Genomic DNA, 72,089 nt, shown 5'->3' on the forward strand with positions numbered 1-72,089 from the left:
CCGACTACACCGGTGTAGTACACTGTCAAAAACGAAAATGCCATAAGTTTCCGCCCATCAGACGGACTTGTTACATGCAAACAGAAACCTTAACCGCTGCATCCGCACCAGGCTACCATTCTCTGCGGTGGTTGAAAATTATTTTCTGTATCCTTTTGGTCTACCCATTCCAGTTTGCATAAAACCCGACCACATGATTTTGATTGAAACCACTTCAAAGGATTATTTGCGTGCAAGTACAATCAAATTGGAGTGTTGTTATTTACCTGATGGGATTTGGCCGCAGATACATAACGCAAATGCAAATAATAACGAACAAATTGCAGACTAACAGACGGTGTACGTTCCGAGTAAGGGCTTTCGCTTCAGATTGCACCAAAACTCTCATACATTTTCACTTCCCGTGTCGTGGGCGGTTAGGTAATCCATATTCTGATGTTTGCTACTAAATCGTTTTTTATCGTATAATGAATTTTTTGGGCCGTATAGAATTACTGTTTCAGTATGTAAACATGATATAGGTAATTGAACAAGTAATCGACTGTCACAAGCTCACTAGGAACCTTTGGCAAATCACGATGCGTTCCGAATCATCATATATAATAAATAGTAGGCTGCCGGAAATACCAGGCAGTTTGAAACGTTCTGGACTTTTTCGGGAATTTTTTGTTTATATATATTTTTTCAACAATTGTCTTTTTAGAGCTATCGATATTCGATCAATTCAATTTTTTTGTATAGTACCTGGCGTCAAACCCTCCATCGTGACATTATCATTGTAATAAAACCGCTTGTCAGCAAGCCATCAATTCTAATTCTAAAACAAACAACAATTTCACCGGTCTTAATCGAAGAAAAAACGCATGTAAGGGTTTTGTAGCCTAATTCAGTCGGAGCATAATGCTTGTTTTCGAGCACCTGTCAACACACGCCGGACGCAACGCGCGCACGTTTCTCGTCTGTTCAAATGGTGAAGCAAAAGGATGAATACATGTTCTGATTAGATGTTTGTCACGTCGTCTATATCACGAAACATCACTTTCAAACTTGCGTAACTTTTTTCATGGACTGTGATTTGTCCGAGCTGAGGACCTTGATTGCAGCCTGACTATCGGAGCAGAAGTTTATAACTTTAAAATCAAGTTGGATTTTTATGTTTCTATCAAATACATGAAGTTGTAAAAAGAGATGCCGAGAGTCCATTTGAATAATTCGTACCGCATGCCAAACGTGCAACATCATGGCTATACCGTTCGGACGGTACAATAAACGGTCAAGGGAGGGGGGCGTGGTATGGGTAACTCGGTAAAAGGAACCTTTTTACATTTCTTATAAAAGAAATGTATACAATTTGCACAAACGCACGACGATTTGGGGCAATGTCTGTGTGTCTCTATATGTAGGTAACGGACAAACGCTCTTGCGTGCTTCTCAGCAATGGCTAAACCGATCTTATCCAAATCAATTTCAAATTATAAGCCCAACATTCAGACAGAACGCTATTAATTTGTTTTTGATCCTGATGTTTAGTTTCCAAGATATGGATGTTTAAATGTGTAAAGAAGGTGATATTTCAGTTTTTTTTTTAAATTAAATGTCGAAATTGGCAACATAGACAAAAAAGTTCATATAACCTCAGACAGCTCATACTAACACCTTCCCAACGAGCTGCCGGTTCTCATGGTAAAGAGGGACAAAGTGAAAACGACCTATAGTTTGTAGAAATCGAACTATTTTAAAAGAGACGGGGCTGATTGGCGGCTCGACGTGGATTGACTGTTGCTGTGAGACGTGTTTGCAAACACTATTCCACAGTTCAATGGCAATGTTGGTGGGCACGTCTCGCAGTGGAGATCATTGTGTGTCGATTTATCGATCGACTTTCTCATAGTGCACATGTTAATTAAAGAAATGGAAAAGTAGAAACCTATTATTGGTCGCTTTGTAATAATTGTTGTTTTAGTACTAGTGTACAATTGTTATATGGTAGTCGCATGTCTCTCTGTGTATTTGTTCATCTGAGTATTTGTGTATATGAAAGAGTAATGAGTAATCCGGTGTTAAATATGTCCATTCGACTCGATTCATTCGGGAAGATCGGATTGGATAAATTAAGGCAAAATTAATTTACCGACGCACGTGAATCATCCATTCCCGGTAAGCTTGGCATGATAAAATTCTAACAGAATGTAATTGTCGTTAATGGTAAATAAACATCATTTTCTGGCATTTAGACGAGTTCAAGCAGTTTGATTGCATGTTATTTTATTCTACTTCATTAGTCTGGTTTAGTTGTGCTACTATTAGTTTGATTTTCCCGTACTGATGTATAACAAAAATAATATCGGTTCATTTATACATTTCTGATTATTCTCTTTGCATCTTTTTTCTTTATTCGGTATGTTATGTTTCCCTTTATTACTATATCTTAAATTAGATTCATACTAACACAACTAATTGCATATTCTCTCATACACACAATCTCTCTGATTCCAAACGTTCAAACGCTCGTGGTCTTCGCGACAACACAAACGTGGTCACAAACGCGAACATGCAATTGCAATCATCCACACATACTTACCGCGATCCCTCCAACATTAAAACACTCCGGTAATTAAGTGAACGTATTAACACCTTTAAATTTAATTTCTTCAGTAAAAAGGATTCCAGTCGCTCGACGGACATTCTTTTTCCAATCGTATGCTGCTCGCCAGTGAAATTATAGTGCAAAAGTGCCTTATTTCACCTTGTGAAAACTTCGTTAGTCTACGGGAAAATTGTGACACTTCAACCTGTGTGTAATTCCCCACCAAAAACTTTACACGCTCACTTCGTCATCTGCACGCGAGTAGTGGAAAGTGTTCCCCACACTTCAACTTGGCGCATAGCGAGTCGAAATCTAAAAGTTTAATACAGGGCGGGTTGAAATCAACAATGAGTCATATTTGCAAGTCATGTGACTCGCCCTTTAATGGGATTGAGAAAATTGCATGCCGCGGCCATTACGGATCGGTTTACCACCGCACCTGTCTTCCCGGTATGCAGCGATCCGCACTAAACCTATTGTCGAGTTTCAACAACAACATGTACTGGCTGTGTGACGATTGTGCTCGTAGTTTCAACGAGTGGGTGCAGAAATCCGATTCCGTTGCTCCCATTGTGGATACACAAAAATTATGTGAGGCTGTAGATAATTTGAACGCTGTCGTCTCTAATCTCTCGAGCCGGATCAAAACTCACTTTCCGGCCAATTCTGGTTCTGTGGCTCAAAGGGTACTGTTTGTCAAGCGATTTCCGGGGGATCTGCCCACTCCGAAACGAAGTCGCGAGAATAATGCAAAAAATCGTGCCACTGCAGCCGCTGTGTGTGGTACTAGAGCCATTCAGCGAGAAATCAAAACTGTTGCGGATGAGCGGGAGCAGTTCTGGGTTTATTTGAGCCGTCTCGACCCGATCCATACAGTGGAGAAAATTGTTGCTATGACCCAGGAATGCCTTGGAATAAGCGACACACCCAAAGCAGTTTTGTTGGTCAAGAAAGATACCGATCTCACGAAACTCAACTTCATTTCCTTCCGAGTTGAGATTCCGAGGGGACACCGCACTCAAAGCGTCTACTTGGCCAACTGGAGTACTCGTTAGGGAATTCAATTTCGACCAGCCATAGCAGGATAGATTTCGCTAATGGAATATCGGGATGCACTGCCGCTTGTATTATGGAAGCCCTCGATCCCCCCACCACAGTCCAGCTACTGCAGCCAACGTTCACCAGTCGTCCCGGTCCTGTGTGTGGGAGTAGAGAAAGGCAGAGATGGCATGGCGCACATCATATATGCGCACTCTCGCACATCTTCCATAAATTGTGCGCGCAGCTCTGTTTCTCACTTCTACCACTGCGAAGCCCACTCATTTACAAACCGGATAATACTGCGCGAGGGCAATATTGTGTGAGCGGTAGAAAATCTTCTATGAGTGCTGCTGTACTGTGAGATGTTCTCTATAGCTTATCTTTCGTAAATATGCGAAAGCACAGCAGCATGCTCTGCGTGCTCATGGAAACTTCTCTGTGCACAGTTTTCTGCGCACAGTCAGCTGAACTCTTCTGTTTTCAATGCAAACTGATCTCATCGAGTAAACAGCAGCAATCAGGTAAATGCGTGCGTTTTGTCTGATGTGAAAATGGCGAAGAGCATGTTAGCAGAAAGCAGTGGCGGATCCAGAGGGACCTAGAGTTCGTCGCGGTTGCGGTAATTACCGCTACTATATAGAAGTACTGGTATTTCGACTTTATTTTTTTGGTGAGATTCCTTTAAGAATGAAAGGTGGTTTTCACTACGTAAATGTGACAATCATCCGTTTCATTTTCATATGTCAAAAACATTGAAAATATGAAAATTTAAAGAAAAAATATGCAACTTCATTTCTTATTACATTTTTATTCCACATTTTTCAATTAACTGAAGGGTTGCTAAAATAAAAGTTTTCCTATTACTGCAGTAGAACGTTTTTGAATGTATAATGTTTGCCTACGGAATTTTATTAATAGAAAATACAAAAGTTGATTTTTTTCATAAACATTACATTCTGAGGAGTCTCTTAAAGTTAAATTTTCGTGTGAATAAGAATAACATTTTATTATATATGGTATGTACAATTTTTCAACACTATTTTTAAAAATATAAAAATTTTACCGCATTTACCGCATTACCGCGCGGTGCGGTGCGGTAAATAAATTGCGGTTACGGTAAGCGGTGCGGTTTTATAATTTTTTTGCGGTTGCGGTGCGGACAATCCATTTACCGCCCACATCCGCACCGCGACGAACCCTAGAGGGACCCCCTCCGAAAATTTTCAACTTGGTGAGAAATTTTGAATATGAGTTTCGATTTTATATTAGTTTCAAACTTAAAATCATTGCAAACCAAATTTGACCACCAAAACTGGTTTTCATTAAATGAGGTTGTTACACATAACGTATTGTACAATGTTCATTCAAAAATCAAAATTTCGGACCCCCCCCCTCGAAATTTTTTTCTGGATCCGCTCCTGCCAGAAAGTGTGGTCGAGAACTTCTTTTTCGAGAAAGCAGATTGATAACGGAAGTGGAAAACTTGTTAAAGTTGCATGTTGTAATTTGTGTGATGTAAACGCAAAGCAGTTATCATTGTTAGGGGAAAGTGCTGATTAATTTTTCATTAAGATTTAGCAAAATAACCGGAATGATCTAAACCGCATAACTAGCCTATACTCAAATGGTTCTTCTGACGCTGCAGACTCGCTATCTGCGAATATTTCTCCATCACCCAAAAGAAAACGAACAAACAATATCCCGAGGGAATAGTGCTTCTTGCTTTTATAACATTTTGCTCTTTTACATATAATTTACATTTCATTTCAATGGCTTATATAGAAAATTTCTTTCACGATGATATAGACAGTTATAATGCGAGTGTTTCAATGAATAATAGTAAATCGCTGAATATTTTGCAATGGAATATAAGGGGTATGAATGAGCTTTGTAAATTTGATCAAATTTTGCAAACATTGGATCGTTGCAATAAATTAATTGATGTGCTTGTTATCGGGGAAACGTGGATCAAGTCGGGCAATGAAGATATCTTTAAAATTAGGGGCTATAATGGGATTTTTTTTCCTGTAGAGAACAATCGAACGGTGGAGTAGCTATCTACGTCAGGAAGAATATTTCTCATAGAGTAGTGCTGAACACTGTTGTTAACGGCTTTCATCATGCTCACATCGAACTCTGCATAATGCAACATTATTTCGATGTGCATTGTTTTTATCGCCCTCCATCTTACGATATTGGTCAATTCCTTACCAAGCTTGAAAGTGTTCTCGCTTCCGCTTCAAATTCGCGCCCCTGTTTCATTGTAGGAGATCTCAATATACCGGTTAACCTATCGAATAACAATGTCGTCTCACGTTATAAAACTCTCCTGGAATCGTATGGTTTCATATGTACGAACACATTTCCGACTCGCCCAGCTAGTTCAAATATTCTTGATCACGTTGTTTGTAGACTGGAGGATGCTGCTCGCTTACGAAACGACACGGTTTACACCATAGTTAGTGATCACGTTCAAATTATATCTTCATATAAACTTGCAGTAAAAAGAGAACCCGTTAATTTGACTAAATCAATAATCAATCATGAAAAACTCAATAACGACTTCCAAAATTTCATAGAAAACATCGAGTTGATTGATGATGTAGATGTATGTCTTACAAATATCATCACAACCTACAATTCTTTACTTGCGGAAAACACTAGAACGGTCTCCAAAACTTTTAAATGTAAAGGCGTTTTTTGCCCCTGGATCAATTTCGATTTGTGGACACTGATTAAAATCAAAAGTAATTATCTGAAACGAGTAAAAAATAACCCCAATGATGAAAACCTCAAAGCTCTTCTGCAACACATAACTAAAAAAGTTAATGTAATGAAAAAGCGGTGCAAAAAGGCCTACTTTGAAAACCTTCTATCCAACACAACTCATTCAAAACTTTGGAAAAATATTAATACCATTTTTGGTCGTTCAAAGTCGGATGTTTCCATCAGCCTAATTTCCAATGATATCGGAGTCACTGAGACTAAAGAAGTATGTAATGTTTTCAACGAATATTTCTCTAGTATTGGCAAAAATTTGTCTGACAATATTCCCACGAGTCCCAACTCAAATCCTATTACAAATATACAACACGTCCAAGAAACAATCTTCTTGCGTCCTGCAACCATAAACGAAGTGATCCTTTTGATTAAAGACCTCGAAAAAAATAACAGTTGTGGTCCTGATAAGATCCCCGCTAGTGTTCTTAAGAGTAACTGTACCACTTTTGCAAATATCCTAACCAAAGCTTTTAATTTAATAATTCAAACCGGCAGGTACCCAGACTGTTTAAAAATAGCCCGAGTAATTCCAATTTTCAAAGCTGGTGATCCAAACCAACCTTCCAACTATAGACCAATTTCAACATTGTGCGTTTTCAATAAAATTCTTGAGAAATTGCTCATCACTCGACTACTCGAGTTTTTGAACAAACACAACATAATTTACAACTACCAGTATGGGTTCAGACAGGGCTGCAGCACTTTAATTGCAATGACCGAACTAATTGATTCCATCATTAGTCAAATTGATAGCAAAAGAATTGTTGGTGCCCTTTTTCTGGACCTAAAAAAAGCATTCGATACTCTGGATCACTCAATCCTGCTTAAGAAGTTAGAATGCTATGGTATCAGAGGATTATCAAATCATATTATTCGTAGCTATCTGTCGCATAGGAATCAATTCGTATCTATTGGAGACTCGTGTAGCTCTCATAGACCAATAGAAATAGGAGTGCCCCAAGGCAGTAATATTGGGCCACTGTTATTTTTATTGTATATCAATGACCGAGGTAGACTCGGGTTAAAAGGGACTCCTCGTCTTTTCGCGGATGACACCGCGTTGTTCTACCCGAACAACAACTGCCTGGATATTGTACGCCACATTGAATCGGATTTAAAAACACTAACGACCTATTTCAACGAAAACCTTCTTTCCTTGAACCTATCAAAAACTAAATATATGCTGTTTCGTTCATCTAGAAGAGCTATAGGCGTGCATCCAGACCCAAGAATGGGACAGTCTGTAATTCAGGAAACTAACTGCTTCAAATATTTAGGACTTCGCTTAGACCCCACACTCTCCTGGATTGAGCATATAACATCTATAGAGAGAAAAGTTGCATCGTTATGTGGGGCTATGCGTAAAGTATGCTCTTTTGTTACCCAGCATGTACTTCTAAAATTTTATTATGCGCACATCCACTCATTGCTGAACTACCTTGTATCTGTGTGGGGCCGTGCCAGTATTTCGAATCTGAAAAAGCTACAAACGCTTCAAAACAGATGTCTTAAAATTATTTATAAAAAACCATTTATGTACCCTACTATTTTGTTATACAATAATAATGCCCATAACATTTTACCTTTGCTTGGGTTGACTAACTACCAAACAATAATGTACATCCACAATGCTTTGCATAATACTATTGCTCATAATAATCTAGAATTTACGACAGGAATTCGAGCTCACAGCACCAGACAAGCCAATCATTTATTATACTCCAGAGTATCCACGAACCTTGGTCAAAGACGCATTTCTTTCATCGGACCTAAGTTATTCAACCAGCTTCCTACTGATTTAAAGCAAATAACATGTCGCACTCGTTTCCAAGCAAAATTGAAACTAATTTTAAAAAATAAAATAGGAGAATTTTTAATATAAACTTCGTTCACCACCAATCGAGCTTATTCCTTTAGCTATAATTGGTTAACATTTTTTTAAATAAAAACAATTGATAAATGCATTTTTTCTAGCAATAAGTAATAAATAAATTTAAATTATTATGAGCTTCCTGCAAAGCTACGATGGGACCCTTAAAAGGATCCTTTTCCGCTGGGTACTCGCCGTAGCTTCTTGTCAAATTTTGTGTTTTGTCGGTCTCGTATTGTTTTTTTTTTGTTCTCAGCGTTTCCGCGATTCGTAACTTTGTTTTGTTGTGCTGACCTTTTTTTTGTACGCTGAGAACTGATGTGTCCACTACCAGGGGGCTCCGTTTGTGAGCTTTTTAGTGTGGGGATAAGAGGCGAGCTATTAAAAAAAAAATGTGTTGCTTTTTTGTTCTCAGAAGTTGAATTTCAAAAATATCAACATTGAACATGATAATCAAACAATGAATACGAAGTTGACTATTTTGTTAAAGAAGAAAATCTTTGATGTGGATGCCAATTACCAATATAGATCTCTACGTGTCATATAATATATCAAATAATGTTGCCTCTTTAAACGTGCTTTATTTCAATTCTGCTCACTCATAACACTGTGCATAGCTCTGTGCATACAACTGTAAACTACGCAGAGCTGTGCGAGCTGCGTACACATTTCTTCGTCTATTTCAGTTGTGTGAGAACTGATTTTATCATTTTATTTTGCCTGTGCACAGTTCTGAAGCGAGCTGTGTGAGATGCCCGAGATCGTGCGATGGCATTGTGTGTAAGAGACCTACCGGCGCGCACTCGCACTCTCAATGAAAATACGTTAGCGTGTGATAGCTCTTTTCTCTCAATGAACACTGATGAGCAAACCATCTCTGGAGAAAGGGTCTTCCAAACTTCCTACTGCGGCAAGTATCCATTTATTTTGAATAATTTAAGCGCTGAAATGTTCCCTGATTCCAGTTCTTCGTTAATTACCAGCACATTATCAGTATCAGCATCAGCACATTACCAGCATCAGAACCAGATGCCGTATTTCATGTCAGACACCCGCAGTTGTTTACAAGAGGAACATAGTCCAGCTGCATTTCACGAAATATCGTTTCTTCGGTCACCGGGACGCACACTTGCCACCAGTCGTGAGGAAGCCCTTAGTCCCCCCATCACAGTCGAGCCCTTCCTGCCAGCGGCCAGCAGCCGTCCCGGTCCTGTGGTAGAGTTGGGACAAGGGGTCTTCCGCAAACCTACTACAGGTAAGTACAATGCATCTGCGAGCTCTTCCTTGCCTCAAAGCTCTTTGATTTCCAGCCTTGGTCAACGACAGGACAAGCTGCTGTTATACTATCAAAATGTCAACCGTTGAACAATATCGTCTTACAGTCTCTGATAAGAGTTTTGACATCATTGTCCTCGTCGAAACGTGGTTGAACGATGACACACTTTCCAGTCAGGTGTTCGGTACCGGCTACGAGGTGTTTCGTTGTGACCGGAACCCGAACAATAACCGAAAATCTACCGGAGGGGGCGTATTAGTAGCAATTAATTCCTGTTTGAAGGCAAGAGCTGTCGAGAATATTTCTTGGGTTTGCCTTGAGCAGGTTTGGACGATTACCGAGCTTGGAGACCGTAAGTTGTACCTGTTCCACCCGACCGCGCTCGTGACATCGAATATGTCGAAGCACACTGCAGCTCGGTTTTTACGATCCTCGAATATGCTAATACAGTTGATGAGATCATGGTGGTAAGCGATTTTAACCTTCCTAACATTTCATGGAAATCTTCCCGCAATGGATTTCTTTATCCGGATTCCGACCATTCCGTTTTCCACCCAGGTGCAGTGAGACTACTTGACAGCTATAGCTCAGCCACATTACTACAAATTAATCCTATTACCAATGAGAATAGCCACCACCTCGACCTTTGTTTTGTCAGCGATCAGGTCTCCGCCACATCAATAGCTCCCTCTCCTCTAGTAAAACTAATAGCGCATCATCCTCCATTGATCGCCAAGCTTGATAGCACTGTGGTGCAATGTGACTTCGATATTTCACCGCTCTCCGTCTTCTACGATTTTCGTAAAGCTAACCATCAAAGTATCGCAGACCTTCTTTCCACAATCGATTGGGAAAATATTCTAGACCCCGAGGATACCGAAACCGCAGCTCAAACTTTTTCCAACGTTCTGGGATACGTTATTGACAGGCACGTTCCGAAGAAAGTTCACCATCGACAAGCCGGCCCTCCATGGCTAACGAGTACGCTACGACGGCTCAAATCCATCAAAAGAGCTGCCCTGCGGAGATTTACCAAATATCGCACAATACCACTCAGAAACTATTACGTTAGTCTCAACCACGCTTATAAACGAGCCAGTCAACACTCTTTCTTTCGATATCAGCAAAATATTCAGCGCGACCTTAAGTCGCATCCTAAACGTTTCTGGAAATACGTGAACAAGCAGTGCAAGGAATCTGGACTACCGTCGTCTATGACTTTCAATGGTAACACAGCTACCACATCTCGAGACATATGTGCACTTTTTTCGGAAAAATTCGCGAATGTATTCACAGATGAGGCACTAACTATTGAGCAAATCGAACTCGCTGCTAGTAAAGCTCCACTTGTAGGCCAAGCTTTGGGTGGTATCGATGTCGACGCAACGATGATTACCAGAGCTTCCTCTCGGCTTAAGTCATCTTTCAATTTGGGACCCGACGGGTTCCCCTATGTTATCCTGAAAGGCATATTGAAGCTTTGATTACTCCGCTTCTTCATATCTTTCGAGCATTTATTGCTAGAGGAGTTTTTCCATCTTGCTGGAAATACGCGAACATGTTCCCAGTTCACAAAAAGGGTAATAAGCGAGACGCCAATAATTGCCGTGGAATAACTTCATGGAGTGCTGTTTCGAAGTTGTTTGAGCTGGTGATTATGGAACCTCTTTAGGCACATTGTAAGCAGTACCTAAGTGACGATCAACACGGCTTCACGTCCGGACGGTCAACTGTGTCTAACCTGCTGTGTTTAACATCCTACATAACAGAGAGTATGGAACATCGTGGTCAAACCGACGTTGTTTACACCGACTTATCTGCAGCTTTCGATAAGATAAATCACGATATCGCAATCGCAAAAATGGAGAGATTTTGAATAAATGGTAGTGTTTTGCAGCTGTTTCGATCCTACCTCACAGACCGAGAGATAGCGGTCGTCATAGGAGACTGTCAGGATCCCACCTTCATTTCTACGTCAGGAATACCTCAAGGAAGCCACTTGGGACCATTGATGTTTCTGCTATACTTCAATGATGAACATCTAGTTCTGAGGACTCCACGATTGTCCTTCGCAGATGACCTCAAGATATTTCGACTAATTCGTTCAATTGAAGATTGCAGATTACTCCAACAGCAAGTTGATGTCATTGCTGATTGGTGTAACATGAATCGCATGTGCGTGAACCCGAAGAAGTGGTCGGTTATATCGTTTTCACGGAAAAGGGATTCGATTCATTTTAACTACCGTCTACTAGAAACAGACATTGAATGCGTCAGCCACGTTAAAGATCTGGGAGTGATTCTGGATTCTCAACTTACGTTTAAGCAACACGTCTCCGGTAAAGCATCTCGAGCCCTGGGATGCATCTTCAGAATAGCCAAAAATTTTACGGATATTTATTGTCTCAAATCGCTCTACTGTTCTTTATCGCGATCAATACTAGAATATTGCTCTGAAGTTTGGAGTCCAAACTACAATAACGGCGTTGAGAGAATACAGTCAGTTCAGCGTCGGTTTTTACGTTTCGCGCTTCGTAGATTGCCGTGGAGAGATCCTTCCCGACTACCACGCTATGAAAACCGGTGTCAGCTAATTCAACTAGAGCCCCTACATGTTCGAAGGAATACTACAAGAGCTTTGTTCATTCGCTGACACTCTACAAGGTCGTATAGATGCCCCAGCTATTTTGGAACAAATCAACATAAACGTCGCACCTCGAGCACTACGCAACAACATTATGTTCAGATTACCATTCCGACGCACTAACTATAGTATGTATGGAGCCATCACTGGTCTGCAGCGAATTCATTCGATTTCAACGTTTCTCGACAAACTCTGCGTATACGTTTTTCCAGACTGTTTAATCAATTAGCTAACAACACTTGACATTTTTATTCTTTGTTTTTAATTATTGTATGACTATAGTTAGGTGAATCTTTTAGCACTAATAAACTTATAAACGCGGTCTCAAGCGGGAACGCGATAAAGTATCGGTCACGTCCGGAAGTCTCTACTCTAGGTCCTAGCAACCTAATCTCATGCCTTCAGTTGGACCAATAAAAAATGACGCTGACATTTCATGGCGACATGACCTGTAACTCTATAAGTGATATGGAGAAACTGACTCTTCTAGTATCTGTACCGCAATTATGCGAATAGCCACATGGTTATAAAATCGAATTCATGCACGCGAAGCTACATACACGCTAACGCAAGCGACAAACACGTTAATATATAAACGCTCGAGTCCTTCGCGATTATCCATGCACATTTACGCCTACGATATCGCAAACATGAAAACACTCGTTGACTGTTGTGCTATCTTATGACAAGCACATTTCCGAGAAAAACAATTTTTAAAGTTTGAGATTGAGTATCTTGAAACTTATAACTAGTATAAACAATTCAAAGAAGACAATTGATGCTTCTATCTATTTTGTATTAATCTCTCAAATATTACGAAGATTGGTTAACTATATGGCGAGTTTTTACTATAAATGTAAACAAAAGTCGCACTCACACATGTCATAGGTGTGTAGTGATGACAAAATTTGTATGGCGTGTCATAATCGTGCATGGAAAATTTTCCATAGAAAAGATTCACCAATTATGAACTTTAATTCATATCTTTGGCTTCATTTGGCCTATAAACAATTTTTTAGATGCATTTCGAAGGAAATGAGTCAGGGAATCTAGAAAAATAGTTATTTTTGGTTACAGTGTTGCCAAATATGCTATATTTCCAGTTTAAAACTTAAACTGCATTTTTCTCACAATTCATGTATTTTTGTTTTGAAAATAATTGTGCCATTGTGTTCCTCAAACTTTTTTATACATAAAAACATCTTATACATCAAGATAACCTGAGCCAATCCCCAGACAGAGTCATTTTAAGCAAAAAATAAAAAAATCTCTGCGCGTTTTTTGCTATACCTCATCGTCCAAGCAGAATGTCAAAATTCTGAAAACGCTACTTTGTGGAGATATTTTAGACAAGTGATGTGGCATATCTAACTCAGCTTACCCCAAAATGGCGTTTGTCATAAGATAGCACAACAGCGACGATTTATGAATTTACAAACCCGGTGTCAAGAGTGTAGCTTACAAACGCCCGTATTCGCACTATCATGAATCGGATACGTCCTGAAGTCAATACTCGCCTCTAGCAGCCTAGGTCAATGCCTTTAGTTGGACCAATTAAAAATGATGCTAATATCCACTAGACAACACGTTCCATGGTGAGATGACCGGGAACCCTAGTGATATGGAAGAACTCATCTGAGCCATATACCGAAAATTAAGTATAAGATTAACGGTCCGCGCAATCATCCAAGAACACACGCGAATATGCGTATGGACACAAGGTTATGAAAGCGAATTTATGCATACGAGGTTACATGAACGCTAAAGCGTGCGACATGCAAACGCCCACGCGATCGAACACGTAAACTAACAAACATTCGAGCCCCTCCTGATGGAATACGCGAAACCGCTATGTCCGCACATATTTGAACCGTACAATAAATATCACATTCAGAATCACGGCCCGCTGCAATTGACCTTAAGCGGTGTTTTAGTGAGTAGCATTTCCCGTCTCGTCTGCAATTGTAGCGAGTGATTCTGACGGGGAGCTCTTCCGAGAGCCTAACTCTACAGCTCCAGTAGGACAACTGTCGAAAAAATTGATAAATAACGATTCAAGGAAGAGCAAAGAGTTGAAGGAGGAAAGTTTAGAAAAGCGTGGAATAAGGTTATATGAGCAAGCGTTTCCTGGCGGCTTTTGTCTTCTACCAAAGGAGTCAGGTTATTTTGGCATTTGAAATGCGAATCGTCTGAGTCTTCAGCATATCCGGACTAGCGTATAGTAACTTGGTACTCTACTTTGTCGAATCCGACAGGGTTCAGATCATTGAAACCGATACTTTCCTTAATACTTAGGTACTTTTGGATTTCATGTGTTATGTAAATTATGAAAGAAAGTCGTAATAAAGTAAATTATGAAAGCTTGCATGTCTTCACCATTTTTTTAAAATATGTTGTTCAACTACTTTAATAAAGAATGTCAAGCTCTATTTGGAACCGCTCAAAAGTTGACTTTATGTTCTTAATAAAATTAGAACAATCATAGCCATTAAGTAAATGGTATTTAGTAGTAATAAAAGTGATATTTCAAGCTAAATTCGCATTTTTGACCACTGTGCATTAGGGCATTGCAAAAAAACTTTTTTTTGATTCTCAAAGACAATTTTGACCCCAAAATCCCCTATTTTTCATTATTTTTCTGCTTTGTGAAGCAAATCATACATATTTTGGAGTTTTTCTAATGTGAGCAAATCTCAGAAATCGAATGGAACCTTTTTGACCCATGTCCGAATACGGGAAGTTGGGGTTACAGGACCTTTTGTCTTTAATATTAAATTTTATAATTTTCTCGTACATATATCTCTATTATTCTTCAATCAATTTTCATGAAATGTAGCTTGTTGAACGCGGAAAATTCTTATGAATACAACGAAAATGAATTCGTTAGCGGTAAAATTCAGAAACATCAAATTTTTGGACATTAACTCTACAAATCACATTTTTTTCGTTAAATGTCCTAATGCCTCAACTTCCCCTATTTTTCCAGGATGGAAACTTTTCTCATGTGATCCTCAAGCGTATTTTACACTAAAAGTAGTAAATTTAATAATAATTTTGTTGTTAAATGGAGTTAATATGTGCAATTTTATGATAAAAATGTGAAATCGAGACTATATATAAGATAATTTGATGTTTCTGAATTTTACCGATAACGAATCTATTTTTATTGTGTTCCTAAGGATTTTTCACGTTTAACAAGGTACATTTTATGAGAATTGATTGAAGAATAATACAGATATATGTACGAGAAAATGATAAAATTTAATATTAATGACAAAAGGCCCTATAACCCCAACTTCCCGTATTCGGACAAAGGTCAAAAAGGTTCCGTTCGATTTTTGAGATTTTTTTACATTAGAAAAACTCCAAAATATGTATGATTTGCATCACGGAGCAGAAAAATTATTAAAAATAGGGAATTTTGAGTCCAAAATGACCCAGTACTCCACTTTCCCCTATTCGTCTAGAAACAGGAATATCTTCCTTCAAATACTAAGGTTATTTACTTTAAAAAGAGGTATAAATTTTAATTTTCTGATTGCTACTTCAAAAGTTATAGCATTTAATATATTTTTCCTCCATATTTTCCCATATTATCAATTTCAAAAATTTCAATCGAAGTGGGCGGGGGTCTAAAATTGTCCAAATGATGTGAAATTTGGCATCTGAGCTTACTTTGACATTTGTCACAATATGAGAGGGGGGGCCTTTGAGGAGTCAAAAAAAAATTTTTTTGCGATGCCCTACTGTGCATTGTACCAGTCATTTGTAATCACATAAGTTTGAGCCAAATGACTAATTGTTTCTGCCATCTCTCAAAATCTGGGAATTAATTTTTACCACAAGCTCGCACATATATACACAAAGACAATTAATGATCTGGTCGAACTAAGTAGAATGGTATAGGAGAAACGGCCCTTCGGGTCTCAATTCATGAGTCGAAGTTTAAAGCGATTGCATAACCTCTCTCAACTCTGTATGGAAAAGGCATCAACTTAATAGCTGAATTCCTGACCCCTTTTTTAAAATTCATTGCGGAACAAGAATATTCCCAAATATGACAGGCGCAAACCGTTCTAAAAAATTTAAATGGCTTCAAAAACCAAAAAGCATAGATACTTTTAAAGCAATTGCATAGCTGATATTTTAAAGAGGCAACGTTCCGCACTAATCACCATGTGTCTCTATTGAATGAACACGGAAGGGTGCGCATGATGATTTGTTTATATTTATTTTTGAATGTATCCAGTTCAATAAGTGTGCACATTTTACTGCAAATAAATGGTTCATATTTCATTATATCTTTAATAGAGGTTCAACCTTTACGAATTTTTATTTCACAACGAAAAAAATGTTATATAAAAAAACAATCAAAAATTTTGCGCAGAGATAATCGCAGAATATAAACGATAAAAAACAAACATTCCTTTTTCGCTTATGATTGAAAAAAAAACGAAAAATAAACAGCATAGCCAGACAATTTTCGAATTCAAACATCGCTTCTGTCTAGCGTCTGCAATGAACGTTCGGTCGAACATACACAATGAAAACTCTCACGAAACTCCCATTATTGCAGACACGCCATGTGTGCCGTACGATAGTGAAGGGAGGTAACTTTCCTTTTTCTGCTATCATACAGATAGAATACACATCGGTTCCACGTGGAACCGCATGAATGCACGAGTTCAAATACCACTTGCAAAGTTTGCCTCTAGCTGACAGGGTTAACCAGACGTTTATCGAAAAACTCTAGACTCAAAACATCAGATACCAAATTACTGCAGCGGTTGTTCGGAAACAAAAAATACGTGCTTCCTATGTTAGCTAGTTAAAAATGGGCCTCCAGTGACCTGTGCAATGCAACGAAGGTGGAAGTATTTATGTAGATAATTATCAAAAATGGCATTTCATGTGAATATGTGCTAAAAACCGCCATAAGTAACCCTATTCGTGATCATGTCTTACCATCTCCAGCATAGAACATACAGTTTTCCCCCATTCACATCCATTCCATTGTGCACCATGTGGTCTGTATCGTTCCAGAAACGACGTGAGGCGGAAAAAGTTCTCGGTGTGTGACGGGTTGAGTATAGAAAACTGAAAACTCATCCATACCCTTCCCCAAGGCCGGATATGCTACCCATCTCAGAAAAAGTAAGTAAACACACAAGAAGACACCAGTGTGTACCATCGTAGAAGAATGAATGAACTCATGGTTCTTGCAAACAAACTGCCCCGGGCATCGAAAAAAGCAGTCACTCAGCAATTCGACGGGCAGTGGCTTGTTGTATTGCAAGTGAGAATAAAGTATTCCTCGGGTAAATATTATGAATAATAAATTACTTATTTGCTCTTACCTGTTTGAACCTAGACTACGATGTGGTTGAGACGAGTAGAGTTCCGCGAAGCGTTTTGCGCCGGCTGGGAGGGGAAACGTGATATACACCACACTCTACATCTAGACGAATGGAAACCAATGGGTGGTAGCGTACTCCGGGAAAATGCGCCGCAACTGATTGAGGGTACACAACAGAACTCGATAGACAAGACAGTACGTGGAGCAAACGCGGAACGCGGCAATTCAGGATGAATTATGAATGGTGTGTAAATTTACCGCTTTTGTCTGAACTAGTGCTGTCGCTTTCTATGAAAAGCTACGAAAATAGCGTGTCAGAGAGTCGGAGAGACAAAAAGGAGAGGTAATTGACATACTAGGGTTTTTCGTGCTTCGGGCACCGGTCGTCGCGTTTTTTGTCTCGCCTTTGTCATCATGTATGCTTCTAGTGCTTGCATTCGACTGTTGCTTCCATGCTTTTGAATGACTGCTCCGGTTTTTTTTCCACTGTGAGCCGTTTGCTTTCTTTTATCCTGGCACCAAAGTGAATTTCGAACTATCCAGTAGATGGCGATCCTTCTGACAAAGCTTTCTTTTTTCGTTGTAAAGCTTACTCGACCTTCGCAGACTGCACAACAAAATAATTTAAAGCTATTCACGTTTCCAATAACAATTCTTCCTTCTTTATACTGCAGTATTCGTGACGTCTTCAGCCTTATACATTAGGGTGGCACAAGGATGAGTAAAAAAAAAATTAAATATCGCGGAACCAAGTCAAGAAAAATTTCAAAAAACATTTCTAAGTTTGTATGGAGTTTACTATTCTATTCTATTCTAACCATAACACAGCCTGTATTGAAAAGCATCCTGGAAAACACCGCAGTTATTCTTTAGTGTTTTTCTTGTCAACATTAATATTTGAAGCATACTATGTGTAATATGTCGCAAATATATAAACGGCCAGACCTACTGTGCAGAGTTGGGTTAAAAGGTGTTTTAAAACTATACGGCAATTAATTTATTCATTTAATGAATAATTTAACTAACGAATCGTTTTGAATCTTAAATGAGGAAGAAACGAGGACAACCGTACCGACCGTTTCAGTTTATAGGGGATTGGGATATATCGTTGCGAGTGACTTGGCTAAGATGGTTAATGTCACTCCTTTGGTCCTTGGGGATGGGGTAGAGGTATTTACACCTTGCCCTGGCTAATACGCCTAGGTTAAAGCGCCTTTACTCGCTCTGCCGGTCCATTTTGTTTCTTTTCAATCAAACACAACTATTGAGGCTAGAGCGACTAAAAAATAAAGTAATGCTAATCGCATTATTCTATTCTCCAGTCGCTGCAACTTCATCATTTGCGTTTGACTGGAAAGAATCAAAATGTAACAGATACACTTCATCTAATTTCATGCTATAAGCACCACAATGGCTGTCTGTGAAGCAAAGAATCTGTTACATGACAATGATGTTCATTTTTAAAATGTTTAAGTTTGTATGGAGTTTACTATGAAAAAACAATGCATTTTCATTAAATTCATAAATATGTCGTCTGAAGACAATTCATAGCAATGACAGCTGGTTCATGAGTTATTGCAAAATTCTCGACAAACATATGATTACGGCTTAAAAGCCAACTGTCAAAATTCTCTTTGAAAGGAAATTTCGGACGCACAATATTACTGGCTAAACAAAGTTCATATAGCAGTTAATGAAAGAGAAAACTTTTCTCTTTCTAGTAACAATTGAAGTTTTATGGCATTCTTGAAACCCTTCTTTAAACTTAGAACACATTTGTAGTGTGCTATAAAACTAGAAACGCTACTTAGGTCCTGTTATTTTGAAAGCTCAACTGATGTTCACCACTGCTTAAGAGTGCCCCGTGAACTGAAGGTAGTAAACCTGGTTATATCTGTCACTAAACGCCAGCAAAAGAGTATCTCTGACCATGAAGCACGATTTGATTTTAACCAAAACTTTTGAACGTAGCATCCACGGATTAAGATCATAAAGATAATGTTGGAACATAACTTGGCCGAAAACACAAAAAAGATGTTCACAACGCAGCGTTTTGCCGCGAGGTAAATAACACGTCAGAAATAACGGTTATGATCTCCCACATTACCTTATTTGAAACTAACAATTCTTCATAATAACGTTCCCACTTTAGGGACCATCCATAAATGACGTAGCATTATATGGGGGAGGGGAGGGGGGTAGTTTTATGATGATGTGTGACGACAGGATGGTACGAGGTCATGTCATACTACGTAGCATTTTGCCTTTCTCAATAGAAAGGTATTGCAATTGCTCTGAAAACCGACTTTTTAACGGAGGCCCGGAGGGCCGAGTGACATATACCATTCGATTCAGTTCGTCGAGTTCGGCAAATGTCTGTGTGTATGTATGTGTGTGTATGTGCGTCTGTGTGTATACGCGAACACAATCTCACTCACTTTTCTCAGAGATGACTGAGCCGATTTTCACAAACTTAGTCCCAAATGAAAGGTGCAACGTTCATATAGGTTGCTATAGAATTTCTAATGGATCCGACTCCCGGTTCCGGAATTACAAGGTGATGGGTACGATCACGCAGAAAATGTCGATTTTAATAAATTCTGCAATGAATGTATAATGCTGAAATTTTTTCCAAAATGTAATCACAACTGCTTCGATTTGTAGTACTAGGTCACTAACAGCCATTCAAGGTCTCTTTGGTCACATTGGTCACCATCATCGGTTCCGGAAGCCCCGGCGGAAGTATCAAAATTCAGAATAACAGTCAAATCGGTTTCTCGGAGATGGCTAGACCGAATCAACCAAACTTAGTCTCAAATGAAAGATGTTGCGTTCCCGTAAATGGCTATTAAATTTCATCCCGAACCGACTTCCGGTTCCGGAGTTACGGATTGTGGCGTGCGATTACATAGCAAATTGTGATTCAAACCGATACTCCGATGAAAGCAAAAAAGGTAAAAAATTCGCTAAAATATCTCTCAAACAACTTAAATTCACAGTTCTAGGTCACCGGCGGCCAAACAAACTTTCGTTGACTACATTGACCACCATAGACGGTTCCGGAAGTGCCCGGGAAAGGCGGCCATCTTTCAAAACTAGCAAACTCATAGCAGTTTCTCGGAATTGGTTGGGCCACAAACTTAGTCCCAAATGATAGCTATATTATCCCCACAGATGCCTATAAAATTTGGCACGGATCGCGTATATGGTTCCGGAAATATACACTGAACCATCCGGTCACATATTAAATTCCCATATAAGCCGGAACTCAAATTTTTTTCCAAAGGGGGGACCCCATGAAATTTCAGAAATCGAATTCGTATTTTTGATGCCAAACATCTTTAAAATGCATGAAACGTCGAGATTTTATGTTATCACGAAAAAAAAATTTTTTTTCATAAAAATCAACTTTTTGGGACTTTTTAATTTAATATTAATGTGGCTGTTTTTTTTACAAAGTTTTAGAACTCGAATAATGATTTCTATTCTTGTATATAATTGTCATGTCGTGTATAATAAAAATGTAATATATACATTTGGAAGCTTATAATGAATATAAACAACGCAAAAATTCTCGTGTTCATGATTAAGAAAGGGACAATTGCACCGCTAGGTGGATTAAAACAGGTTTTTAAAGCGGAATAGGGGCTGACCTGAGATCACGACAACCTTACCCATTTAATTTAACATCGTTCTTTTATTTTTTTATTTTTTACGGAGTCAAGGGGAGTAGGATTACCGTCAAGCTACGTAATTACCAGGGGGTATTTAGAGGTTTGTGACGAAATGCTACGATGGGGGAGGGGGTGTTAAAAATTACTCAAAAAATGCTACGTCATTTATGGATGATCCCTTACATGCAGCAAAAAAAATAAAAGTTAAGAACCGAACTCATCCCGTATAAATAAATAACATTCCAGAAATCTTCGGAACCATTTCCAAACTATTCATATAATACCCACCATGTTGGGAGTACTACTGATATATTCCACCATTATAATTGAACTGTTATACTACCATACCCATTTTAGTTACCATTTGCAATACATTCCGTGTATCCTATATTGGAGATTTGTATACTACATTGTACTTTTGTGTCATAGGTTAATGTTACTCTGGTGGTCTTTGTTATCATATATCTGTTTATGCTGTTCCAAAAACCTGTAGTTTAACATGGTCAAAAATCCTCATCTTATAACGTTACGGCGATAGCTCAATTGGGTCATTAAATGAGAGAAAAAAATCTTTTTTTATTGCATACATCGATAAAGCTGATTTTCGTGATTGCAACAATGTTTTTTTCCAACTCAGGAAACGTGAAAATAATATTAAAATTAAAAATAAAGAAATATGTTGACAGTCTGGATTTGCCACTATCAGAAGCATTTGACATATCGAATTTCACGACAAAATTAATGCATGTTTTCTAGGTTTTCCCGCAGGGTTATTTTTATTTGACATAAACACCATACAAGGCCTTTAGTTTTTTTTTTCATTTTGGGTGTTGTCTTGATAGGCCAGATGTAAACAACCGCAGTTTTCCTATATATGGTTCCAAGTTTACATAAGATTTATTTTAAAAAACCTATTTTAATCCACCTAGCGGTGCAATTGTGCCTTTCTCAATCATGAATCACAAGAATGTGTGCGTTGTTTACATTCATTAAAAACTTTTAAATGCATATATTACATTTTATTATTATACATCACATGACAACTATATACAGGAAAATAAATCATTATTCGAGTTCTAAAATTTTGAAAAAGAAAAAACGGTAATATTGAACTGAAAAAAGGTGCGAAATCGGCAAAGTCCCAAAAAGTCGATTTTCATAAAAAAAAATTTTTCGAGATAACATAAAATCTCCACGTTTCATGCATTTTAAAGATGTTTGGCATCAAAAATACGAATTCGATTTCTGAAATTTCATGAGGTCCCCCCTTTGAAAAAAAATTTGAGTTCCGGCTTATATGGGAAATTCATATGTGATCGGACGATTTAGTCTATATTTCCGGACCCATATAAGCGATCCGTACGAATCCGTAGACATCTATGGGGATATTATAGCTATCATTTGGGACTAAATTTGTGAAAATCGGCCCAACCATTTCCGGAAAACTGATGTGAGTTCGTAAATTTTAACAACCCGTAACTCCGGAACCGGAAGTCGGTTGGGGATAAAATTTAATAGCCATTTACGGGGACGCAACATCTTTCATTTGAGACTAAGTTTGGTTGATTCGGTCTAGCCATCTTCGAGAAACCGATGTGACTGTTAGTCTGGATTTGGATACTTCCGCCGGGGCTTCCGGAACCGATGATGGTGGAACCGATGATGGTGGCCAAAGAGACTTTGAATGGCTGTTAATGACCTAGTACTAAAAATCGAAGCAGTTGTGGTCACATTTTGGAAAAATTTTCACCATTATACATTCATTGCAGAATTTCTTAAAATCGACATTTTCTGCGTGATCGTACCCATCACCCTGTAATTCCGGAACCGGAAGTCGGATCCATTAGAAATTCAATAGCAGCCTATGGGAACGTTGCACCTTTCATTTGGGACTAAGTTTGTAAAAATCGGTTCATCCATCTCTGAGAAAAGTGAGTGAGATTGTGTTCGCGTACACACACAGACGCACATACACACACACATACATACACACACACATACATACACACACACAGACATTTGCCGAACTCGACGAACTGAATCGAATGGTATATGTCACTCGGCCCTCCGGGCCTCCGTTAAAAAGTCGGATTTCAGAGCAATTGCAATACCTTTCTATTGAGAAAGGCAAAACAAAAAAATCGTTTTTAAGTATTACAACGAAATTTTTTTTGAAATAATGTTGTAGTATGTATATTGGACCTAAAATTTATCGAATGGTACGGAAAACTATATATAGCTTAATGACCCAATTGGATAAAACGTCAGGCCAACGAAGCTGTCTTTAAAAGAAGGCGTGTAACAAAGCAACTTCATCAACCGATAGAATTGAAATGTGAATGGGAAGATTTTTTTGTTTCTCTAGTCAATATTTTATACATCGCTAGACCTAAATTTGCATGTCACCATAATCTGTATGGTTCTTGCATAGTATGTTGTCAAAATATATATAGAAAACAGCACATTTTGGTATGGTGACCGTTCTTAACAACCCGTTGTTTGTTTGGTCGAGTATGGAAAAACGGCACTGGTTATGTTCGATATTATACCAGGCAATGGTTAATCTATAGTTGAACGAACTATATTGAAAATGGTTTTGAAACGTTTGATGCAATGGTGGGCATATGGTACACATTTATACGGGATGTCCTTCAGATTGGTTGTATATGACGCTCGAATCTGAACTATTAAACACCCTATGTTGACAGCTGCATAATTCGGTTTATGATTAGCCTATCACAGTGAACTAGATTGAAGTATCAGCCAGAGTAGCCAGATAAATTCTAGAGCTAACGTCATATCTACAATGAGAGACTCTCTTTGTTTACTTTCTCTTTCGATTTTCACAGGCAATCTTCCCAAATGGACATTGTACACAATGTTCGCTTGGGCTCTGTGCTCATATTAAACCTACACTTCGTGCACAAACTCAAACACGCTATTTCATATCAAAACCCGTGCACATGATCGCCTGCACAACAGAACCCCATGTACGTACACGGTGTACGTACACGTAGGTTCGTGGCTCCAGTTTTCTCTTTCTCACTCTCATCATCACTAGCGTTGACTCTTTTTGCCTTGTGCGAATCGTTCTCGTGTACGTACCCGGTGTACGTACACGGATGTTTGAACTAGAGTTTGCATATCGTTCGCTTGAGTTCGATGTTCGAGGCGAACCTGTACATCGACCCGATGCATGTTTGAGGTTGAACTCGTGCACGAAGCTTTGTACACAGGTACAAACTTATCGATGTTCATGGGAAGTCATTATAGTCATTATAGCACTTTTCACTTATTTTACAGTACAGATCGAAATACGGTGGTTTTGACTAACACATTATGCTAAAAAGTTGAGAGATAAATGTTAAAGCAACCGAATTATTAACAAAAGAGATAATAAACAATTAGAGTCTTTTTTTGAAAAAAGCCTCAAGAATTCAATTTTTACCAACGGTGTAGACAATTACACAGCGTAGAAATAATAACTCTCTTTGGGTAAGTTGTAAACTGTACTCGTATCTGCCGGAATTGGTATTGCATATATTTTTAGAATACATGGGAACATATTCAATAATGTTTATTGTTTATCCATGTTAAATCACACACAAACTTTGAACCATTTGTGGTAAAATATAGTGCAACCTATCAAATCAATATTTTGCATAGTAAAATGAGGTGGTATCGCGAGTAGTTCTAGATCGGTTCCACTGTTCCACTCTATTATACATGCAGGAATTCCACGACAAAAGTTTAAAATCTCTCAGAATTGGGTCATTAAATGAGAGAAAAAAATCTTTTTTTATTACATACACCGATAAAGCTAATTTTCGTGATTGCAACAATGTTTTTTCCAACTAAGGAAATAATATTAAAATTTAAAATAAAGAATTATGTTGACAGTCTGGATTTGACACTATCAGAAGCATTTGACATATCGAATTTCACGACAAATGATGCCCTGTCAGAAAAAATTAATAATGTTTTCCCGGTTTTCCCGCAGGTTTATATTTATTTGACATAAACAATTAAACACCATCCAATGCATATAGTTTTTTCATTTGGGTGCTGTCTTGATAGGCCAGATGTAAACAACCGCAGTTTTCCTATGTATGGTTGCCAAGTTTACATAAGATTTATTTTAAAAAACAAAAAAATCATTTTTACGTATTACAACGAAATTTTTTTTGAAATAATGTTATATTATGTATATTGGACCTAAAATTGATCGAATGGAACAGAAAACTATATATAGCTTAATGACCCAATTTTTTAATATTTGGTGGAACTAATCGAAAAAAATCGACACGCATTTTTTAATTTCGTCATTAGGGTGCCAATTTCCACGTTACACTGCACAGTGGTCCAGAATGTAAAGTTAGCAGAAATTTTAACTTTTTAAAAAACTAAACAACTTAGCCTTAAAATACATGTTGGAAAGTTGTTGCGCTTTGCAAGGTCCTTTTTTCGTTTAAACAGAAGCTAAGGTGGTTCTAATTTAAGCAAGATTTAAAATTGAACTTTTCAACGGTTCGAGCTTAACTTGACTGTCTTCGATGAAGTTGTCGAACAAAACATTTTAGAAAAAATTGATGAAGACACACAAGCTCTTTTTTATACTGTCCATTGCACGACAAATCCAAATGTAAGCTTTAAGGTATTGTTTAAAAAGGGTTTTATTTCTATAACTTTTGTAGTTCTTATTTACACTAAAGTGCCCTTTGGACAACTTCAAGATTATTTTAGGGCTCATAATTTGTTTCCATACCCAAACTACTAAACTTTTCTCATTTCAAAGGTATGAGAACCTTTAACATAAAATTTTTTACTTTTTCAAATAGCATTATCTTCGACTAGGGCACTACCGTTGCTGTTATATGAAATATCATACTTCATAGTATAGATCACCAAAAATTGACAAAAACGATATTTTTGTATATCTTGCAATATTTATTCAAAAAATAGTTCATTTTTGGTAAGAAGTATTTGTAACTTTATTACGGATAAAGCTAGAGGTTCAGTATCTTAGATCAAATTGTTCTCCTTTAAAATATCTGAAAATATTTCTAAATTTATCTTAATGAAAAATCAAAACTCCAAAAGTTATACAAATAAAATTATTTTTTTAAGAAACACCCTTGTTTTTTCGGTAAAAATCTTCTAAAATACAGTCGTGATTCGCTGGTTGGACACTTTTTAACTGGACCTCCGCTAGTTGGACCATTGTCCAACTAAAAAGCATCTGAACGTCAAAATCTCATGTCAAATTTACTTTGACAATCAATCTGATAATATTTAGAGATGTGAGTAGATGCATTTACACTGCCAACATCTCGTTTGGAGAGTTTTTGACATTTATCAGTCGGTTCAACTAGCGAATCAAATTCGTTAGTTGGACAAGGCTGTGGCCCAACCAGCGAATCACGACTGTACATAGAGGTACAGTGTATTCGACAAAGTTTTTTACAATTTGATTTTCTTCATTTTTTTTGGAAGACTGCGAAGCACTATCTCGAACCATTAAAAATTTAATTTTTTGAATTTATAATAAAATAGCTAATACCCATCGCGCGCTGCTGTGATTTTCAACGAAATAGGAGGAAAACACAACTTGTTCCGTAGCGCCATCTGGCGGGCAGATAATCCCCAACCAAAAGCACACAAACACGCTCCATAACAAATGCCTACTGTGTGTAAATTTTTACGTAAATCGGTTAAGCTGTTTGGGAGTCTATAAATCATATACATACAAACTTTCACTTTTATATATATATAGATAGATAGATAGATAGATATAGATAGATTTATATATATATATATATATATATATATATATATATATATATATATATATATATATATATATATATATATATATATATATATATATATATATATATATATATATATATATATATATATATATATATATATATATATATATATATATATATATATATATATATATATATATATATATATATATATATATATATATATATATATATATAGATAGATAGATAGATAGATAGATAGATTTAGAACCTCCTAGCCCACTATTTAAAATAATTGAAAAGTCTTTTAAATGGCAAAATATAATGAAAACGAAGAGTCAATTTATGAAAAACCAAATTTTTAATTCATATAGCTTTAGAGGTTTTTATTTTTTGCAAAAATATCCTTCACACGTTTTTCAGAGTTTTTAACCGTTGTGTGTCCGACGCGGTACCCGGGTACCTTTTTAAGTTTCAATTAATTAAATTCCTATGTTTTATCCATAGCTGGAAATTTTGTGACATCTTAGAACTTCACTAAGTCAAGCTTTTGGGTTTTAGTAAAAGGCAAAGCTTTTGGGTTAATAATATTGTTGATATAGTAAGGGTGGGAGTGAGGAGGGGCTCCTGAATTTTTTTACTACGTAACAGCACTGAGAACTGACATACAAGTAAAGTTTTCAACTTGTGTAAGAAATAAAACTGTCGCTTTGAAATGACAACAGCAAGTAGCAACTTGCCACTTGGCGGCGCTTCGATCGGCCAGCAATCGCTATACGGGACTTGTGTGCAAACTTGGATAGAATGGTGATTCATGCATGCGAACCTGTATGCGATGGTGATTTTCAACGTATTTTCATTTAAATGTTTACACAGGTTTTTCGGGAAAATTTGTTCCAGCTTATATGTCTGTTCTCTGTGGTAACAGGCCGATGTGGGTACCCGGGTACCCACAAAACTAAAATACCCATAACTAAGGTAATATCCAACCGATTTCGATACTTTTGGCCGTTTTGGATTCATGAACTCATCCACTTTTGGACTTGGTAAAAATGAGTCGGGTTACTTCATTCGGTTCCCGGGAATCCGGGTTTCCGGAAGCAGGTTCCAGTGCTGGGGTACTATTTGCGAACTTCAATGGAATACTAGCAATATGGGTATCAAAATTCTTGGAATTGCATCAGTAGGCTGTATCTCGTGGTTTTGGAACCATTTGGTGATTTGACCCCGGAACGGACATTCCGGAGCAGGTTCCCGTGGGGCCGTGAGTGGCCATTCCGTTCCAATTCCATTTTTCAAATAGCCATAGGGTCTCGTAACAATAAAAAACAGACTTCCGAGACAATTTAAAGAGTTTTGATACACATATTGCTAGTACATTATTAAAATTTGCAAATCATATCCTAGTACTGGAACATCACTCCGGAAAATCCAGATTACCAAAAACCAGATCCAGTATTCCGGTTCTATTGTACAGAATCAAAAAGTAGACGAGTTCCTGAATCCAAAACATCTAAAAGTGTCCAAATCGGTTAAAGGAAGTTATAGTTATGAGCATTTCAATTTGTGGGTACCCGGATACCCTCGTTGGCCTGTTAAAGGTGTTTTTTTTGTTGGACACATAACTGTTAAAGATGAACATTTTCTTCTAATACAAAACTTTAGCTTCTATTTGTCAAAAGATATAAGTATCTATAATATCGAAAATTGATGTTTTGATATCAATTTTGTGAAATTTTAAAAAATATCGTGCTCGCTATTTTTTGCTCAATTATACTTCGAATAATGACCTTATACGTAGTTGAAAAAGAATTATCTTTTGTTTGTCCCAACGAGTGATATTGGCATTCTAACTATAATAGTTAGATATGCGTTGCCATGAAACAAATTATTCGCCTTAAAACAATTTTAAAGTTGTCTCAAGACTACTTCAGTTTTTAATCAATACCGCAAAAGTTTTTTTGAAATGGCACGTGGGCGTCTGAGCGGGGTATGTGCATAAGGTTCCTTGAATGTAGCTGATACGTTGAGCAGATTTGCATTCGTAGGTTAAGTAAGATGGTATAGGTTAATGCAGCTGCATTCTAACCACACGAATTTGAGAATGCTGAGGAAGGTCAGCTGTGAATCCAGCAATACGGCGAGGTCCTTTAAAACTGACACTCTTTGGAGGGATTGTCCAGAAATCATATAACTCCGAGAGATTGGATTTTTTTTCTGCGGGTAAATGCGATCAGAGAGCATTCAGACACACTGAGAGTCAAAATGTTACTAATAAACCAATAATAGATATAACATCTATGTATCGCTGTAGTACAATGCAGTCTTCTATGGGACGTATGATAAGAAACAGTTTAAGATCGTCAGGGTAGACTAGTTTGCATTCCGGCGGTAAGAGAAGCAAACGTTATTAAGTACAAGGAAAAAAGTAGGGGTTCCAATAGTGCTTCCCTAGTAGACTTCCGACATATTGATGAAGCTGTATGACTCAAGGTATACTAATGTGACTGATTAGTATCGGTCAACGAGATATGAATCGAGCTCGCTAGCAGAAGAGAGTGATCGATGCGATCAAATGCCGCTTTAAGATACGCCTAGATAGCATCTACTTCAGCTCTAGATTTTATGTATTTAATACAGTGCAAAGTGAACTGAGCTAAATTCGTAGTTATGGATCTAGCTGGGAGAAGCCATGTTGTTCTGAATATGAGGGTCATGAGGCTTTTCAGTTGCAGGAGTGTAGAGCTAACGAAGCGACGCGGGAATTTTTTTTTCGTTTGCTTTGCTGTGAACGATCGGTGTGTTTAAGCTTCCGGTCTGTGCGAGATCAGGGGCTACCCGAATAGAAATGTACAGTAACAAAACCTTGATTTTCACTGTGACAGTACAGTATTTTTACAATAATTTACAGTAAGTTTTAGTGTTATGCTACAACACAAAAACAATAAACTTTAACGTTTTTAAAGTAAATTTCAATGTAAAATAGACTTTTACAGTGAAAAAGGGGGGTGGTTATGTATCTTAACATTAAAAAAATCAGTTTTTCTCCATACATTTTTTTCTCGAAAACAGTAAAATTTAATGTGAATGCACTGTATCAGTTTTTTGCTGAACAGTGAAATTTATGTTACATGAAATTTTATTGTAAATCTACTGTGAGAACTTGGCATCGAACAATGTTGAAACAGTAATAACTATAATATTTATTATTTTATGATTGTTTGTAGGGTAAATGCTATTGTAAAATTCTATCCGGGTATACTGGAAGAAAAAACATATCAAAAATAAGTATGAGATGTATAATTCCGCCTTTAGGAAAAAATATTTCACGGTGTGTTTGGTACTAGGGGCAGATCACTCTAAGAATGTATAATAAATTTGCTTCAGATTAGAAAAAATGCATTTAATTTCCATTTTTGCATCAACTTAGCATTCCCTCGCAGAAAAGCTCGTTTAACAAACGTCCCACGCTGATCCACTTTGTTCGACGTTTTGTTGCATGTAGGGCTAGTTTTTTGTAGGATTTTGACGTCTTACACGCAACGCAAAATACATTGCACGCAACGCAAAATATATTATGAATTTCTATTTTGATGGAAAGAAATTTATTTAATTTCGCTGAGTTCTAAAAATGCATCACAAGTGATCTGCCCCTAGGTTTGGTAGAACAAGTTTATTCGAAAAAAAATTAGCATATCTAAAATTTCAGTATATGATAGAATGGACTTTTCCCTTTCATTTACAATCAAAAGTAAAATATTCTGCCGGGGGTTCCAGAACAACTTTTCATTTTAAAGACTTTTTGTTTGAAAACGTTGGTTTTGCAAAGAAACTGTTTCACAATTTTGCTACTAGTTATTGCTATAGACATTCAAATATTACTAAAAGTGAGAATCGGATGGGTAATTTCATTGTCTACAACTATGCATAGAAGTATAAATCGATCCAAAATCGGTCGGGAAAGTTATTAAAATTTTGCCAAAGTTTTAAATTTACACGGGGCCTATTGGGTAATAAGCCAATTCCAAAAAAATATTTTCATTTGTGATAAATGGTTTGCTTTAATTAAACAGTGTATTCAGAGGAATCTGAGTGCTGACAAAGTCCTACCTGAAAGCAGAAAAAACATAGTTCCAGATTCCACTAGCTCTTACACACAAATGATATCCTATGACCAAGGAGGTATATAGAAGAGCAGACAAAGTTTGTATTAAATTCGGACTCTGACCGTTTCAAAATTAGTATAAAAATGATGGAAAAAATATAATTCTATGAGATTTAGGTTCAAGGTTGGTGACTTTTAGGAAATATTAGAGAAAACAAATTGCATTTGTTCCTAGAGGCAATTAGTACAGGCGAGTTGAGTCAAACGTTAAAGTCTCGACAAACATATGATTACGGCGTCAAAATTCACTTTGAATGAAAATTCCGAACAAACGGTCACTCACCAATCACAGATTTTGATAGTAAACAAAAGAGAAAGGTTTTCCCTTGCATTTAGTGCGGTGAACGATGTTCGGCCAGTAACGTTTTGTCAGGAATTTCCCTTTAAAGAGAATTTGTGACAGTTGGCATTTACGCCGTAATCACATGTTTGTCGAGAAGTGTTTAAATCGCCTGACCATGTCGGTCAGCCTTTTTTGAATGGGATGTCTGATTTTTTTCAAAATAATTATCTGAAAAGTGCCTTGGCATCCTTGATTCCAGTACAGTACGCAGCCACCACTGCGAAAGTGAATAAATCAGAGCTGCCACGCACACCTCGGAGTAAATTAGTTTGATTCCTTTTTATTTTCAGTTTTGAAAAATGCAAAATCTACCAACTTTACAGTTTATACGCGAAACATCCCCCCTAATCATGCAGCACCCCCTATTATTATGATTACTACTTTGAACTGATTAGAAATTAGTTTTTTAAAGATTTTTGTTAATAATAAATTGTTGAACGCACAAAAATTTTCAAAAATTTATTTTATTCACTGAACGATAAATTTGAATTTTTTATTATGACAATACGGATTCTCAATAAAATTATCTGGCAGCTCAGGTCAATATCTTGAAATGTCAAAAGTTATCAACAAAAGACATCTGTGTGTTGAAATTTGTGAAAATGCAACAAAAATGTTTTGAATAATTTTGCCATAAGTAAATAGGTTTATATTTGGGAGTTAGTTTTACCTAGATTGTGAGAATTTTGTTAAAAGTAAAAAATGTGGATTCCACCGCGAGAATGTGCAATGCCCTTCGCTTTTTGGTAAAGTGCATTACAATACCTATTTCAAACGTTACGCCCGTCGATTTTTCTCGTTCGATTAATTAATGTTGCCCTGTTACAGGACCAGCGAAAGTACATTAACCACATCCAACTATTTCCTGCTCCAGCACCGGAAAGGCCATGGAGGCCTGCGAGGTTTTTCGTCTATGCTGGTCGGTACGCTGGATAATGTTCTCGATACGAAACCGTCACCGTACCGGATTTTGCATGTTCAACCCTCGACGGGACTTTACTATGGTGAGTTGAATTTTTGATATGTGAAATAATATTGGTTGCCACCTGGTTAGTTTGCAAAACATTTGCAATCGGTTTCGTCATGTACGATTTAGCTTTTTTGGTGATGCTTATGTTTCGAAATGGAAGAGAAAGCCAGATAAGAATGAATGACTCATACCATTTGTCTGGTTCAACTAAATATTTATTTTTATGTGTAAATAATATACAAATAGATGCGTATATAAGTATTAAATTTCAGAAATTGCCTCGGACATCACATTGGAAGCTATCCTGAGAGACTGGGAATGGCTGTCTAAGAACTTGTTTCGTGTGATCAATGAAATGGAAACGGATGAAGAAGTCACAAACTTTACTATCTGTAAAATACAGTCGTTGCTGGCACACAATACTCGACCAACGGAGGAGATGGTCGATCCATCTAGCTTTCAAATCATGGTCAACAAATTTCGGGACAAGTTCAAGATGCCGGAAGATGAGAAGCTAGTTAGCTATTACTCATGCAGCTATATTAAAAAAGTTCCCAGACAAGGACAGTTGTATCTTTCATTGAATCACTTGTGCTTCTATTCGTACATTTTCGGTGCAGAGAGTAAGCTGCGATTTCGTTACACTGAACTAACAGATATCAAAAAGTCCGGCAATATGATCACAATCAAGACAACTGGAAGCAAGGAGTACACTTTTGCGTTCCTCTACTCACCTAGCGAGGCACACAATTTGATTGAACAAATGAGCAAAATAACAATGCAAAAGTTGATCCAGGATCCGGAGCGACCGATTTTGAACCACGACCCAATGGTTGGACGAAAGATGGAAAAGAATGTAAGTCAGAAAACGGTTCTGCTGCGAGATTTAACTACCAGACAGCTATCGGACGAATATCGAGCGCATTTCCGGCTTCCTTTGACAGAAATTCTGGATGGAAGGATCAGCGCTTCATTGTGGACACCGTACACTAAGAAACATGTGAGTGGGATGATCTATCTGTCACAGAGTTACCTCTGCTTCAAAGGCGATGTGTACGGATTGGTTGCACTTGTTATTCCGCTAAGCAAAATTATGGTATGATAGTAGTTTATGTGTTTGCACGTTTAGTTATTAACTTACTATTTTCAATTTTTCAGAGTGTTGAAAAGAAGGAAGATCATCACGATCGGTTTAGCAATCGCATTATTGTTACTACTTCTGATGCAAACATATTTCTTTTCTCACACATTTTGGATCGCGATTTTTTGATAGGCAGAATATCTGTTCTACTCTCCAAAACTGCGATGTAAGTCTTTCTTGATATTCCTATCTTACACAAATTCTGAGGATTAAAATTTCAGGCCGAGCAAGCAGATAGATGACATCGATTGGACAAAGCAGGAACCCCTGATGCACCTTTTTAAAGATCCCGACAATAAAGCCTTTGACGATCTGCAAGCTGAGAAGGTACGTGACTGGAACTGTCGGGCCAGATTGCATTTCTCATAATACAAGATTTTTTGTCAATATTCTAAATTGCTCATTCGCTTATTTCAGCTTAAAAAATGGGAAGAACACTTTTACATCTATGGCCGGGGTGTTTCCATGTTTCGCACAACCGAAACCATCAACTTGGTTATTGACGGTATACCGGACCAGCTGCGCCGCGAAATGTGGATGGTGTACTCGGGTGCGATTCACATGAAACTGATGAATCCAGGCCTGTATAAAGAATTGGTTCAGCGAGCTAAAGACCAACCGCAGACATCTACATTTGAAGAGATTGAACGGGACCTGCATCGATCGCTTCCGGAACATCCGGCATTTCAAACCAACATCGGCATTATGGCACTACGCCGAGTGCTGCAGGCGTACGCTCTGCGAAATCCGGAAATTGGATACTGCCAGGCGATGAACATTGTAACGTCTGTTTTTCTTATCTATTGCGACGAAGAGGACGCATTTTGGATTCTGAGCTGTCTGTGTGAATCGCTGCTGCCAGATTACTACAACGACAAGGTAGTCGGAGCGCAAATCGATCAGGGTTCACTAGATGAACTGATCACGAGTCACCTGCCGAGCTTGCATGTGAAGTTAGGTGATCTAGGCATGATTCGGATGATCTCGCTCTCCTGGTTCCTGACCATCTTTCTCAGCGTTATGCCATACGAGAGTGCACTGCACATAATAGACTGCTTTCTCTGCGATGGAGCAAAAGTGATATTCATTGTAAGGACTAATTAATTTAAAATTATCTCTTGGGAAAATTATCGATTTTTTTGTTTTCCAATTTGTAGATAGCTTTAAAAATCCTTGAGTGGAATCAGGACAAACTTTTAGATTGTAACGACGATGGGGAAGCGATGCAGCTACTCTCCAACTATCTGATGGGAATTTATAACGATGAGGTGCAACAAATCAAAAATATGGATAAAGAACGAAATCAGCTAAGGGTAAATCCGAGGATTTTTTTAAGATCAAATTATCAATCTTTTTAAAAACCAAATATTCTAGAGTCAATCGGTGCAAACACTAATCTACGAAGCATATACCAAGTTCGGGAAAGCAATAACATCACAGAAGATTGAGGAGCTGAGAAACAAACACCGGCGCTTGACAGTGCACCAATTGGAAAAGGACTTGGAAAATAGTTTTGTGAAGAACTATAAGGAGAATGGGTATTTCGACGCAGAGGAGTTACGGATGTTGCTCTGCTATACGAAGGATGAAAAGTTAAACCTAAAAAACTGCAGTCGCCAAACTTCGGTTAATGTGGAACCGGTTTACGATGCGGCATTGCTGAGTGATGCAAAGAAACGGTTCCGTGATAATCGGTACGACTGTTTCCGAGTGGATTTCGAGACGTTCCGCAAGTTGTTCGTGGATCTTACGCCCTGGGGGCATGTTCAAAGTATTGATATAGCGGAGAAACTGTTTCGGGTTGGTTGAGAATTTATAGTGGACATCTTATGCTATTTATTTCCAAATTATTTCCAATATTTTTCAGCTTATGGACAAACAAGTATGTGGCTATTTGGAGTTTAAACAACTCATATTTGCCTTGGGAATCATTTGCTCAAAACGTGCTACGGAAAAGTTGAAACTGCTGTACATACTGCACTTGCCGCCACTGTTGTCCGCACACGAGATCGAAAACAGTAGCCGAACAGAGTCGAGAGATTCCGACACGGAGGTTGCAACGGAAGCGGAATGCTTTTTCAGGCAAGTGTTTAATGAAATTTACAATTAATATCTAAAGAAGCATTACTCACATGTGCTTGGCTCTCATGCCAAAAGACAGTTCGTTTCCCTATGCTCGTCAGCGATCCAGATTTTCGGTGATTGGCTAACCGAGGCATCACTCGGTACCAGCTAGTTGATTTAGACGTTCACAAACGTTGTGTGAACTGTTCGTATTTAGCGTCTAGCTGGCGCTAATTTGGTGTTAGTTTAGGTCAAGTTGGTGTCAGTTACTGACAAGTGGAACACGAAACAGAATCCAACTTTGTAAAGAAACAAGATGAAAAGTCTGCAATGGTATCGTTCTTCCATGACCACCTTTTATAGTAGCATCAATAACCATTTTGGTTTTAGTTTGGATTTATCAAACTAGGTGGTGTGCTTTTAACGATATTAATTCAAACAATGCATAGAGCTTTATTTAATTACCGCTTAACGCGTAATCCCAAATAAATCATTTTAAAAGCTTTATTCCACTATCTTTAACTCATCATTCGCATATCTCCATCACGACTAGCTATCAGGGTTAAACGGTTGTATACCATTCCCCAGAAAGCCAATTCCCAGAATTCCATCTCCCAGAATGTACCGTTCCCCAGAAAGATATTGCCCAGAATGTACCATTCGCTAGAAAGCCATTATCCATAATGCTTCATTCTCCAGAAAATCATACCCCAGAATGCCTCATTCGTCAGAAAAGTTAATGTTCGTAATCATTTTTTGTGGTGGAGCCTAAGGTTAGCTCATTACCTAATTCAAGGAGCCGCTGAGGTCATGCCGCCGAATGTGGCTGCCTCTCGCAAGCAAATCTGATATCCACTCGTAAAACCGGTTTACTCGATCATAGGGATTGGTTCCTTCTTTCAAACATGAGCAGTTTTTTTGATTTTGTATGCCAAATAACTCTTGCACGTAAATTTGTCATATTTTCATTCTTCTTTTGAACTTTTCTTGAATCTACATTAAAATCGAAATGAATGCTCATTTTGACAAAAGGTTTGGTGTGTTTTTAGAGCATTTCTCGACAAACATGACAGCACAGCCCAAGTTTTCTCTTTTGTTTACTACCGACATCTGTGGTTGGAGAGTAACGGTTTGTCCAGAATTTCCGCTAAAAGTGAATTAGATTAGATTAGATTCTGCAATTTGTTCTACATGTTTCCTGGACAATAGTACTTTATGGGGAAAACACTTTATTTTTTTTTTGGTGTGGAATGTGCACGAAAGCGAAAGCGTTTGATGGAAGTGGGAACAAGTACAGTCGTGATTCGTTGGTTGGGCCACAGCCTATGTCCAACTAACGAATTTGATTCGTTAGTTGGACCGACTGACATACGTCCAAAACTATCCAAAGGACACGTTAGTAGTGTAAATGCTTCTGTTCACATCTCTGATTATTTTCGGTTTGATTGTCATGATTGATTTTGACATTAAGATGCTTTTTAGTTGGACAATGGTCCAACTAGCAGAGGTCCAACTAAAAAGCGGTCCAGTTCAAAAGTGACCAACCAGCGTATCACGACTGTAGTAAGTTAAAAAGATCAAATGAATGAAAAATAAAGCTTTTCTGGGGAATGACTTTCTGGGAAATGGTGCATTCTGGGGGATGGAATTCTGGGGAATGGTACATTCTGGGAAATGATTTTATGGGGTATAGTATTTTCTGGGGGATGGTGTTCTGGGGGGTGGAATTCTGAGGAATGGCTTTCTGAGGAATGATTTTCGGACGAATAGTATACAATCGGGTTAAACTATGCGGTAAAGAGATTTTCCAGCTCGTAACTGGTGAGCTTGCCAATTCACACGCTACAAAGAACCATGTATAGAGAATGTGATTGCACACATAATTAAACAAACAGTTCTCTCTCTCTCCACTCAAATTGTCTCATTTTTCCTAAGGCGAAGCAATAATTATATTTGCTGTATGTGACAGTGTCATCGTACCAAATTTTCGCTCCTTTCCAACATATCCCTTACAAACCACATGTCGCCCTTGAGTGCACTGTCTACAGACACTTTTGAAAATGGATTAGAGAATCGGAGACAAATAACAAGTTTACTGCTGCGACTTGTATTAATTTATTCTGCGTCATTCTACTAATGTGTATCTGATTTCGTCGCTATTGTGCTATCTTATGACAAGTGCCATTTCGCCGTCATCGAAATAATAAGTTCCACGTTTGAAATGTACTTTGCCCATTCATAAATCAAGTATTTTAAATGAGCGTGTGCGTGTCTGTGTATTTCATTTGTTCAGTTTAGTGCTCTGATGTACTCATCTGCACTTTGTTTGGTAGCTTATATGATTTATTTATTTATTTGAAAAGCTTTAATCTTCTAGGTCATTCGCCTTGGGCGCATAACAAAAAGTAAAAGAAGAAAATGAATATTTACAAATCTAATTTGCAAATTATTGTTCTGTTTCACGCGTATTGTTGTTCCTAAATAAGCGATGTGGTCGGTTCTGTCACAGATAGTCGAGTAGTTCCGCGTCCTTTAAAGGGCATTAGCACTTCCTCTCGGGCGCGTTCTTTGGCAAAGATCTCTCTGATGGAAAGCGGTAATTTATAGTGCAGTCTGAGGTCGTCGAAATCCAACCAGCTCACTAGCATATGTTCCACTGTGGTTCACAGTGGCGTTGCTGGCGACAGTGCTCGTTGCTCTCTTCTATCTATCCGATCTGTCCATCGGTCGAGCGAGCCTTTGACGCGCTGAGGCCACAGACTAACAGACATAACACTCGTTGACCCATTCTTCGTTCGCCTTAACGGTCATTTCAAATATATGTTTAGTTGGGACTGTGGCCGTATGCATTATGATGGCACCACTGAACGCATTGTACCGTTCAAAAATTTGAACTGTCATCAGGTTAGTTTTCGTATAGCAGTGCAATTCGAAAATGGGCAGAAAGTGTGAATTTGGTTGGTGCAGCAACAAATAAGGCTATACTCCAGGAAAAACATTTCACTTCTTTCCAAAAAAGCATGAACTGTAAGTAGTTCCTATTTGACACTCAAACCAAACAAATTTCTTCATTAATGTATCCAAAGGTGCGCATACGTGAATCTGCCGGGGAAAACGTAAGAAGACTCAGAGTAGAAAGTCTGTGGAATTATAGTTTATTTTTCTTCTTTCTCCTAACGCGTAGACTCCGTCCAAATGCCGTTCCGACGGTTGGCGATGAATTTTTCGATATCATGGTTCTCGAAAGTGAAATAGATACAAGTTATTCGCAGTCAAATGACGAGATCAACAATATAACTGCGCAGCTTGAACAATCGGGTACTGAAAACAAAGAAATTTCAGCAACTTTTCCTGAAATTTTGAACAACTTAGAATTCGTAGAGTGTGCCGATTTAGATTCATAAAATAAGCTATAAACATATGTACGAAGCAGAAAAGGTCGAGAAAAGGCGTTATGAAGCGGAAAATTTAACACTTAAATTAAAGTTGAAAGCAGCGAAACGCAAAAATAATTGGAGATTGTAGTCGAATATTTCTAAAAAGAAGAAGATCACTGCATTAAGAAAAGCCTTGCGACTCGAAAGACAATCTGGCATTGAATCTAAACGACTAGCTGACCTGCTGAAATCTCATAAAGTGTTACACAATTCTCTAATCAATGAAGTGCAAAAGCCACAAGGTCGTAGATTCAACAAGGAAACTAAAAAATTTGCTATGGGTACATATCTTGCGGGGCCATCAGCATACAGATCGATTCAGCAGTCAGATGTACTGACCCTACCTCATAAAATGACGTTAGGTAGATGGAACGCAGATATCCAGCTAAAAACAGGAATCAACTACAAAATTCTAGATAAATTGAAGCAAAAAACAAGAAATTTTTCAAAGCATGAAAAGGCAGTTGTCATTGCCATTGATGGGATGTCAATTAAAGCCGAACTAACATATAACGCTCGCACCGATACTTTTATGGGTTTCCCATGTGATGGTAAACTGAAGAGACTGGAAAAAAAACAATCCAAAAATTTTAGCGACCGAGGCAGTTGCTGTAATTATATCTGGCGTTAGTACACTGGATCCTAAACGGTGGGACAGGAACAAGAAAATTGGAAAACGTTCAAATGAACATCGTCGTTTCAAGCAGGTTACATTTCATTAATTCGATATCGTCCTAACTCGTTATTTTCCTAATTCTAGCTACTATGAACAGTTTCTCTATTCAAAAGCTCTAACTAGCTATTATTTACCGTAATGTATTGCAGTTAGTTTGCCAATATGCTGGTACTAGCACGATTTAAGAATAATATAAATGCATGCAGCTTGCACGCGTTTACATTATGCGCTTGTAGCACGTTGGCAACCGGCTTTAATATCAGTGCTACATAAACATGGTACCTTCATCTACAATACCCGATCAGAAAGAAATAACAAAATTATTACATACTGTGTTACTTTGTTATGATAACAAGTTGTGTAATAACTCTGGTCTCGTTAGTTGGTAAAATAACAGAAAACATAACAGAAATTCTTCTAGTATATATCAAAAATGTGACAACCGGTGATAGGCTTCTATCAGAATTATAACAAATTTTGTTAGGTTCTCCCACGGCCAATATAGCTTGTATTACCTATTGTATAGTATCAACAAATTTAGCGTGCAGGTCTAAAGATAGACTAGAATAGAAAAATATAGCATACATTAAGGCGTTTTCGTTTGGCAGCAAAAAGCTTCATGTAGCAAATGCTGTTTATAGTTTGGTCAAATGATTGCATACATGCTGGCTGATGGTTATTACGAATATATATGACACGCTGATGCTTATTTGTGAATTATAGCGATTTGAACCTGGGTATTCTGTGTTTTATGTGGATGTTTCCTGCATGAACCAACGACGTTGCTTTCGACTGATGTTTAATGTTAGCATAATATTCCTCGCATCCGTCAAGGGCACAACGATTATAGATGCATCTTGTTTCCAGAACGCACACATTGAACTTTGCCAAAGCCTAAGGACTGTTTGTTTTCCTTGTGTCATACGCTTGTTTTCATGCAGTTTTACTCACTACTACAGCTGCCTATATTACGATAGACTGAATAGCTTTATAGTATCTCTGCAGATTAGGAAAGTGGGCTATTTTTAGATTCTGAATAGTGCACATCGGTGCTTCTCTTGTACGCTAACATGTTTTACACGACTTCTAGTAATAATGTCGATGCGATATGGTAACATTGAGCAGATAATTTACGTACATTATTTAACGGAGAATACGACGAATGTTATTTATGAATAGATTCAAAGAAACAAATACCATAGTTTTGAGGTTTGATTTTTGAAATTTCAAGAGGCTTTGTTATTACAATTTTAATATGGGGAAGATTAAGCAAACCAGTACAATTATCTCAACCTAATAAATTCCTAGAAATACAAATATTTTACGGTAGCGCAATCTATTAACTGTGAATATTATAACAGATAATCAGAAAATTCGAGATATTGTTGAGGATTCTTCGGTGTGGCGAACTGTAGAATATTTTATGTTTTTCTAAAATGCATTTTCCATTCCAAATTTTATTATTTTTAAGGGGAATTATTCAATATTTTTACATGAAAGTTTTTAGCTACTTCAAGCATTATTTAAAACACATTTAAATTGTAACAGCGAACAATAATACCAGCTGGGATATGTATATAATCAGAGATGTCCAAGCCATTTTGAAATAATTATAGCTTTATGCAGCATACTCACAAATATTAATCTTTCAACAATTTGAACAGGTCGCCTTATTTTGTTTTAACTTTCTACAAAATAAATCAAGTATCTTGATTATTACGAAAATTTGTTAGCTCGATGATTTTTTAAGAGGAACGAAAACCATCGAATACAGCGTAAACATTAGAACATTGGTAGTTCGAAGAACGCACAGACTGGCCAATTTTAATTGTTTATGAAAACCCGCATAAATTGGAGAAATCGGACTGAACATTTTCGAAGATCCTCAAAATACATAACGATATTGTAGAAATCAGTATACATCAGAAAGATCTGAAAATTCGTTTTTGCACTATGCACAATCGGTTAAAAGAAAATTAATTATATAACCATTTGACTAAAACATAACAAATAGTTTAAAAATGATTTTTTATTTCAATTCGCGTTTTATTATTTCATCTGGAGTGCTTGATACTTCCTGCATCTTTTTCAAAATAACTTTTATATGAAAATTATAATCTTTAGAATATCTTGTTGATAACTTTATGGTTCCAAATTTTTTTCAATAAAGGCGTTGAAATCATTGGCCCCATATTCGAAATTGTGAGTCAGACGAGTGTCTCAGAAAATAAATAATCTCTTAATCAAAATGCAACCAAGTAATTCAAATACCCTACTGACAAGTTTTCCGACCACTTACATATGAAACCTCGAAAATTTGCTTTAAAAAGTTGAATAACGGTGCATGAAAAGAGACTTCAGCGTATTAGTAAATTGACGGTCTTTTGTGTAATGTAACAATCATTCACAGTTGATTGTTTGATTTGTTTATTGGGGCTTTAACCATATGGTCATTTGCCCGCTTTACAGTTTACCGTTAGCGTTCAAAGATAATTATGAAAGAACATATGTATAACTTATTATAACATCATCGTTATATGCGTACATTAATATCATATTAGCAGTTCAATGATATCACCAGAAGATATAATCTTGATATATGTTTGCTCGCCTTGCTGATTGGGATATCACAAAGATAACACAGTGAGTAATAAATATCAACATGAGATATACATTTGGTAGCTTTCTGTTATGTCGTTCTGATCGGGAAACGGTTAAATCCTTGAAGCAACGAGGCTTGGAACCAGTAGCGTTAATAATGGACCAATGCTCAACGAACGTAAAAATGGCCAGAGAAGCTGGTGCTACGGAAAAAATCCCGTTGATACCAGTCGATAACACTATTCTCGCCTTACTCTATGATAGTCCCCATCTCATGAAAAATGCTAGAAATAATTTATATAAACATAACGCGGTATTTGATGGGAAGATTGCTAGCTTCGAAAGTATAAGAAAGCTGTACCATATTGATAATTCTTCAGTACCAAGATTGGCTCCGAAACTACCCAAGTAACAATTGAAGTTTTATAGCACGCTACAAGTCCAATTTAAGTTTTATGAGTGGCTATAGAACTACCATAAAACCTCAATTGTTACTAGGGTAATAGAACGCTATGTTTACCAAAAACCATTTACATCAATGAATGTGGCCCAAGCAGCGCGTACATTGAGTGCCTCAGTATCTAAAAGTTTACTATATTACGTCAAATCAGGAGAAATGCCTAAAAGCGCAGAAGGAACCGCAAGTTACGCCGAATTCTTTGATACCTTATTTGATGTATTTAATTCTAGGAGCTCCCAAGAAACGATTTCAAAGGTATACAGTTACAGTAGTTTGTAGTTCATGCACTTGTTTTTTTTTTATCATGTTTTCTTATAGCCCTATCGAACAGCAATCAGGAGTGTGTCATTTCATTGGGACTTCCTAAAGGATGCAGAAGAAACCTTGCACAAATTATACTTTATACCTCAAAGTTTTGATTTAGTTAAGGTATTAATGAAACAATAAAATAAGCATAAATGATCTACAATTATAATTTCTCGCTTCAAGGCCAAATATGAAGCCAGAACACTTTTAATGCGACAACGCAAGCCAGCCTTCGTGAGTGGTCTTATTAACAATATATATGCTCTGCGTTGGCTTTGGAGTTATCTACAAAATAACTTCGATTGTGAGCATTTATGCACAAATCATCTTAACCAAGATCCCCAAGAAAACAATTTTTCTGAAATTCGTAGGAGATGTGGACATAATGATATCCCAACTGCATACCAGTTCGGTACAGCGTATAAGTACGCTGCAATAACTGCGAATGCAAAATTGACTGAGGGTACCAATTGTGAGAACGATAATGCATTACCTATTCTTGATGATAATGTCTTCTCCAATGATGGAGTTAACGATAATTCTGAGCGGTTCACGTATAGATTTAAACCACTTGCACCGGTTGATCAGAGTAAAAAAATAAATGCACTAATGTATATTTTAGGTGCATCAGTATCAAAACTTCATCACAATCGTTGTAGAAAACAACTGCTTTTCAGTCGTACAGAGGCAGTACAGAATTCCAACACGGCTTATACATTCTGCTTATTGAAGAATGCTAAATATTATCCAGGAACCATATTGTTTGATATTGGACTGCTTGCTTTCACTGCGGTTCTCTAAATATTTGTACCAGAATCGCAAATACGTCAGAGCAAGATTGTCTGAACACGTTGAGTATGACAGGTTCGAAGCATTTGTTTGTCCCTCTTGTTTCAAAACTACCGTGGATAAAATTTTTAACTCTTATATCCGGTTACTTGAGAGAGCTTAGAGCACAAAGACACACTGCTTCGAAGAAAAAAGTTGGACATGGTAAACGTAACCGTAAGGCAAAAAGAATGAACCTTCCTGAAAAGTTAGATATTTAGCAGTTGATCCAAAAACGTACATTGCTTCATTCATTATAAAATGAAAAAAAAAAATTCGCATCAATTTAAAAAAAAAAACAATTACAACAGTTTGTGTCCGTTTATTCCATCCTTCACACATATTGCACATGCACTGCAAATTCGGATGCCTCATTCCGCAAATGTTTGTTTATGCTCTGCCTGGCTAATTTTTGTATTACGCCGGGGGACGAAATTGTCTTCACTTCACGGTGGCGTTTATTTTCAACCATATTCTGCATATTAAGGGATAGTCGAATCCTATCATTTGTTTGGAAAATTGTTGTAATACAGAATGAGACTGTTCTACTCTTCATTCTGCATGCATCCGCTGGTAAGCTCCTTGCATTCCTCAATAAATCCGTGAAGTGTATCTGTTTTGGATGGAAGGAAGACGATGGCAGTGGTGAATGGTTTTCTGGAAAAAAAATAATTTATATTTACCATTGTACAGAACGCAATCAGGCTCAATCGACGCTGGAACCAGAATCTGCATCGAAGAAGTTTGTTTACACTTTTCTCATGAGTTGCTTTTGTTCAGATTTTGACAAAAAGCTGATATGCAGTTGAGCGGGGGAGAACCCACTAGTAAAAATTTTGCTTTATACGAGGGATGCACCGCTTGCATCTGAGTGGTTGGGACTGTGTGTTATAGGTGGAGTTAGTGTACTGGCAAAATTGGAAGAACGATATTTTTTACAGGAATTTCTTCATAGTGTCTATTAGTCTGTGCTGAGGCTGTCCGGTACTGCCACGCCAACGACACACGAAAGCTCCGATTACCTTTGACTTCAGTTGTCTCAGAACATCAGCGGCCGGGACAAGTCGGATGAAACGTCGGCGGGCGTGTCTCATCTTGCCCGTTACGCGATCTTTCATTGCCGTCGATGCTACAGTGACCCAGCAAATTGTTGTTAGTATTCGGCCTCGATAGCCTGGATGAAAGGGTGGCTGAATTTCGCCGACAGACTGAAAGAGAGTCCGACAGCACGAGAACGAAAGTTTTTTCCGGTTTCTGAGCCTTAGCATGCGCGATAGCCGACAGAGAACACCGACCATGGCGGAGGGAGAGACCTTGCCTTATTTCGCTTACTCCTATTCCAACCTCATCTTCGATCTTGGAGCCGTCGGTGAATAACAGCACGTGATTCCTATACCCGGTGGCTATCAGTTAGTTGTATTTGGATCTGGATCGTGCCAGGCCCGGTCGAGAACTCGGTGTAAACGGGCGATCCACGTCAGTGTATTCCTGGTAGATCTCGTTAACTGTCTGTAGCAAGAAGCAGTCCTCTCCGGCAGGGGCGGCGAAACACTTTACGCCCGAGTGGGTAGAAAGCATAGGGTGAGGGGTCCATTAGTAAGGATTGTTTCCCTTTTCGCAATGCACACGCTTACATTACATTCACATTAAATCACGTTCGTTTATGCAAATGGAATTGTGGTACATCGATGTTATCAAATGTGTGTAGTGCGAGATACATGCGTTGTGCATCTAAATTTTTTGAAATGGTTCAAAATTTCGAGTGGGTAATTACCCACTCGGTTATTTTTGAGTGGGTAGTACTACCCATACTACCCACGCTTTCCGCCGGCCCTGCTCTCCGGCTGTACGATCCAAGAATCCCAGTGCTCTTATGGTATGGTGGGTGCAGCCGCCCAACGAAGGGGGTGAATCCTGACCTCCACAATTCAGCAGGCGTTGGCTTGGCCTGAATCGGATTCAAAACGCACGGGGTTGTTCCCAGTTCTTTGCTTGATTCGCATGGTCGCAAATGGGAGGGCGGCGTTTGCAGACAGGGAAGCGAAGTGCCTGCCTAGCTCGGTGGCGATGGTCGTGAGGTCGATAGTCGTGCACCCGTTAACGGCAATGGCATAATCACTGTGTCCGCCAGAGCTCTGCTGTCGAGGAGTCTGGAGAGATGCCTTCCATAAACCTGGTCCAGCTAATTTTTGCCTCTTCAATCGCTTTGCTGGTCCCGTTTCTGGTTTTTCTGAAGTCATCGGATCACTGACTTCGATGCGGATCGTCTATAGAAGTGTCCTTCACTGCCCGTAGCGCAGCTCGGTCGGTGCCCTTATGGCTCTTTCGACCATCACCAGTTCACCGACTGTCGAAAAGGGTGTTCCCACTTGTCCTGGGTATGCGGGTAACGGCGGCCCGGTCGGGGGGGGGGGGGGGGGGGGTGACCGTCCCGATTTATTAGATCATCGACGGTCTCCTCCTAGCGGGTCCAGTCTGCCCGAAGGGCCACCGAATTCGGCCTGTCACTGTTGCATGGGTCGGATTTCATCGGTCTGTGGAAGAATGTCTAACTGCCAGATTCACGACGTCGTTGTTTTCGACTACTTCAGCAATGCTTTTTCAGGTTTCCTCTTCTATTGCATGTACGCGAGCCCCATATCTTGCGGTGCCCGTTCACATCTCCCTTGATGATAAATAGGGTTTCAACTTAGCCAAAGAGCCGCTGAAGTTTGCAGCCCACATTCGGAGTACTATCCCGACCAGGAAATCAATACCTTGTTGAATACCTCCATACAGTGAATTTTGTTATTGGAAGGTTGAAAAGGTTTTGTTATTATTCAGGTATTATAATACCTCGTTTCATTATCAACTAGTTATTCGTAGTACATGTCTCAGTTATTATAAGAGGTATTTTACCGCTTATTCTACGCTCCTCAATACCTTATTGTGGTGTTCAAGTATTGGGTACAGTATACCTGAATTTGGTATTCTGAAGTTATTTTCTTCTGCTCTGGATCGGGGATATAGAAGGATACGACGGTGTGCTGCACTGGATACTAGCCTCCTAGCGACGGCTATTAGTTCGGTATCCGGCACATCGAACCGGATGGCCAGACCCACCGTTTGGTAGATGTTATACCCATTGGTGGCACGAATACCGGCTTCCCAAACATGATACCGGATTCGTCTGATCTCGGCCGTGCGTCTCCTGCAGGACCAAACAGAGTCTGCGCAAAGATGTTTTGCAGTTTACCCAGGCATCCTCGCAAGCCATGTGTTCTACTGAAGGGCCAGTGTTGCTGAGTTAGTGATTGGAGCGGTGGAATGAAGGTTAGACGAGGGCAGGTTTATGTGTGCTTCGCCACCTCTTCCACTGATCGCTATTCCGATCAAAGCTTGTTGGGGGCCGAGGAGGGATTTTCGTTCCCCCCAAAGAACGTTGTTGAGAGTACCTGCAAGAAATATACGAACAGCAGATAGTTCCCGGCTGAGTGTACCATACGACGAGTTTACCCAGGTAGAGGTTGGGTCTCCCGCACTAGTAACCGCCAGGGGCGCATCGCAGCGGGGCGGAACTTCCCCGAATGGGGCCAGCACTGGGCGCTCGTGTTGTCACCAATGGCTTTTTTATTCGAGCTGGTAGTCTTCGGTGAGGGTACGGTTACTCCCATTACGGTTGAGGTTAGTTAGCAACTGCAACTGGATGATGGTCTTCTTGCTGAGTGCTTCTGAGCTGTAAACTTTTCTGGTGGCTGAACCCTTGGGCGAAAATTTGCCGGCAGATGAATGAGTGCCCGAATGTCCCGCGCAGTCGCCGCAGGGGGAGCTAGGCTACAAAGCGGTATGTCCCCAATCGGGGTCGGCACGGGAAAGTGGGCGTCTCGATTGGTGACTACTGGATTCCTGGATGGTAAAAAAAGTACCGGGTGCCAAGAGCAACCTGGAACCGAACTAAGATCTCGTCGCACTCGTTACTGTTGGCGAGTATATGTTTTCTCGGCTGAGAGTTCTTCCCGGTGGCTCGCCAAGGGTAAGGGTGTCGGAAAATCTGAACCGGTTCTCATTGTAGTGGAGTTGTCTGCTTCCTCTCTCTATTTCCGATGTTGCTTTTGAGGTTAGGCGGGGCGATCGCCTACTCTGGGGTCCAGGAAGTTGCTGTGTTAGTTGAGTTTTTGGATTCTGATTGTCTTGCGGTAGATGCTTGCGAACGGGTGAAAAGAATGCTAATAGAGATGTTAAGGGTACTTCCCTGTTGTAGCTATAATGGTCCTGTGCCAAAAGCCGCCGGGGGTTATCGGACGGGTAGTAGGGCCAGTTGCTAGTGCGTACTAGTCCGAGATAAGTGTATTCGGGAAGGGTAGAGCCGTGAAAATATACAACCACCAGGGCATAATTGATTCTGAATTGAATTGATCCTACGGACCGGCACGACTCTTTGGCCTTTAAGCTCATCACGTTTATCGGTGTTGTAGGCCACTGTTGTTGAGTGTGGAGTGAGAGACGGCTTTAACCTTTTGTCCGTCAATCAACTTGTTCAAGGTCAACAAAGCATTGTACATCTTTTTAGAGGTCGTCCTTGAGACGTGTCGGGTTCCCCTGCTCTCTTTCGAGGCCCAAACCACCTTTGTCGGATCGCATCCTAACAAACTCTTTACCGAGAAGGGGGGCATTGTCGCTCATCTCTTTCGGAGTCTGCACTTCTAGTATCGGTGAAGGGAAGACGTATTTGAATTTTAGGTTCAAAATTCGAGTAGCCTTTGCACTAACTGTACATAGGACTTAACACTCGCGTAATAGATCGGGCGGAAGCTAGCGGCTACCTGTTCGGAGGCTGAACTTCGAGAGAAATATGAGGCTGAACTTCGAGAGAAATATGGGTGGCGCGGGCCTAGCGAAGGTTTGGATTTTTAAACACGGAGCTTATGTTGAAAAAAATCGAAGTCCTTCTATGAACTTAACCGGTTCCATAGGAGTGGGCGTTTGTATATCGTGTTTGGCCGCATGTGTATAACAAATTCTGCAAGCGCGTCTGCATATTCACGATGGAGACTATATATTTGTAAGTGCTAACACCTTACTCTAACCGGGGCGCTCTTATACTGCGAGATAGTGGGCACAAGTATGTGTTGATAAGTTTATTTGTATAATTGCGTTCGCTGTTATGACTTAGTTTGTATTATCGTGGTGATCTCGAGCGTCGGTATGTTCGTGTGAGACACATTTATTTTTTAAATGCGAAAAATATTTCGCCATATCGTAAAATTCGCTCTAATTTTGTTCGATCACTTTTATTTCAGCGAGGCATTTTACTACAGAAATGATACAAATATGTTAAACACTCCCCTAGGTTGACGGGTTTGCACCTGACAGACAATTGCTTTAAGATAGTTATTGCATTACGCCTCGATAGTGGTGCTTATGGGCCTTTTTATGTTTTGTTTTTTCATACTCCGCACCATCCCAAACTCAGTCAGCCAACAGCCTATGCACATAGACGCAGCAGGCTGGTGGATCGCCGTGGATTGGCCTTTTCTGTGGGCTGTGTTTGCAAACTTTGTTCAACAGCTTGGTGAACACAGCTCACAGTGGGGGTCACTGCGTGTCGATTGATTGACCAGCTTCGTCATCGTGCACAGGTCAATAAAATATATAAAGAAAGGTAGAAGTAGAAACCTATAGGTTTGTTTTTAGTTCTAGTGTACAATGGATATATGCTAGTCGTTTGTCTATCTGAGAATTTGTGAAAGCTGGATCAGGGAATGGATGTAAAACTGGATGATTCTATTCATTCGGGAAGATTGGATTGATAAATTAAGGAACATTTAGTTTACCAACGCACGCGAATCATCCATTCCCAATCAGCATAGCATGATGAAATCCTGTTTTTGTTGTAGTTCTATTAGTTACTGATGTATACCAAAAATAATATCAATCAATTTATACACTACTAGTTAATCTCTTTGCATCTTATTTCTTTATTCGACATGTTATGAACCCTTTTATTACTATATCCTAAGTTAGATTCATACTAACAGTCACCAATACAATTCATTGCATATTCTCTCATATACACTCACAATCTCTCCCATTCCAAACGTACAAACGCTCGTTCCTTCGCGATAACACAAACCTGGCCACAAACGCGAACATGCAATTGCAATCATCTACACATACACTGCTGGTCAATAAAATAGGTGTGAGATAAAAATACATGAAATTTTGAGTTTTCTCTAAAAATATTTCTATATTCAAATATTTTATAGTTAGGCACAGTCGTAAATATCAAAAAGAACACTTTTATTTGTAAATTAAATGTTATGCTTTATCGTAACTCTTTCTGCTCTATGAAATCCAAAAAAGTACCTGGTCAATGAAATGGGTGTATTGTAATCCATTGCATTAAAATTTTTCAAATCCAATGATTTTAAGACTTCAACATTTTTAACAACTAGTAACCTGTGTAAGCTCCCTTACTCAACCAAATTTTATCCACTTGTCTTGACATTGAGTCATTCAAACGCTGATAAGTTTCCGTTGGTATAGGGTAGCATTCCTATTAAGCTGCTTCCCACAAACGATCCTTTTTTGTGAAATTTCGATCGAATAACTTCTTTTTAAGTACATTCCGTAAATTTTCTACGGGATTGATGACAGGAGATTGGCATGGTCTGAAATGATAGTCACTTTACTATCCCGAAATCATTCCTTTACATACTTCGATGTGTGTTTTTAGTCAATATCCTTTAGGATGTCCATGCTTTAGCCTTGCATTCGAATCTTGCCATTATAGTGGCGTTGCGAAGAATAGGACCTGCGCAATTCCACGAGAAGCAAGCTCCAAACCTCATTGTTCTCGCCTCCGTGCTTTACCATATTTTGCGTGTGTCGCAGATCAAACTGTTTGCACTTTGGACGTTTAACGTTTCGTTGTGCATCGGAGGAAAACAGGAAACCTTTGATTCGTCCCTCCGAAGGATATGTCGCCATTTTTTGATTCCTTCTGAACCAGGCCTATTAAGGCTGTTGAAAAGCAAATTGCATTTTTCTTCAAAGGCTTTGGCTTTGAAATAGTGGAACCTTCTTAGCAATTCTTTCTGGAAGATTGGAATTTTACGACCTACAGCGAACTGTTCGCGGACCTGCCACTTTTACAATTTGTGCTGAATTGGTTTTGGATGACGCGAATGGATCAGATTTCGCGATCGTTCGCGATTTATTTATACGTCTTATCTTCTTGAACAAAATTTCTTAGCAAAACTCGTTCCACTTGAGTACAGTGAGATGCTCGACCCATTCTATAACAAATCTTTGACTTATTCAACATTTGAATACATTTATTAACACGCAGAATTCAAACTTCACAAAAAAAAAACGTATAATGAAATTATGTAAAATAATAACACGTTAATATATTTCACACACCTATTATATTGACCACATGAAAAAGCTTGCGGTAGTCTTGTTTTGCATCTTGACAAAGATTGCAAACCCAGCCAACATTTTGATTCACTTTAATAAGTTGCAATTTGATTAACTGTACTCTTCAACGATATGAATTGATTGTATAAAATGCAGAGATTTCTTCTATGTGAACAAAAGTGGAGGCCATATACGTACAACAAATCGGTATAGTAGAACTATGTGATTTACGACGAATTTTGATCTCATCAGAAGCATTATACAATCATCTAGCTTATAATTTTGAGTTTATATATGATCAACTTTACAATCACACATGAAGATTTATGCAGCTTAAGATCCCCAATGTTGTAACAAGTTTTTTTTAAAATAATATGAAAATAAAAAATCAGGATGAAATTTACCTTATTATGTTATAAGACACAGTTACGCCCACACTGGTAGATATGTTTTTCATGGGTGAGGTTGGAGTTACTGGAACATCAATTATTAAAATTACCTGCTACGATTTTCTTCCAGTTTCGAACCTGAGATCTTCGTATTCCCAGCATAGCCGCTATGTACTCATCTATTTATACACTGTCAAGCAACGATTATATTTGATCATTTTTATCGCATTGTGATTACGATCTAAAAATACCATAATCCAACCTAAATATGGCACTCCTATGATACCTTCTATACCTGTCAAATCATAACCTACATTCTGTACTCAAGCCATTTTTTATTGCTCAAATATTGAACTAGTCTGGCAGAGAATTTGCGAAGTGCTATAAGGAGGTGACTATTTTTTTGAACGATTTTGCAGTTTAATCCAATTGCAAATTAATTTCTATACAATGTTTCAAAATTTTCTTATTATTCAGCATGCACAATTTTGTTTTAAGTTGTAGTGGACTAATAAATAACTTCAAGTCAACATTGTATTTCGATCATAGATTTGCATTCTATGTAAACTTTTTACAACAAAACATAATTTTTACTTGCACTATTTGTAATTTTGATTTAGTCTGTCATTATTTGTAATTTTTTGTAAACTTTTATATACGATTGCTGGTTTGCTGGGAATATAATCTGCGCCAACAACCCACTAGTAACTTGACAGATCCCAAGGCTTCTGTGTGCGGTAGGTGTGATTGAGACTGCTGCAACTTGGTATGCGTAATTGAGAGAAAAACAAAATAATCTATCACACACCTATTTTATTGGCCAGCAGTGTATTCCAGCAAACCCACCGCTCGCGGGATCATGAATCGGTCACGTCTGGAAGTCTACCCTGGGTTATAGAAGCCTAGACTCATACCTTCAGTTGGACCAATCAAACAATGACGCTCATACTCACTAGACAAAACGTTCCATGGCGACATGACCGGGAACTCTAGTGATATGGGGAAACTGACTTTTCTAGCATCTAACACTAAAAATTAAGCATCAGACTCACGTTCCACAATCATTCAAGAATACACGATTATAACATCGAATTTCTGCACGCCAAGTTACACACGCTAGCGCAAGCGACAAACACGTTAACATACAAACGCTCGAGCCCTTCGCGATCACATTATTCACGCCAACAGACAAATATGCATCCCTGGATTCGAACACTAAAACTCACACCTTCCACGCACACACCACCACAGGACTCATAATTAGACTTTACATACAGTGTCACACGCAATAATTACAGGTTTTCGTCTGGCAACCGAGGGAAGTACATCTCACACGCAAAACTTATCATTTCAATGATGGCCTTGGATGTGCGTTGCCTGTGTTCAAGACACCATAGCTTCGTCCATCAGGTCAAGGATGTATGAAACCCGCTAGCCACCACCCTCGGCCCTAGTTGCCCATAAAGGGATAAAAAAAAATGTTTCAAAAATGTTTAAATGAAAAATGCCCGGAAGTTACAAACCAATCGTCGGAATGGAGCCGTTCATCGTCAACTGCGATTAAAGGTCATTCAGAAGATCAAGGCTGATCTCAACATTTCATTCTCCCGAGACACCTATAAATGTTAACGAACCAGTAAACAATTACAAATAGTGGCCAGAGCTCGGGTCCGTAAGGTGTAGGACTAAATGCTGACGAAACTTGATGTGTCTTGATTGACGACGAAATCTATGTGAAAGCTGATTTCAGACAAATCAACAGACAGACACAAATTCTGCAAACCTCTTGCTCGCTACAAGTTTATTTTCGCGGGTCAGTTTGCGAAAAATTTATGATTTGGCAAGGGACCTGTACTTGTGGCAAGAAACCAGTGTTCTTTTGACGGATAAGACTATTAGTTCGGAAGTATATAAACCAGGTCACGGTTAGAATAGTAATTGTCGAGGTTATTGCTTAGGCTTTTTTAGACCTTAATCATCTTTATAATTGGAGAGCTATACATCTTTTGGGTACCATTATATTTTTAAGCAGCATGTCATCAATATATGACGTACGCTATTAAGTCCTACAATATTTTTGCAGAATTAGTAAAACAGAAAGCGTTCCTGAACAATAAATCTAACCAAATGAATGTTATTCCTTCCCACAGCGACAACCCAATCGAAACCATCAAAGCCCTGCCCTCGCCAATCGACATTAGCCTCGAGACATCGGACGTGGAGAACCTCTCGTTGTCCCATTTTAACGCCACACCAAATCTGTCGATCGACGAATCATCCACAAACGCCGAAACGTCGTCTATATTCTACGTTGATTTACCCGCAACTTCAACTGCTGCTGGTACTGCTCTTGACCGGATGTCGACGAACAATGCTAATCTCGGGGAGGCCGAATCGTACGGATCCCGATCGGACATCAGTGATTTGGGTTTCAACAAAATCAACTTCGAAGATGGCAGCAGTAGTACGACCACCAATGGGCGGCGAACTACTGGGAACGAATCGCGGAGCATCAGTAGCTTGAGAATCTTTCTCGACGAGCCGGATTCGAATTTTACCAACAAAACCATTCCTAACATGAGGCAGAAAAACTTTATCGTGCTGTGGACGACGCTGCTAGAGATCTTAAACAAGGGTCGAAAGATAGCTGATGGTGAAGTTCAGCAAGCTTGTTAGTATAATGTTTATTTAAGTTTGATTAAGGCTTTAACGAAGTGATTCCAATTTTGTTACAGACATCACGTTGATTTCGCTCGGCGAAGACGCATTCTTTAACAGGAGTGGAGATAGTTTAGAAAGTTATACCCAGTTTACGCTCCCGCCTCCAAATGAGGTGCGTACGATTCACTTTTATCAGTTATCATTTTGAAATTTTATATCCTTCCAATCTCATTTCTAGACGGACCCCAACGGAAACCCATCCGGACTAAATGTGGAGCACTTTCCGGGTCCGCTGATGACGCAATATTCCTCCGAAGAACAGGAAAGATCCGGTGAAGTGTGGGAAATAACGTTGAACCAGTTCATCGCTACGACAATCTCGGTCTGTTCCATAGATGAGCATTTCTCGCAGGCATCTTCCATCAAATCACGAGTGGAAATGTTGCAGAAAAATCGCCGGAAGTGTAAAAGTTAATAACTAACGTAAAAAGGGAAACTTGTTCAATTTTATTTTTTAACATTTATTAGTCATACTAAAAATAGTTTGTTAAAACATAATTTTAAGTTTTGCAATTTTCTCGAATGCGTGCGATGTGAACATCTACTCCGCGAAGGGAGGCAAATTGTACAAATATAATATGATATAGCTAACAGCTTGAACAAGTGAAAGTACTCCATGTCATATGGCATAAAAAATTTAAAAAAATATTTAGTCCATAAAATGTACCTATATAAACTGAACAAACAAGGCGTAATAACCTCTTACCTTGCGACACAATGTTGTTATAAATTATCTCTGAGATGATTATTACAAGATTTAGTGAATATCATTTATTTTATTTAAAAACTCATGTTGACAAATATTTATTTCATCCGAAATTCAATAGCTAAGACTATTTCCGACATTAACTGTAACAGTTCGAATGGTGCATTGAAATCCAAAAGCATAAATCATCTCTAACAAACTGAGTAGTAGTCGTGTGGTAATTGTTGATCGCAATGTCCAGTCAGTACCCTGCCCTGAAAAAATGCACAAATTCTTTGACATTTTGGGATACACATATCCGGCAGAAAAGTTTTGGTTTGAAGGCAAGTTTGCATACTACGCCAACGGTTGGCATTTTCGGATGCAGTTCAAGAGCGAATCATGTGCTTTATCCAACTCATCGACAGTGGTAGAATTGGTTCTGGACCTATGAAGTCACCAGCATCGTCTCGGCCCTCCAACAAAGAACCGTCAGTATAACAAACTACGTATTCTTAAAGTTCATCCAGCCAGACATGATCGCAAGGCGCTCGAAGAAGATCTAGGGGAGTACGTAAAGACCGATTGTACATCGCTTCGGCCGGCGTTTCTTCATTGATTGTGTTCTCTCCCTCTTTAATCTTTTTGACCGCTCGTTTGAATGTATCAAAAAACCTTTCGGCCTGGCCGTTTGACTGCGGATGAAAACAATGCTGAACGCCGTTCTCGTTAGAAAACTGGCTGAACTCTGTACTTTCGAACTGTGTTCCGTTGTCTGTGACAAGGAGCTCAGGCATTCCCCTGTTGGCGAAGACAGAACGAAATAGGTTGATGGTTGCTGCCGTCGTGATTCGCCGAGATGCGAAGACTTCCGGCCATTTGCTATACGCGTCGACAAACACGAGGTAGTATTCACCGTCTATCGGACCCGCATAATCTGCATGAACACATTGCAATGGACCAGTAGTTGACGGCTAAGATTCGCTTGTTGCTTTAGGCGGGGACCGTGATGCACAGTGATGACATGCGCTTATTAAACTGACTATCGTCTCATCCAATCCTGGCCAGTACACATAGCTGCGTGCGAATGCTTTCATTCGTTGCATTCCCGGATGGCCCTTTTGGAGTTGATTCAAGCACCTCTTCCGAAAGTGCAGCCTTGGACGATCGAGAACCCTTCTTGACGATCGTAAAATCGTCGCAGCTCCCAATCGTGCGCATCTAACTTGGAAGTTAGCCAGCCGTCATGGATGAAACGGCATACCTTCCGAAGAACTGAATCGGACTTAATGGCCTCCTTGATCATGCTGAAACTAAGAGATAAATGTTTGATGTTACTGACCTCAAATCTTTTAGGGTGATACAGGCTACGACGAAGTATTCGTCTGGCTTGACATGCTGGTTGATGAGTCGGGAAAGTATATCGACATTCCCGAACTTGGTTGTCGAGACGTATTCCATGGAGAAATCGCATGAGAGCAACGTTAGGGCCCAACGCTGAAGCCGGTTGGCAGTGTAGACTGGTATTCCTTTTTTGGGCCCAAAGATTCGTAGTAGCGGCCCAAAGATTCGTAGTGATCCGCTTGAAGACGGAACCGGCTCCCGAACAGGAATTTGTGAAATTTTGTCACAGCATAGAGTATCGCCAATCTTTCGCAATCTGGCTGAGAATATCGTTGCTCAGTGGCTGTGAGCGCCCGAGATGCATACTGAATTACCTTGATGTTGCCGTCGGGGAACTTATGACTTATTGTCGCTCCAATTTCAATGGATGATGCATCTGCAGACACTATTATCTCCAGATTTGGGTCATAATGGATTAGTAAAAGATCAGAGGACAGAAGCGATTTGAACTTGTCGAACGCCTGCTGGCATTCTGGAGTCCACTGGAATGACAAACTGATTTTGAGTAATTCGTCCAGTGGATGTCGAAGAGTCCACATGGTTGGAAAAGCTCTGTCTGATACAGAACTCCTATCCCTTACCTCCCCGCGGTGCCAACCAGGGTACAAGCCACCTTTTGCCGTTGTTTGTTTTAACTCGGTACTGGGTCGGGTTCTATCCCCACCCGCTGTCAATTCGTTCACTTCGACAGGTTGACGGATTGGAGCCTGTCTCAGTTTCGTTTCGCGCGGGAGTGGCATTAGTGAAGATCGTCTAGGATCTGTGGTCGTATGCCGACAGGGATGGGGGACAAACGACGCGCGCGTGAAACCGCTGGTGTATTCGTCTTGCAGAGTGAAGCTTTCGGTACAGTTAATGGTTAATTTGGGCAGCTCAAAATTCTTTCCTGGTTTTCTTTTGTAGGTTCGATTTGTATACAACCTTCGACTAATAATTTTTCTCAATAAATAGTTGTTCGTAAATCAGCCCCCATAGGACTTTAATCTGACTAGTATCGATGATCACGGGTCAAAACGAACTAAAAATTCGCCGCGCCTGTTTTTTATGAATCTAATTTAAAGTTCCGTAATTGCTAACAAGCCCGCGCATCAGGTATATAATCCTTTGCATTTCCCTTCAATGTTCGATATTATCGTTAATATACGTGTATTTCACAAGCAATCCGATATGGAAAATAGGAAATACTTTCCTTGTTTATAACATCCCGCGCTATCATGGCTCTTTATCTGTACAACGTGTTTTCACTCGGTAGTTTTCAACCCAATAAATCCTAAAAAAGGAATAGCGAAGTTTTTTGAAAACTGTCGCAATAAATAGTGATCCGGCCCATTACGCAGATAAGATTAGCTTTCCTAGGCAATACTCACCCGGTCGGCTGTGTGGAGTTCAAATTGCTTTTGTTTAGAAAACAGGATACTCTCGGTAGCCGGCTACCCAGAGTTTAAAAAGAACTACAAACTAAATAAGATCTTTTCTTTTTCAAGTGATCGTGTACTCGAAAACCAACTAAACTACTACCTAATGAACCATGCTTTACAGGTCACATCGCTTACTTGGAGCGAATCCTAGGCCTTATACCCTTCCAAACGACCAACTCCGCGACACCTATGGAAGAGCCTGATGAGTACCTTCCGTTAAGTAGGTGGAGCATCAACACTTCCCGTCTACCTTTTTATCCTTTATCCTTCCCCGTGAACGATGAAGATGGGGGCGGCCGGCAATGATGGCTATCATGCTGTTGAGGTTTTGATATGGGTCGGATTGGTATGAATTCCTACTTACCAATTCCTAAGCAAATCTTATTAGATAATTAGCAGTCAAACATGATGCAGTCAGTGTCCAATCCGCCAAAATCATCGTCACAACGCAACGCAAGTGGATATCAAAGAGTCCTCATGTTTGGAACGAATTTTCCGTAATAGTTTATAGCGCCGAGGACGACACGCACGCCGGTGAGATCCTTCGGAGATGGCATGCTCCTGATGGCTTTAACCTTCGCTGGATCTGGACGCAGGCCGTGACGATCCAGTAGGTGTCCTAAATACCTGATGTTGCGCAAACGTACACTTCTCTGGTCGTATGGTGAAGCTGTAGTCTTGAATCCGCTGTAAAACCGCTTGCAGATTCAGCCTCCAACGATTACATCGTCCAAATAACCCAATGTACCCGGAATACCTGCTAACACAGTATCGATTAGCTGCTGAAATGCTCCTGGTGACTCGACAACATTCGTCTACTTCCACTAGTAGAACGGCTTCCGACAAATCAATTTGGCTAAAAATGATACAATTCGCCAACTTGGAAAAAATGTCCTGCCGCAACGGGAGCGGGTATTGATGCGACTGAATCCGCTCGTTGAAACCAGTAGAATAATCACCACAAATGCGTACACTGAGGATAATGCACCTACGAAAAGCATACGAATATACTTTGATTTTTCGCCACAAGTTTTTCTTGCGAAAATCATAGTTCTGAACTATGAATGATGTTTTTTCATTCAAAGAGTCTACTATGGATATCATACCGCGTCTACATACTTTTCATAAAGTTCAACGTATGAAAATATTACTATGGAAGTATAAAAATCCTAAGTAGTTCATATGAACATCGTTTTAATGAGTAATGAAAATCGTAGCATTTTCTTGTAAATTTCATCAATTTTGAAAATGAAATAAGGGTAGTAACTTTTCAACTATATTAAACAATGACAATAAATTTAGTTATTTAATACATTTATTTACATGCTAATGTTGCTTGTTATATTTAATATTCCTACACGAAAACCTTTTTGAATCTGAATAAATGCTTATTGTCTACATAATGTATGGTGAAGGGCGGACCATCAATCGAATCTAATTTAATGAGCGTCAAATGATCGGTACGCCTTATGGCTTCTAGTGCTACGTAGTGTGGATTATAATTTCCGCATATCCATTGTCTACATATAGCGTAAACGTCGTCGTAGTGCCTTAGAAATTCCTCAGTTTCGAATAAATTAACTGTAGTGTTTTCTGTTCTCGTTAAGAACTGACCAATTTTGTAAGAAATACCATTAATTTTACAAGACGAAGTCAAACTGACTGTTTCCTTCGGTACTGGAAGGCCATGAAATGATTTTATTCCAGTACGGTCTAAATTTTAATATCTGTTCTATGAAACTTCCTTCAACGTGTGACTCAACAAACGGGTTGTTGTTTACATAATATGCAAACTGCAAACATGATTTTATGCACAACGAATACGCTATATTACTGCGAGACGTAATGATATGAGCATACTCCTTAAAAATTTGGTGTTTAGCTTCATTTCGGAAGCACATCATCCGATAGATAGGCCCACTGTTTCTAATAACTTTAGAATAATGCACCAAAAAGTGCTGCTTAGGCTTTAAATGCTTATCGAATTTCTGTAAATATAAATTATGTTCCCTAACTAAATTTTCTAATTCTTTCAGGTCATATTCGGTTAAAGTTCTATTCATAATAACATCTATCAGTTTGATGAGTGTGGTGCAAAAATTCCAGACAAGGTCGTGTGGTGGGGTATATGGCCCTATGTTTTTCCAATAATGTTGATGCGGGTTTTAAATCGGAAAGTGACAAGTATCGTTTTTCATAAATGAAATTATTCAAAGCTGCAGTGAAGCCATATTTACAAACACCATTACTGTAAATGTCATGCATATATATATATATATATATATATATATATATATATATATATATATATATATATATATATATATATATATATATATATATATATATATATATATATATATATATATATATATATATATATATATATATATATATATATATATATATATATATATATATATATATATATATATATATATATATATATATATATATATATATATATATATATATATATGCTATATAGCATCTACATAGGTACCGTAAACCGGGGTGACTTTGATCACTCGAAACTTTTTTCGTAGATCGCTCATTAAACCAGAATAGTCTACCGAATCATTTTAGTTTGAAATGATTTTTACTCTAAACTTATGAAATACTGGTTTGTTATACTTTTTGAGTATTTTGTTCGGTTTTTGGGTACAAAAACTACAAAAAACCGAAATTTGACTTTACCTTATTTTTACGAAGCTTCATAAAGTGTCTATTTTTTATAAAACAAATAAATCTCAGATTTGAGTAAGAGTAATAAATTACAAGCGAGATTTTATTTTCCTTTAGAGTGGGATGTACCAAATTTACTTTTAAGAGTTTGTTTATTTTAAATACAATTTTTTGTGAAACTAGTTGGCAATTATTTCAAATTTTTTGAAGTAGAATACTTCTAACGTTTCAATATGGGGTCCCGTTTCAAAAATTTCAGTTGAGAAATTTTCCCAGATTTGAAATGCGAATATCTTCCGTTCTACTGGACGAAATCGCAATATTTTTGCACTATCTGATCGGAAATTTGTGCACGTATTTCGTTTTAAATTTCGGAATTACTGCGACTACTATAAATAAACCAAAACAAGGATTTTCAGAAAACAGAGAGGAAAATGCGCAATTTGCCAGCATATCCCACGCAGAGCCGTCAAAAAGGAGCATGTAAGCGTTTCATTACATACGGGAATGTTATATATACAGGTCACGCGAGCTTGTTTTGTATCAGTGGGTGCTCGTTTACCACACGAGCAACATGCTCGTCCGGACGGTACAATGAGCGGTATCATGTTTGCGTTCCCGTACCAAGCGTCATCGCAAGGTTCTTCGTGATAAAATGCAGGGAATCACCAAATCCGCCATTCGGCGTCTGGCTCGTCGTGGTGGTGTAAAATGCATCTTCGATTTAATCTACGAATGATGATGGTGTGCAAGAAAATGTCATCCGAGATGTCGTGACCTACACTGAACACGCCAAGCGCAAAACGGCAATGAATGTCGTCTATACTCTGAAGCGGCAGGGACGCACTTTGTATGGATTTGGAAGTTGAAAAGGTAGAACTCACTTGTATCATAAAAAAAGGCCCCTTTCAGGGCCACCAAAATCATTTCAAAGAATAAGTTTGCATTTTCTGTTTCATGGACTGTTTCTCCCTGGAGAGCAATTTATGTTAAACCCTAAATTATGATTTATTTCAGTACGCAAATTGCAAATATGGTCAGAAACAAACTGGAGTGAAGTGGAAAACATTTTTAATAGGCGCATTCAAAAAAGGTTTCAATTCTCAAACATTTTACCAAGGTGCCGTATTACATTACTCTCTTTACCCTGAGTGTTCGATAATCTCCGTAGTGGAAACACAATTTCAATTTTGTTCTTTATCAAAAATATGTGGTCGACCAACAAATGTGTGGAGCTACGAAGAACACATATTGAGGACAACACAAAAAAGGACGAGCTTACATTGTGCTGTAGTCAGGTACACGGTTAAATAAAACAACCTGCAGAAAAGTTGTTTTAACTTACTTTTGAGTTGTGCTTCGCTTTCGCACTTATTAGTGTTGTCAAAAACAAAAAGAGAGATTCGACTCAGTCGAGGTCTTCCGTGGAGGAAGGTACTTTTGAGCTGTTTGGGTTGAACTCAAAATTAGGTAAATTCAACTTAAATTTGAGTATAAAAAACCTATCAATGAGTTGTAATTTTTGCCGTGGTTAAATGGAAACTACCTTCAACACGGTTTACCTAATTTTAAGTTCCCCCACCATACCACGAGATTGAGTCAAAGGAACTCAATTTTAGGTAGTTTTTCGTTTCCGTGTATAAAAACTCAGCATGCTGTTGCTCACGCTCAGTTCGTTTCCAGCATCAGCATACAGCAGTTCGTTTGCAGCATCGCCCGCAAAATTCAAACCGCCGTCCGTTTGCTGCTGTCAGAAGAGTTGGCCAAGCACGCCGTCTTCGATGAAACCAAAACTGTTACCATATACACCAGCACCAAGTAAATTTCGAACACTGCACAAACAAAAGGTCCTTTTCAAGGCCATCAATTTATCGACAAAGAATGAAAATTGAAATTTTGTTATTACAAGCATCAGCTTGTCAAGAGCGTTGGATGGTAAGTGAGCCACTTGTGAACAATACCGTCGCTTTCACGAGAATGGCACAAAATCAAAAGTTATTTGTGATTTATAGACAGTTTAGTGTAATGATTCAATTTACACAAATAGAACGTTTCGATATAGGTGCTCCGTTTCAAAATTTTCGGCCAGAATGCTGCCTGTTTTTTCAAACGTGAAAATCTGCTGTTGTATTGAATGAAAACCTTCGATTTTTGCGCTGATTGGAAATAGTTGTGACTAATTCTGTAGAATGTACAATTACTGAAAATAACGGATTTTGTGAAAGCAGTGGTTGGTCCATACAATTCGATTCTAAGCGAGCCAGACTAGTTTTCGTTGGAAGGTCCACCTCTGACAATAGAAGTAAACTATTTTATTTTGAATTCAACTACAACTTCCTTGAAAACAGCACAGCTAAAAAACTTTTGGGAAAAACGCGCAGACCTAAATTTTCCACTATAATGGAAACTGCCTGTGCCCCGCCGCACAGCATCATCAAGATTGATAGTAATTCAAGCCGGGAGGAAAGAGGTTGTAAGGCAATGGAAAACGAAAATTTCATTTATATCTTACTGGAATATAATTGGCTGGTCCTGAAAAGAACTTGTTGGTTTGTGGTTTATTTTGGGTCACAATTTAGGCTTGCTCGATTGCTGATAGCTGTGAATTTCTCGCAGGGCGACAGTTTCTGTTCAGTAGTGATGAGGCTTCCTAACGCCAACCGTGACTGGGGTACTTTTACACGACCTTCGTTGCTTACTGCTTGCGGGGAGGCTTTCCTCTGGTGGACTTACGAGCGGTTTGTTTGGTACGGGCCATTTAACAACAAAGAATCGAATTGAAGTTTTGTTATTACAAGCATCCGAAAGTAGCTTGCCAAGAGCGTTCGACGGCAAGTGAGCTACTTGTGAACAATATCGTCGATTTCACGTATTTCACAAAAGAAAAAGTTATCATTTGTTTGTTTGTTTACAGTTTCGTGTTTACTAGGCGCATTCAAAAAAGGTTTCAATTCTCAAACATTTTACCAAGGTGCCGTATTACATTACTCTTTTTACCCTGAGTGTTCGATAACCTCCGTATTGAAAACACAATTTCAATTTTGTTCTTTATCAAAAATATGTGGTCGACCAACGAAGGGGTGGAGCTACGAAAAAGACATATTGAGGACAACACAGAAAAGGACGAGCTTACATTGTGCTGTAGTCAGGTATAAAAACTCAGCATGCTGTTGTTCACGATCAGTTCGTTTGCAGCATCAGCATGCAGCAGTTCGTTTGCAGCATCTCCCGCAAAATTCAAACCGTCGTCCGTTTGCTGCTGCTAGAAGAGTTGGCCAATCACGCCGTCTTCGATGGCACCAAAACTATTACCATATACACCAGCTCCAAGTAAATTCCGAACACTGCCCAAACAAAAGGCCCTTTTCAGGGCCATCAATTTATCGACAAAGAATGAAATTGAAATTTTGTTATTACAAGCATCAGAAAGTGGCTTGCCAAGGGCGTTGGATGGTAAGTGAGCCACTTGTGAACAATACCGTCGCTTTCAAGTAGAATGGCACAAAATAAAAAAGTTATTTGTGTGATTTGTAGACAGGTTAGTGTAATGATTCAATTTACAAAAATCGAACGTTTTCTAACGTTTCGATATAGGTGCTCAGTTTCGGCCAGAATGTTGCCTGTTTTTCTAAAAGTGAAAATCTGCTATCGTACTGAATGAAAATCTTCGATTTTTGCGCTGATTGGAAATAGTTGTGACTAGTTGCGTAGAATGTTCAATTACTGATAATAACAGATTTTGTGAAAGCAGTGGTTGGTCCATACAATTCGATTCAGAGCGAGCCAGACTAGTTTTCGTTGGAAGGTCCATCTCTGACAATAGAAATAAACTATTTTATTTTGAATTCAACTACAACTTCCTTGAAAACGCACAGCTAAAAAACTTTTGGGAAAAACGCGCAAACCTAAATTTTCCACTATAATAAAAACTAGTGCCCCCGCCGCACAGTCCTCCGGTGGACTTACGAGCGGTTTGTTTGGTACAGGCCATGTAGCGAAAAATGCTGATCTGCTACTTCTCTGATGCTGGTAGTAGGACGACGGTCAAACGCTCGTTTGCGTGCCTTCATTCATAAAAGTTCAACAATATTTTCAAAGAATGTTGCAAATTGTCAACTTGATAATTCCAAAAATACTCCAAATAAACTATGAATGTGCTAAAGTCGACAAAGTCGCATAGAAATTGCTTATTCCAGAGCAGAATTTACCGGTCTAAAGTGTATTCTACTTCACTCCGGTTATGTCTCTGACATTACCCACCCATCTGTTTTACGCTAAAACTCGCAACTTTTTTTATTGTTCAATATTCCAATGTGTTAAAATGGATGAAACATTTGGTACATTGATAAAGCACTGAAATAAAACAATTTTAGCAGTTTTAAAGGTTTTCAGAATCTTTTATTCTAGTTGGACACAAATTATACGAATTTTGGTTACTCGAATTTTGCAGTACATTGAATACTTTGTATAATACCAATTAACATCTATTTAACAATGAGTATCTTTCCAGAATTAGTTTAAACAACCATTTGAATGAAAAACATTGACATTAATAACTTAATGTGGGTGAACATGCAGGTTATCAAAGTCACCCCGGAATACGAAAACGGACATCAACTTGAAATCATTTTTGGAAAAATAGCTGTAAGCGCACAATTTTAGGTAAAACCATCCAATCTTGTTCTCCTTACATCAGTACATGGTCTAAAAAATTTAAACTTGAAAAAAATGTGTTGCGTCTAAAAATATGCAATGATTACTTCGAAAAGTGATCAATGTCACCCTCGGTTTACGGTATTTTCTATGACATGAAATGATGTCAACTTATTAAATTCTGATGGTCCTACTATTCCAGTTTCTGATTGTTTATTTGTTAAGATATCTTCATTGTAATTTTCAATAGTTCTCAGACTTCTGTCGTATTCTTTGCCATCTTTTTGAAGTTCCTGTTTTGGTCTACGGCAAAATCGACAATAGAATGTAGCATTAAAACTACCAGAAAAGAGAAGAAGAGTATGGATTCCGAGATTATCCCCTTGGAGCATCGTGAGAACGAATCTTACTTTGATTTGCTTACCCTGGATATGCATAAGAATTCCCTCTTCTTCAATTTTTCTAAAAATGCTCACTATCTTTTCCACTAGTTTGTTGATGCCAACTTTATTCATAAATAGTTTTCTGATAAAGCCAGCCACAAAAATGTTGCAAATTCTTGAACTATATTTTTCAGGAAGTGAAGGGAAATTGTAGTAAATGCCACATACAGAGTCGACCTTATGATGGGAGCTTTGAGTATCGTTAATTTCGAATTCATCGCAATATAACCAAATCGGTATAACATGATCAAAATCTTTATCGTTTACATATTTTTGGTTGACCTTTTGCCAAATTCTACCATTGAGGAAATGATTCATGCTTTTTGAATATGCCAGGTTTTTAGTGTTTTCAATTGTTTCTGTCAATATAGTATCATGTTCAAAAATACTTATTTGATTATTTGAAACTCCATATCATTCAACACTAAGCAAGATTTTCTGTCATAGTTGTCTATTTGAAATTCTTCTGGTATTGTGCAGTTGTCGTTATTCATGGTTATAACCAAAGGATACCTAAACATGCCTATTGTTTTAAGGTAGTTGAATAATTTGTAGTCACTGTCAATGAAATTAAAAGCTGTTCTTATACTGGAGAGACATGCGGAAAGCTGATGTAGCATTTCAGGATTACTTGTACTAGCATGTAAGTTTTCGATTTGATCAGAAAAACTACTGCAAAGCTTTTGAGTTTCGTTCTGAATATGTTGAACGTCTTGTCATGAAAAGTGTTTGCTGTTGTGCATACTTAAAGTGAAATCGGTAGCAGATTTTTGAACAGTCAACAATTTGTTAGTAATACTAGCTTCTCCTTCATGTTTATTGATTTCATTTCTTTGCATTGTATTATTCGGTTCACTTTCGACTATGAGTGTAGCTTCGCAAATATCTTCATTACCAGGTAACGTATTAGATTCGCCTGGATCAAATATATTTCTCAAATGTCGCTTAAAATTATAGATTTTACTGAACGTTTGTGGACACCCAGGATAGCTAAATGGATATCTGTAGTTTGCAGGTGTTCTATGCTTGACTGTTAGATGTTTCAGCAGCTTTTCGGCAGAATCAAACCGGATTATACAGCTTTCGATGCAGCATTCGACGAACATGATTGTTGATTGGCGGTTAAATATGTAGACAGCTTGGCAATGCAAACGTAAGTGCTTGTGCAATCTATTTCGTACACATGCTTTTGCACGAAGAGCCACACCAATTTAGAGATTTTTGAAGTTGGCAAGCCAAGAACGACAGTCAGTTTAATGAGTACATCTATGCCTCTAGCGATGTTTTGTAGATTGTACCGTAAGTCCTTATAAGCTACCAGACAATTTCCCGATACATTATTGTGGTCTTCTCCAAAAATTACAAGCTTGGCCGTCACTGGCGTTCCTTGCTCATCCCATTGGTCTCGTAACTTTTCCAAAGCTACTTGTGCATCTTCATTTGCCTTGCAAAATAGCAATCTCGTCTTGAGCAATATCGTCTTGAGCAGTCGCAATAGTAGGTTTTAATCCTGAAGCTGCCTTCACAGGAACAAGGAGAGTGTTCAAACCAAGCAAGACAGACGTTAAGCGCAAATCTGCTTAAAGAAATATTCGTGATGAAAACCATTAAAACTTCTTGAACATTTGAGTTACCTGAAGACAGCTTTGCGCTTTGAATAGACCTTTCTCGTCCGACCTAACCCCCTTTTTTCTTATTTTTATTCAAAAGACTACACATTTTTAAGAATATTTCCGCTGAAATGAGACTTTTTAGAGCTATCGTGATTTTTTAATGATTTTTTTAAATTTGAAAAATGCAAGAATGTTGAGTATTTTTTCACCTTTGCAAGAATGGTGGGACTCAAAATATGTGTTTGGGCAGCACTGTTTTGTATATTTTTGCTTGGCTTCCTGGCAACGCGGCAAATGAAGTGGTGAGTCGCGGCACAAAGTTCATTGGATATGTAAACAAACTAAAGTGAACCTCTCGGTGGAGAACATTGCATGGTAATGTTTAACCTCACTTTTTTGACAGTTCAAAGAGATTGTTTACATGATCTTGGAATTTTTGTTGATTCGATCATAGTATGAGAAACTTGGTTTGGTTCGCTGCCAAATGTTAACACTTTCCCAACAAGGTCGCTCAGCTGTATTTTTTAATTGATGTCGGCATCATACATTGTTCCGTTAAATTTAACATTTTTACTTTTCTTGTACATGATTCATTGAAGAAGCAAGGAATTTCCAGCTAAACATTTGAAAAAGGCCTACTGCCAAATGCAAACAAATCGAATTTTGATGTTCTCTATTAAAATCCTAGGACAGAACCTGTGGATAGATGTTTTCTTTTTCTTTTTTCTGTTCATTTTATCTCTTGTCTTGCATAGCCACTCTTTCTTCCTCACATATTTTAAATGGACTGGCTACATTTGACACTCCCCCTGACTGCATTTGACGGTTGCCTTTGGCTGCATTTGACAGCTCCCCCTGACTACAATTGACATTAGGTTTTTTCGTATCCACACGTTCCGTCCCAGTTAAAAACTATCTATCTGGCCATGTACATAAACATAACGCAACAATGGATTATGAAGAATTTTGATAATGATTTTATAACAAATTATAAAAGAGCCCGGATGATATAAAAGTCCTAACTAGCAATACACTTATTATAAAATTATTATAAAGGATTATTGTAACTGATTCCAAAAGGATTATAAAGGCAGTGAAATACGTACTCAATGAATTAAGGGGTGTGTCTGATGTAAACAAGATGCGCAATCAAAGTAAATAAAACAGTATTCAATTTTTAAATAGAATTATAATGAATTCGACCAAAACTTCTTTTGCCTTTTTCTCATTTTCAAATGTTTGGGTAGAATTTAGATTATTTTATCGTTGTTGCGATCAATTTCGTTTGGTTTGTTTTGTTCACAATGTTAGTCGCAGAGCATTTTGGTGATCTATGGCAATTGATGACCTTTACACCCCATACTAGGTCCGCTCCTGTTGCAGCTGTTTCGCCCTGTCCGGCACCGAGTCAACCGATGGTCCAACCTGCGCCGCACTCGTCTGTCGCTATGTCAATGGCAGGGACTTGGATTAAAGGCCAAAATTTCAGCTACGGTTGGTGCAATCGGTTTGCCTTTGGCCACGTTGGACATTCGGCTAACGGGAATATTCAGCGATTCCGATTCGAAGGAAGCAGCGCCAGTAGCAGACTGCTTCGGTTCAGCAATACGCTCCGGTATCGGACGAAGCTAACACTCCGACAGGACGAAGGTTTCAACGAGGGGCTCAGGCATAAGTAGCAGAGTCCTTGCACTTCCTGCTTGTCGAGTGAACAATTCCGACGAAACCACTGCCGCTCTCGCCAAGTTAGATCACCGTAATAAGTGCGACGTCAGCGGTATAGTGCCAGGATTAGTCGAGAACAGTGCCAGGACTGACTTGCCAAGAGCTACAAGATTAAATAGCAATGCGTTTTTAAAGTGACCATAGTATAAGGTAGAGGCTTTGGCCAGATGATTTATTCAGCAGAATAAGATAGCAAAATTACCCAAAACATAAGACCTGGCTGCCGAAGTGAATCCACACACATCATCACCTACAGAGGCAAGCAATATTGGAACGCAGCGAAATTCCTCACAATGAATTGATCTCGTTAGGTGAAATTCCAGGAAGTACAATTTTCATAGCACAATTTAGTCGACCGAAATTGTAGTCCTCAGTCGAGAGAGAGACTGATAGAGTAGCAGCAGCTAGGAATTTTCTTACGAAAGCTGGCAGCGGTTTCGCGTATCCTACGCTAAGTAGAGAGCGTTAAGACAGATCTCCGAAACATGTCAAGTGCTATCAGATGAGAAAAAACGTCGCATCTATGACCAGTGCGACAAGGACGGTCTGCTGACCAAAGGTTCCGTCCGGTACCACCATAACACACGGCACCGGCGACACATATATGTTCACAACATACTAATTACTTATCCTTCCGAAAAAGTAAATAAATTGACTATGCAATTTATCATTCGCTGCCTAGTTATTTTCTGCCAATTTGAACAAGACAGCAGTTGCAGAAAGCTTTATTGCGGTGCAAAAATGATGGCAACTCGGGATATAATATAAATTTACATATAATTTCTCCTCTCTCCAGAATGTATAATGCTCTGCATTCTTATCACTCCTATCAAATCCTTCTTACTCCTTATCGTCAGTGCCGAGCACTGTTTTGCATTTGCCGGCTAAATCAACGACAATGCGATAATCGTCAATCGACGAAACTTTTGCTGTAATGGAACTTGAACACGAATAATAAATAATTGTTCCATTCGAAAGCGATAACCTTGTTGTCCTCATGTTTGCAGCTATCATACGCTGGTAGGCATTCTGACCAATGGAAACGTTTTTCGGTATGGGTATTGAACGATCATTTCAACAACTTATCATCGACCGAATTCGTTACCTATAAAGTTCAGGTAAACTTCACCACCTAAAAATGAGTAATAAATCGGATCATCTTGTTAGGACTTAACCCACGAGCAAACAAACAAATGTGTACAAATCCTTATCCATCATCCAGAAAGCAATCGTTTTATAGCCCAATGCTTGATCTTACGATTCAGCATATGCCACCGGGTTTTGCATCCAGCGCCGATTGGTCAATGTATGAACCAGGGGTGACATTACTCATCTCGAAACGAAAGGTTTATTGTATTCAAGCTTGTGTGAAAAGGTCGATTCGAATTGGTTGCATAATGTGGCACCAGGTTCCCATTGTTCCAATCCTCATCCCTCTTGAGTTGATAGTCTTTCAAAGAGCATCGAAAGTATTCAAGTAATGTAAATTTTAAAAATCCATGTAAGCAAGTCTTAGGTAAACAAGCACACTGAACTGTCAGAAAAGTGAGGTTATACATTTTCATGCAATGCTCTATGTTTTTGACAGGTATATGAATGAATCGACACAGATCTTTCATTAGGGCCTGATTCGCAATGTACTCAAATGGAGAAAAATCAGTTTCAATATTCGGCGATGCTTTTCTAAATGTAGTTTTTATTGTAGGTATAAATTACTTTATGACCATGTTTTTCCGGAAGCATCTTTGGTTAAACCTTATGGCAATATAACAAAAAATTTAATTCCTATGTGCTTTTAGTGGGTAAAAACTAAAAAAATGCTTACGCCCAATTTGCATCCCAGTCGTGATTTCGCCCTTCAGTAACCACCATTTGCGGAAGGGCTAAACTGTGTACATAATTTTCAGAAGGGCGCGGTAAATGGGCTAAACTGACTTTGTCTTGCTGGGTAGGGCTGGGAAAATGGGCGAGCTTGACAGTATACTTTTTAATAGGGCTCAGCAAATGGGCGCATAGAAACCCAATGTAAATGAAAGGGCGCGTGAATCTTTTCTTCGAATTACATGAACATATCGAAATATTCGAATGTTTATGTGCAACAACTATCGAGTAGACATGATCATAGTAGATATTGCTTATCATTGATATAATAGAACCGCCGTTTAAAGAATAAATTTGTGAATAACAACCGTACGCCCGGTTCTGTCAAAAAATGTAAGTTTAGCCTTTATATTCCATATGATAAGAAGGGCCTAAGTCGAAATCTCGAAGAAAATGCATGTTTCGCCGTTTAGTTTTCTTTAATTATAAATCGAACTAAAAACCATTTTAACTAATTTTCACCTCAATCTTGCAGTATTTGTGTCGCATAATGTCATAATAGCGAAAACGCAGTTTGTTTACATTTGCGATTTAAGCCCTAATGAAAAATCTATGTCGGAATAATTTCAGCATCAGTGATGCCAGGTCTATTTAAACAATAGCCTGCAGTGAAAATATAAAAGTCTGCAGATTGCTACAAAAATCTTCAATAAATTTGACATAGAAATGTAGTATGTATATATTTTAAAAGATCAAAAATGTTGAAGGCTTGTGTATAAATTGGCTGGCATAGGCTTTGCTCTGCTAAATATTTGTAATCTGCAAAACATCTGCAGTGAAAATGAAAAATCTGCAGATTTACTAATATATATGCAGATCTGGCATCCTTTTAGTATTCCCCGCAGGAAATTCATCCAAATGGTGTAAAAATACGGGGAAACAAGGCAAGATAGGTATTCAGAATATGGGGTTAAATGAGCAGCTTGCACTATTTTTGATTTTTTCAATAGTTAGAGGTACCAAATCATCGCGGCAATCGGCAGTAACGAATTGGGGAATAAAAAGGAAGCATCCTATCATATAAAATTTTTTGACGAGAAAGGTCTATTGTTCGAATGATTGATTTTGCTGATGGATCCT

General features: G+C 38.5%; 1 protein-coding gene across 1 annotated transcript; it reads left to right on the forward strand.

Annotated features, from left to right (window-relative positions):
- The first annotated feature begins 32,062 nt into the window (after positions 1-32,062).
- LOC131689686 (TBC1 domain family member 9) lies at positions 32,063-55,293 on the forward strand. Its single transcript, XM_058974941.1, has 12 exons — positions 32,063-32,254; positions 32,337-32,512; positions 32,751-33,574; positions 33,637-33,785; positions 33,841-33,946; positions 34,037-34,708; positions 34,777-34,932; positions 34,994-35,419; positions 35,487-35,701; positions 53,932-54,452; positions 54,517-54,614; positions 54,681-55,293. Exons 1-12 carry the CDS (start codon positions 32,211-32,213, stop codon positions 54,915-54,917), a joined length of 3,624 nt encoding a protein of 1,207 aa, XP_058830924.1. The 5' UTR covers positions 32,063-32,210; the 3' UTR covers positions 54,918-55,293.
- The last annotated feature ends 16,796 nt before the right edge of the window (positions 55,294-72,089 follow it).

This window comes from Topomyia yanbarensis, chromosome 3, assembly GCF_030247195.1.
Source record: "Topomyia yanbarensis strain Yona2022 chromosome 3, ASM3024719v1, whole genome shotgun sequence".
Lineage (NCBI taxonomy): Eukaryota > Metazoa > Arthropoda > Insecta > Diptera > Culicidae > Topomyia > Topomyia yanbarensis.

What these genes read in the sequence shown, in the direction of transcription:
- LOC131689686 (XM_058974941.1), top strand. Translation starts at nt 32,211, where the DNA reads ATGTGGATTCCACCGCGAGAATGTGCAATGCCCTTCGCTTTTTG. An exon ending in GCAATGCCCTTCGCTTTTTG is followed by an intron (nt 32,255 to 32,336) that starts GTAAAGTGCATT and finishes GCCCTGTTACAG; the next exon opens with GACCAGCGAAAGTACATTAA. An exon ending in ACGATCTGCAAGCTGAGAAG is followed by an intron (nt 33,947 to 34,036) that starts GTACGTGACTGG and finishes CGCTTATTTCAG; the next exon opens with CTTAAAAAATGGGAAGAACA.